Consider the following 60,948-nt stretch of genomic DNA (forward strand, 5'->3'; position numbering starts at 1 on the left):
ACATAAGCTCGAAAGTATTAAACCTATCAATCTCCCAAGGACCATAAACAGGCAAATACCTACTAACAACATGACGACAATCGCAAAAAAAACCTCCCTTTCCCGAATAATTAAACTCTCGTCCCCGCCAACATTCTAACAAATAAACAGATGGCGAAACCCTCTCACGGGTAAAACCCGTTTCAATATTTTACACATGAAATATTAGGGTGACACCATTTCGATATATCATAATATGTCGGAGATATCAAGCCACTATAGTCGGTATTTCCTCACCTTAACTAATAGAAAATTGGAGAACCGATTGGGGAGCTTACCAAATTGATCTTTCACTTTTGAGCTACCCACAATTAAATTGCGAAAGACGGAACTCATCACAAAGCACTTGAAAAGGGGGAAGGGAAAGGTTTACCTCACATGCCCGACCCTAACCGAGTGAAATAAGGGTGTTGAGAAGGAGGAGAAGATTCCACTTGGCACTAGTTGGGCAATAAAAATCTTCCATTGCGCATTGGAGTTTGGGGAGTTAGTGTGTGGGAAGAAGACGGGTATGAGAGAGAGAACTTCGTGCCCTTATTTTATTTGAGGGATCGTGGATTTCTATACTTATTGGGATGATGGGCACTTTAAAGCCCGTGAGCTCTAGAAAACATTTGCGCAGTGTCGATTTTTGTTCAAATTCAAAATACGGTAAAAGTTGACGTGTAGTTTTATCTTTAAGTGACACATTAAATTTCTCTGCTTTCGGCGATATGACCAAAGTGACACATTAAATATCTCTAAATGTGCCGCTTCTAACCAAAGTGACACATAAACCTGATTTCAATTGTGTCACTTTTTTAACAAGTGTCACAACTAGCTAAATGTTCTAAACAAGTGACACATAAGATTTTGGTGTGTCACTTTTTTTCAATAAGTGACACGAGGCTTAAAACAAAAGTGACACAAAAGCCCTTCTTTTAGTAGTGTAAGATCAAACAGTCGGAATATATTAGAAAATAAAAAAAGTGATGATTACCCTCTTCAGCTCGTCTGAGTGGTTGTGGATCCGATTGAGAGGATAGATCATTATAACTAAACCATCTACCTACATGAGAACAAGTAAAATACTAAGAAAGTAAAAAAATCAACAAGCCACTAACAAGAGAGAACACCATAGTTATCAAAAAAAAAAAAAAAAAAAATGAATACCATGCCAAGAAAGCTGCATTTATTGGTATGAAATGAATGGGAAATCTAATGGCCTATGGAAGCTTGGGGTTCAGCTATAATCTAATTATTACCAAATAAGTTGAACAATCAGGCTTGTATCATGAATGAGTTCAAAAACTTAGTACCCACCAATCAAGAACTGAATAAAACTTCTAATAAACAGAAGATCTAAGTCTCACCATTTGGACACGTGAGGATGATAAATCCATCCAACTTTTGATGATATGATTCTTGATTATCTAGGTTGGACCTTAAGCAACCCATTGGTAGAACACTTTCTGGGACTGAGAGCAAAGTCAGAGAAACATAGAAAAAAGAAATCAAGCTTAGAGAAACAAAAAAAATAGACAATCTGTTTTAAGCACCTCTTTCTCATCTTAATGGCTACCTGTTTCCACTATACTTTTTACCACTTCTTTTCTCATTCTCCTCCGTCACTCCCCTTTTATAGCCAAAGTTGTTGAGACTAACTGCCACTATTGGTGATTGGTTAAAAGTAAGATCATATGTACTCTTCATATTCAAAATCCGGTGGAATCCCAGCAGAAAAATCAATCCACTCAGCATTATCACTGACAATCGTGCAACTTATACCTAGGCCCGTGCATACGCACTGGCTCTTTTGAAAATATTTTGTTTTTTTTTAGAAAATTGGGACTACCATTTTAGTCGCTAACCCGTTTTGATTTTCTAACAAATTATTTTAATTAAGTTTTAAAAACCTTTTTTTTTTCAATTCGGAAAGAGATCATGTTTTAATAGGAGAATAATTTCCATTTTAATTAGATATGTTAGATTTTTCCGTTTTCAATAGGGGAGGAATTCCCATTTTAATAGGAGAATGATTCCCGTTTTAATTAGAAGTGCTAGAATTTGTTTTAATAGGAGAAAAATTTCCGTTATAATAGGAGAAGAATTTCTGTTTTAATAGGAGATGACGTGGAATTTTAATAGAGCTCGAAAAATATCCCTTGTAGAAGCTTTAATATTAAGATTAGCTCATAGGCCGCATACGATCGGGTTCTTCCTCAAAACATTTAGATTTTTTTTAAAATTGGGACTACCGCTTTAGTTAAGCTAACTTCGTTTTAATTTTTTCTAATAAATTATTTTAAATGAAGTTGTAATTAAATTTTAAAACCCTTTTTCAATTGGAAGAAAGATCATGTTTTAATAGGAGAATAATTTCCGTTTTAATTAGATATGCTAGATTTTCTCTTTTCAATAAGGGAGGAATTCCCATTTTAATAGAAGAATGATTCTTTTTTAATTAGAAATGTTAAAATTTGTTTTAATAGGAGATGCATTTCGTAATAATAGGAGATGAATTCCGTTATAAAAAAGATTATCGCTTTTCAAATAGAAGAGAAATTCTCGCTTTAATAGGAGATGGCATGAAATTTTAATAGAGCTTGTTTTTCAATTGGAAAATAGATTTTGTTTTAATAGGAGAAGAATGATTCCCGCTTTAATTTTAGTGTTAAATTTATTTTAATAGGATAAAATTTGTTATAATAGAAGAAGAATTCTTATTTTTCAAATAGGAGAGAAATTCTCGCTTTAATAAGAGATGAAACCAATTTTAATTTTAAATTCTAAAAATACCCTTTCATGGGAGCTTTTAATATTAAGATATATATATATATATATAATATTGTTTAATATTAAAATTTATCAAATATACACTATTATTGAATTTTAGAAATTATTTAAAAAAATAATTAAATTTGTTATTTGCTAGTATAAAGTGGCACTTTATAAATCAAATCAAACTCTATATTTGACAATATTTTGGCCACCAAAATAGAATGTGGTGAGTTGTCCACCTAATATAAAGTATTGGTTGGTGTGACCTGCTCACCCCAACACGTAGGATTATAAAGGGCTCCGTTGAAGAAAATTCGCCGAGTTGGTAGACCACACTTTTTTTCGAGAGAGGGAGAGAGAAAGACTGAAGGAGTAGTAGTTGATGGAACTACCTGAGGAGGGTGGTGGAAGTTTCCACTGCTTGATTTCTTCTTCCGACGGGTGCATTGCGAAGAAGAGCGTTCCAGGTGAATTGTTAATTGAGTTACTTTCGTATCTACCCATTAAATCTGTATGTAAATTCAGGTGCGTTAGTAAATCTTGGCTTAAATTATTTACTAATGACCCGTTTTTTGCCAAACTTCACCTCAGTCATCAGTCAAATGAATCCAAACTCCACATTACTAGTTTTCTAGCAAAAAATTATCCTGAAAGGGGAATCAACAAATTTTACTTGGCAGAAACCAGCGATATTTCAAAACTTTTTGAACTGCCATTTTGTCTAGATACTCCTTCCTACTATTTTGTTCATGGAATTTGTAATGGAATGGTATTGCTGAGCAAATTGGACAACGTCTATATCTGGAATCCTCTCACCAGAGACTACATTCATATCCGTTGTTGTCCACCGGAGTCTACCATTCCTCTTGGTCATAGTATGTGTCGCAATTTTGGGTTTGGTTTAAATCAAGCTACTAATGAATATAAGGTGGTAAGATATATTGGTTATGGAGATAAAAGTGACAATAGAAAATTTCGCTCTTGTGTCAGTGTATGCACTTTAACCAGTTTAAGCAGAGAGCCGTCATGGAGGACTATAGAACCATTTGACCAGTACCATACTGCCTTTAAAGATTGTACCCCACCACTTGTCAATGGCTCTTCATTCATTGGCGTGCATTAGGTTTCATACCGCCAATCAAGAGTTATCCTTTCCTTTGACCTGAAAGAGGAGGTTTTAAAGAGATACCACATCCACATCCGACCCGAGTTGATCTTCAAAGATGTTTATCTTGAGCTTGTGGAACTGGGTGGATTACTTTGTATGTTCGGCATTCAATTTGGAGTGGAGCTTCAGATTTGGGTGATGAAACAGTATGGTGTTAATGGTTCTTGGACAAAACAATTTAAGATTGGACTACTTGGAGTATGTGGGTCACTTGAGTATTTGCGACCAGTTGGCATTGCAAACAGCGGAGAGATTATACTAATACAAAGTTCTGTAAGCTCTACCAAAAAAATTGTTTTGTATAATGCAGAAACTGACTCGGTTCGTGATGTTAAGATATTTGACTCTGGTCATTGGAACGTGTTCGCTTATACAGGAAGCCTCATCTCACCCAAATTTATCAGTGGACTCAATCATAACAGAACATAGTGGAAGCTGGACGGCAAAGGTAAGCTAGTAAGGCCCTACTGAAATATTCAATTTTTCAGTATGTTCTTTTGCATTTTCATGATTGAAATATTGTTAAGTTGTTATGTGTTATAATTTACTTTGGCTAAGTTATAGAGAGAGTGACTCATTCCACAAGCCAAATCACACAACATAAACACATTAGGTGCAAAAGCGCATCCAATTGAACAACGGATTATCCAGACGTGTGTTGTGTATCCCTTACATTTGGCAAGTCTGAAACCCATTAAGGCTGATTTGTGCTCTAAAATAACTAAAGAAGCAGCCCCAAATGTGTTTAATAACACAGCACTTAGTTGATACTAGCTACAAGGAGAAGGGTTGTCTTGGGAGACGTACAGTTTCCCATCCAACCTTGAAACACCGTGAGGAGGAAAATTTGTCTTAAGGACACAGTGAATCTTCACTAGGCTTGGATTGACATTTTCGTACTTGGTACATTTGAGAGAAAGGTTTGTACAGTTATGGTAAGTGGTAAAGAGTAAGTATATTCAAGTTGTAGTTCCTAACATTATCCAGACATGTGTCGTATATCCCTCACATTTGGCAGGTGTGAAACCCATTAAGATTGATTTGTGTTCTAAAATAACTAAAGAAGCAGCTCTGAATGTGTTTAGTAACACAACACTCAGTTGATACTAGCCACAAGCAGAAGGGTTGTCTTTCAGATTATTATATTTTTAAAGATTGATATTGCAATTAGGAGGAGTCACCCAGAAGGTTTTTTTTTTTTTGTAAATGGCTAACACATTGGCTTTAAGGTCGGGTGGTGCATTGTTGACCTAGAGACCTGAATTTCAAAACAAACAGTTTGATACTGGTCTGGATTTCTTTTCCACTTAACAAGCTTGTCTTCCGTCTTCATTAGGCAATCAGAAAAAGACAGAAAGGCAGATGATGAGAGATGGGAGAATTTTCCCTTTCTCAAGTTATCTGTACCAGTTTAAATGATCTTACAGATATTAAATTTGTCGTTTTCTGACTTTTTGTGGATCATCTCCCTACCTATCAATTATAGGAGTCGCTCGCTAGCAATCCTCAAAATGAAAACATACATTCAGCTACTAAGATCATAAACAGATACGAAGTAAAACTCACATTGTATTTATCATTCTTAATATATTACTAGTTCGTCGATGGAATGTGTGTTAATGTCGCCTATATTCTTATATTAGTCTCTGCTCTCTAGATGTATCTTAAAAGCTTGTACAATATATTCCATTGCTATACATCAGATTGTTTACATATATATTTTTTTTCAACATGTTACTGGTTTGCTCCAAGATGACAGACGAGCCAGCTGGAGGCGCTTTGCATGCCAGTTCAGGGAGCTTGTCTTTTCATTTGGTTTGTGGAGATGAAAGTAGCATATTTTTCCTTTTTATCAGTCGGTTAGCTTCCATAGCTTTCTTTCTATTTGGTTTGTAATAAACGCATCAGATGTTCGTTTTGTCCAAAGCATTTTTCGACCCCTTTTTATCTAATTGTCAGTTGGAGAATTGTACTTGGTTCTATAGTACACGGATTTTGAAATACTTTTGGATCTATATTAGGGTTTAGTTAAAGACTTATAGTAGAGAAAGTTACCATTATACTCTGATATGTTAAGGATGCACATGTGGATATTATTCTGCGTGTATCCTTAACAGGCTTGATAAGTATATCTGTATGGAATTTACAAGTCATCCACAGCAGGTGATACGAGCAAGGGATGTGACACGTAGACTGAACCATTCCGGCCTTGCTCAGGATTTTGAATATGCAGCTCCCCCCCAAAACAGATGTAATTTGGCATTGGAAAATTGACGTTGAAGACTCTAGAATCTGATTACAAACTGAACCCACTTTGGCCGGTAAACTATGGAACCGCTTTTATTTAAATGGATAACATGTACAACAGCTGAATTGAGAGCCAAGGATGCAGTGTAACATGGACGTATCTTAATTCTTAAGCAATCTCAATCCTGAACTTGAATCTAGGGCTGTCAACGGGCTGGACCTAAACAGGACACACCTAGGTCCAGGCCCGGCCCGAATTATATTTGATATTTTGAGTCCAAGCCTAGCTTAAGTCCTATTGGGCAAGTTTAGATTCGGGTCAGGCCTAGGCCTATTAACAATACATAGGAACTCTTGTGTGGCACAATAATTTACCAATATATGATTCCCAATTTTCTATGTCAACTTTCAAGAATATAATAGATATATTAATAATATTAAATATAAAACACATAAACTATTATAGATTTTGGGGCGCCCATTATCGGATCGGACATGATATGTCTGCACTACCAATAATCTTAAAGCAAATTTAAAGTTTCAAGTCCCTTATCTTATCGGATTCAATCGGTTTTTTGCGCCCATTGACAGCCCTACTTGAATCCCAAACGAAAAGCCGAAACTGGTTTTTAGATGAAGAATTCAAAACTCTCATGAGTTTTGCCTGTACTAATGAAAGTAATTTACATGGATATATATTTCTTGAGGGGAAAAAAAAAGGTATCAAGGTGTTACGAATATTTTTTAAGATAGACGTCAATATATACATAACATCCAAATAAAAGCATTCCAGCCCGAGCCAGTGTTGCACACCGACATGCATAGATAATTGATTGAAAATTATGCATCCCATTTCTAAAGCAATGTTACAAGAAGTGTTGATTGAGAACAGGGGCTTTAAAACAATGAAGAAACACAAGCTTGGAGTAAAATGCCATGGAATAAGAGAAGAATGGTACAAAGCTTTGCAATCTGCTCAGGATCATGGAGATGATTAATATGACGCGGACGCTTTTAAGATTCTCTCAGGCCATAATAAGATTATTTGTCATTTGACGAAGATTCGGTGTGGTAGATCAAGAATCAAAGCCAGAGTAAACACCACTGACCAAGATCTCTCTTTCTCTTCTCCTTCTGCGAGAAAGAAAGACTCCTTCTCCCAGTCTCTCTCGCTCCTAGTTTTACATTCAATAGCTTCTCCCCCTCGGTTAGAGCAGCTCTTGTTCTCTGTCGCTCTTCAAATGATTCATCTGTCTCCTTATCTGTACCACTGTCCTTTCCAGTGGACCATGACCAGTTTGGTTCTTGCTCCACCTTTGGCGGGGGGACCCTCAAGACTGACAGTCCACCTCTGTAGCCATGACGATTCAAAGCTTCGAAATCAATAACCCCCCCCGTTTTACACCCTTAATTGTATTAATATACAGCCAACAAATGTCAATAAATTGGCTATAATGCCTACATGTATAGGCTTTGCAAGCTCATAGAGTCATAGATTTAAAAAGTTCCACTAAATATGTCTTCTTCATCGAGATTAGAATTATAAGATGCTTCAGATTTTATATCTGGATTCAGTTTCTTGGAATGCAATTCTAACAGCATGTCTGCGTCACAACCAGCCCAATGACACTTGCTGATTCCTAAAACTAATGCATACTTCTGAATATAAGATTGATCATATAACACTGGCAATGGATTAAAAGCGGATTTGATGCAGACACTTCGGTTAGCGGATGCTCGCAAATATTTTGAATCAATGACTCATCCTGACGTCGTCTCTTGGAGTACTTTGATTGTGGGGTATGCGCAGTTCGGCTATGGGGAGGAAGCTCTCAAACTTTTTGAAACAATGAGAAGTGCAGGTATCAAGCCAAACAATGTCACCTTTGTTGGGGTTCTCTCTGCTTGCAGCCATGTTGGATTGGTAGAGGAAGGGTGCAATTACTACAAAATCATGGAGTCTGACTATGGGATTAGACGTACAAGGGAACACTGTTGTTGTGTGGTTGACATGCTTGCCCGTGCTGGGCGTCTGAAGGAAGCTGAGAACTTTATCAGTCAAATGTTATTTGATCCTGACATTGTGGTGTTTAAAACTCTGCTTGCAGCATGTCGAAACCGTGGGGATGTAGAGGTTGCAAAGCGTGCAGCAGATAGTGTATGGAAACTAGATCCGTCCGATTCAGCATCTCATGTGTTACTCTGCAAATACTTGCATCGATAGGTAACTGGGGTGAGGTCGCCAGAGTAAGGAGATTAATGCAGAAGCAGAGGTGTTAGGAAGGTTCCTGGCCAAAGCTGGATAGAGGTTAAGAATCGAGTCAATGTATTTTCAAGAGAAGACAGAAAACATACAAATATGGACCGATATATTCAGTACTGGAAGGTTTATATTTGGAGATGGAAGCTAATTGTATTCTTGAGGAAAAAGTTGCCTCAGCTAAAGCACTTCACAAATAGAACCAACAACCTGATACTACCTTATTTAAATATATCAATACCAGGATCTGCGCTGCCTATTTACATGAAGTCCGCCTATGTCTTGCTCCATCGAAAGTAGGTGGACTTTGCCAGAGAAGAGAGTTGAGAAATTAACAAAACAAGCTGTAAAGAATGTATGGGAGACAGACAGAGATGAATGTCTCAAGGGTCCCATGGCTCCTCAGACAGTGTTTCGACTTCAGGGTTAGTAGGAGCCCTGGAGTACTGAAAATTTGAGAACATATCTAATCAGTAAAGTTTGGTCTAAATTAAAGCCATTCCTATCGAACCGGCTTATACGTAAAGAGCACAAAATACACTTCCAAATTAATAATAAAAATGTGAATGCCACTTCACTTTGTTGGTTCAAATTTTCCACGACAAAGTGGAGTTGTTTTTGTACAATGGGAAAGCAGAAATCCCACCAATTAACATGAAAGATCAAGCACTCCCACAAAACACATACCTTGGCAAGGTTGGCTCTCATCTTTTGATGTTCCCACCACTTACACTCTTGAGAAATGTCGAAGCCAACCTCGGGTCAGTATGGCATCATTGAAGAAACAAATAGAGCTATCTGCATACACAAAAAAAAATGTCCACTATTGGACAAATCAAACGGCAAGTGCATAAAAAGATAAAAAGAAAGCATCAAGGCCGATATGGAGAATCTCACGGTTTTGTACTCAATGTTCCCCGAGGCCTAGATCTTCAACATACAAGGCCATAACCTCAATTTCACACAACAAGGCTCATAAGGTTTTAACCTTGATTCTAAATCATAGAGTACCCCCAATGAATTTTTATGCACCAAAAGGACCTTAACAGAAAAGTCTAAATCAATGTCCCTTTCATTTAAGGAAGCTTATATGCTCCAAAAATTGATAAATTTCTAATCTGAAGACGAAATGATAAATTTAAAGGAATGATGTCAACCTGACCACCCAAATTATATATGGGATGTTGATGTAACTGAGAACCCATGAGTTATCGTAAGTTTTGATTTCGACCGTAAAACAATACATAACAGCTCAGCTGATCTCAAACATTCGTTCCTACAATAAATTATTGTGGTATGTGCAACCTAGAAATAGTGCAAGTGTAAGAAATAGATTGTTTTCATATGTATGACTTTCTTCAATGAACAATGGAGAAAATAAGTTGACATTTGAATTTTCTTAATAATTATGTTTTTACATGTCCTTTACGAGTTAATTTGGTTTTCCTTCATTATGTGAATGCAATTACGATTTCAGCGATCTAATAGTTGGAATAATTGAAAAAACAATAAAAGACGATGAATCAAATCCGATAATGGAATGATAAAGAACAACAGAATTCAGACTAGAAGCGTCTCCTTGACCACCACCACCATGATGACAATACTCTAACAGTGGAAAAAGAAAAAAAAAAGGGGGTAAGTTAGAAGTACCTTATCCATCAATACATTGCCTATGTTGCATCCTCTGGCTTTCAAAGCTATTCTAGATTTCCTTTTTAGAATTTCTCCATTTTCTTCTACTTGATCCGATGTATTGTTTTCATCAAGAGCCTAACCAGCCCTCATAGAAATATGGCAAGTAGGTCAACTTTAACTTGCATTCATGGCAAACAACTAACATTCATGGTTTTCAATGAATTACCACACAGCCCCTATACAAACAACAAGAACTTAAGAAGTCGACACGATAATGCCCATTCCTGAAAGTAAGGCAAATTTGAGTGGAAAAATGCTTACGGTGTATTGTAACACTTCATTCCAATATATTAGCCTCATAATTTCACCCGCTTAAGTCGGTTCATAGCAAGGTCATTTGCAAATGATAGAGAAGCAAATATAAAAATTGCAAACAAGTTATTATGGAAACCAAATACAAGTTCATAAGCAAACACTTTGAAATAACGGACCCAAATATAGTTGAGTCAACTAGGGATCCAAAATTCTCCTTTGTCTAAATGTCGACTAATCGTGAGACTGGGTCTTATGGTCATATTGCAGACGCAGTAGTAGAGAGCCACTTGATACATCCATCGAACTACGAGTTTGAGAAAGTTTGAAGTGTTTGAGTGCTTTTACTTAAATCACTCAAATTATGGAAACCAAATACAAGTTCATAAGCAAAACACTTTGAAATAACGGACCCAAATATAGTTGAGTCAACTAGGGATCAAAAATTCTCCTTTGTCTAAATCTTGACTCAATCTACGATTATCGGTCTTATGGTCATATTGCGAGAGCGAGTAGTAGAGCCACTGCATACATCCATCGCAACCATGAGCTTTATAAGTTTGAAGTGTTTGAGTGCTTACTTAAATCACTTTCAACCACGATGTCGGTCTTTATGGTCATGTACGTTGCGAAACAACAAGTAAGACCTACGCCTACATCCATGACCTTTAAAAGTTTAAAGTGTTTCGTGTAGGAGGGACATAATATCATCGTATTCAAGGACATACTTGAATGGGTTTCACGATCCTCAAGATTTTTATTTTCTTTTATTTTTTTTTCAAATGAAAACATGGCAGAGCAAAATGAAAAAATAATTATGGATGTGTGGTCCGATGAGTGCTTTACCAAGTACCACGAAAAATAGAGGGAAATAAGTAGTACGAGATAATCAAATATATTAATATTATTTACAAATTTATTACTCCCAAGTCATAAACATATATGAAACACTTAAAATAATTTTAACAACACATTAGTATTTTGTTATTTCTGAACCTACCAAACCCAAAAAAAATCGGGAAACAAAAAATAAAACCTCTCCAACATCTCCAAAGAAGATACTATAGCCCCAATTGAAAGTAATCTTTACTTATAGTTTCCATCCAAGTGTACCTACCATGCGACTAGCATAGTAAAACTGTATTGAAGTTTTGAGGATATAAATGCAAAAGGCATGACCACGCTCCAACACGTGGCGTTGTTATTGTGACACCAGGCGATCCGGACAACAAAATTTATTTACATTTCAACTACATTTGTGAAGGGAAATGAGGTTTTGTCCCATTGAAGCTATTGTTGTGTTATGCTCAGACTACAGAGTGACCAAGGATAACACCAAATGGCTAATTTCTATATTAGCTTTCTATGCAGCAATCCGCAAAAGAACGACAAGAAAAATATGTAAAACACCAACTAAAATTTAGAAATCAATAAAATGGTGCAACAAAAACTAATGAAATGGTAAAGCACAAACTTTGGGCGCTGATGCAAAGATTGGCATTTTGTCTGCTGATTTTTCCCCGACCACCAACATCATCCATAATTACATCCCATAGAATCGTTTACCTCAACCTCGGGCATCTTAAGCGTCCTTAACACGTTGCTTCCGCTGTCAATGACTTGGATATGTTAGTCTCCTCGCTTTATCACGGGTGGTCAATGCAGATTTCATTTCCTTGAGTTTGATCTCAAATATTTTCTTCTCATTGTATTCGACCAACCCGGTCGGGCCTTCCTTGTGAATAGGAATAGACATAACGCAACATAAAGCACAATTAAAACTTCGAGAAATCCAATACCACTCACGACATCACATGCATAAATTACTCCATTAACTTATTAATTTTCATCTCATTGGCTATTCCCTAATTTCATCATTTTAGGCATATAAATGGTATTCTGAAATGCACTTCGAAACAAAAAGATATGCTTTAATCTTGAAAAAGGAACACTCACGTGAAATGCTCGGAGAAACCTTCGGGAGAGCTTTGCGGAAGGAAAAAATCAAGGAGATTGTCCTCCATCTTACCCCGCTTCAAGAGTGTAATCAAATCATCAACATCAAGTTATCAATCGGTACTCCTTGAAGAAGTCTGTTATGAATGTAAGCACTAGCCCCTTTCCCAAAGGTTATTCTTGAGTAGCGGTTGCATAACTGTCTCGGGGAAGTCCGCACAACTTCCGGAGAATGTAAGGGCTGTGAAAATAGCAAGCTTCTTTCTTTCATTCTCTTCAAAAGCTCCAATGACTGCAGGAATCGCCGTAAGATAACATTTTAGAGATTCTTTATAAAGGAAAGGCCTCCTCGCCAAGATCTTCAGAGGTAAAGAATAGAAGGCAAAATAGCTTCACGTGTTGGCTCACAATCTATGATAGAATAGGTATGTCGCCCCCTCATCAGATTTTGTTGTGCGGTACGTGTTCGGCCTCTTATGAAAACCACCTGCAGTTTCAAAACCATTAGATCCTAATACCACAATAACAATAAGAAACCATCGACCTTTGAATAAAATGGCAAGATAAGAGAACAACATGTCCCCTTGCTAATATGAGATCAAATAAATACTTAAGAGTCTTTTCTACTCAGTAAATGTACCTCTTACTTGACCTAGCAAGTAGGTAGGATTACATAATCAAGACTAAAAAGAGCTTCTATATAAAAGGTCAAGAAAAGAGACTTGACTGTTTTTGTAGATATCTCAAAGAGGTGACATATCTACAGGTGTTCATATAGAGAGCTCTTACACCTGATTTTCTTAATTACTTTTTCTATTTATAAACTTTATGTTTTCCGAAATAATCGGTTGCGACCTTATGATTTTCTACTAAGGAATACAATTTCCAAGAAAATGATAACACAAAACATTCGTGAGAATAATTTATTCAATCAAAGACATGAGAGGTCATTATAAGTGTGCGAAAATGCCTACCTCGAAAAGGTGTCACCGTATCTTGAAAAGTTAAGGTCTGCAGATTCGATGCTCTTGGTCGTAAGTTCCTATATATAGAATACCCTTGGTCAAACATACGATAACTACTGAATTACAAAATGTGTTTTAAAACCACCCAAAGACAATAATGGCAAGCATATGCTCATGTCATGCACTAGAGACTAGACCTTAAAAATAGTTATATCAATTAAAATTAGAATAATAGGAACTCACCAAATCACCAGCATTATCCAGATATATCTGGACCATCGTGATTCTGCAAATGCGGCAGGGTCCGAGAGGAGTCGCTATATTCCGCTTATGGTCTTGATCCGCGTGCCACTAAATATCTACAGAAAAAAACACATCAAATCATTACCTAATTTGAAGAACGAAAACATATAAAGAACAACCAAAAAACATTAATATATTCACTCCTATCTACAGTTTACATATTATTCAAAGTGGACCAATGTGACATTTCAATCTAAGTGGCCCAAACGAATTGCTATAATGTGGGTACCACCGTCCGTAAACAATGATCTATATAACACCGTTTCATTGTTAACAGTAAAGTTAGTCTTTAAGGTCATCCATTAAACTGGAACCTAATCCTTTGGAATGGAAATTGCTTCTTGAAGTCTAACAAGGGAATTAAATTATACGAAGATTTTTCACCAAACAAAACTGTGTCATTATATCAAAACATAAAACATATTAAGGCGGTGTCCAAAGGAGAAGTTTCTAGAGTTGCAGTTAATTAAAAGCATCCAGTTGAACTTGAGAAAATTCCAAGCATTTTGACACCTCAAAATCTTATGCAAGTCTCATTTCCTTTTCCCAAGGAGGGGAAGGGTGTTGAACTGATTTTAGCTAATTGAAAAAACAAATTATAAGGGAGTTAGAAGTGCTCCAGGTGATGAGGCTAAAAGTAAGTATTGAGAATAACATGGAGACTGAAAGCCATATAGAGAGTGAATAGCCTGGTAGCTAGTCATGGAGGAACATGGTGTTTCAACGATAACACCAGTGTACTATATCAGAAAATGATCAAGTGATCATCCTAAAAAACAAAACAAAATAGATCTATCTACACGACTCAAACAATTATACTATCAACACGACTAGACAAAAGGCACTCAAAAACATCTTCCTCGAAAATGATTTTTGTTTTCTTCAGAAACTTTGGAAGTTTACAACAAACCAGTCCAAGATTTAGCAGGCATTTACAAATACGAAAATAAAAGAACGAGATTAAACTTATGATCATTAATAAAAAGTAACCCCAGAAAGAAAATTCAATGACAGAACTACCACTTTATCACAAAGTGATTTCTAATAATGAGCTCTAAAGTGGAAACACAATGGAAACACAAAGTGATTTCTACAGAGATACCAAGTGCTTCGTTAAATATACAATTCAAAATCCATTCCTAAATTCCTACAAAATGAAATTCCTCAGCTACGCCATAAATCTAACCAAGAGAAACAAACTGGAATGATTTTTATTATTTTTATTATTTTTATTATTATTATTTTGAATAATAAAAAAAAGGAATAGAGCACCACTTTATAAGAATCAACACCATTAAAACACGCGAGACATGAACATACCGTAAGATTTGTGATAACAGCCACCATCTGCTTTGCAACTGTCTGGGGCCTGAGAATTGTGTTTCTCAATAGCATAAACATGTTCTTATAGATCAGAAAAAAAAAATGTAAAAATAAGAAAGAGTCCAAATAAGTACTAACCCAAAACCACCAAATCCATTCTCTTAAAGAAATCCAACTGAAGTGGTTATAAATAAAAAAAAATTAAATGGAATAAGAGATAGAGAGAGAAAAGTTGTGAAATATCAGAATTTCAATGAAGAACGAGCCACCTGGGAGAGAGAAGAGTTGGCACTTTCAGTAAGAAGTAAAGATAACCGAGAAGATTCTCACAATATCATGGAAAACTATAAATAATTTGATATACAACATTTAAAACAACAAACATTTTTTTTGGTACACCTTGCCCAGACCTGAAAAAAAAAAATTATGTCTATGTCATTGAGAGAAATCATTTCCGTAATTTTGACTGTACATATTACGTTAAGGATTTCAGGTCATCATGGCCACTAGACAACAATATTATTCCATGATATCTATTCATTTGCTATATCACTGAGAGAAGCAAGAAAAAACCTGCAGGTAGATTTTTGGCTCATGTCTCCATGGACACAATAGCACCAGTTTATTCAAGTCAATGTCCAACAAAGGTACATCAAATTTCACTTCCTCAGCCTACAACGAAATTTAAATACATGAACAAATTTCAAAAATTATAGAAGACAAATACAGATATCATTTTCTCACAAATAATTTCAATAACGAAAGTAATCACCTTATCAGGCCCTGAATTCATATAGACTTCTATTCCCTGTTTATTAAGACAGAACCATTCAGAACTCACAGAACGTGATAATATAAAATATTATCATGGTAAGAATGTCCACAATGAACAAATATTAACTCACAAGGTTTTCTTAGGTGGCTAATTAGAGCTCGTATCTCTTCTCCTTTGGTAAATACTAGATAATCTTATTATATACACCATGTTATATGATAAGTCAATGTTGCTTTCTACCAATATCTGTTATGTATTTTTATGTAAAGTATCTTCTCTTTTGAATATTTAAGGGGAAACAAGTGATGGTTTACAATGCATAATATTAAAGACTCGATTATCCTTTAAATGGTGCAAATTTGGTTATAGAAGGAAACAAATGATTAAACTGTAGCCATAGGCCCATAAACGGAGAATTATAACTGTAGTATGTTACTAATAAAAATATACAATTTTTAATTCTCATTTGATTTTAAAATACTACATCAATTGATAAAGCATAAGAAATTGGGGTTTGAGATAAATCAACACCTGAGTCTAAAAATTAAAACACACAAGCGCAAGATTTGGTCATCATTAACACACTGAGTCTCATATCTAGAAAGCAAGACCCACATCCTTTTAAATGGAACTTTAATTGTTATGTTGAAATGGTTGACTCGCGTTAATGAGTATCAATATCGGTTAGGACCACGAGGTACTATCGTTGGAAGGTATTAAATAAGATGTTAAAGTGGTTGACTCATGTAGTCACTGTCTATATGACCAACTGATACCTTTCTTTTTCAGCCCTTATATTAACAATCCCTTCAATTACAAAATGAATGTTTGAACCCGTTTTACTATGCTTTTAGGACAATAATACTCTGTCAAAGAGACATTTGTTCTCTTTCTATGAAAACTTAAACTTGACTAAGTTTAGAGGTTATAGTTTCTTTGGTTGTTACATGACTCTTTTCCATTAATTGCTTTAATTATTTTGGTCATTGCAATATATAATCTTTCTTATGGTAATTTTCTAATGAAAAATTGAACTATTATTTTGCACCATTCCTCAACTCTTTATTCCAGATGAATCATGTTGTGATTCCCCTTAGACTTTATTCTTACTAAATCTCATTCTAAATTAAATATAGTATTTCCTTTTTAGCTTTCTTGAAAGTATATACTTATTCATTTGTGTGAATCCCGATTACAATAACAAATTGTAGAATGATTCATATATAAGTAGAGGTCAAATGGAAGATGTATTTGAGTTATGCATTATGCGTTGTAAGCATGATTAGTATCTTTTATCCAGATTAAAAAAATGGTTATTTCTCATGGCGGTTGTTAATTATATACTAGAATTAGAAGTGTAGTTTCACTTTCTTTTGTTAGATAAAAAGTTATCTTGACAGTTGCATACTTATATAGTTATCTCCTATTTGTTAGCACACAAGCTTATATTGATGGTCACAAGGTCTTCTACACACAAAGAAATGATATCATTACTGAGATGAATACTTGAGACTACCTTGATATGGCTTAAAACTGGACCAAGCTCCCCAAAAGACGTTTGGAGGTTCCTATGTTTTGTAGCTTATGAGTTTTATGCAATTGGTGAGCAAAAAAGGCTGCAAAGCAAGAAGCCTCTTTCGCAAAAGAAGGTCATTAGAAGAACCAGAGATAGTTATGACTGACCATTAAAAAAGTTTGGGCTATTGAGGTGTTTTTCTGAATACAACTCTATATTTTGCATTTTAAACCATTTTATACCTGAGAATGGTTGTTGAGTTTGGTCTTCTTAACAAAGTTTCTTCTTTATCTCTTAGCTGGAAGTATCCCAGGAAAGTGAAATTAATCAAATCAGCTGGGAAGACCATCTGGAAAACGTTATTTTTACTGATACAACAGTTTGACGCAGTATGAAATTAATGAGTTTCATCATTATCAGGATATCAGGGAGTTTGCTCCTCATTGCCTTGCCAAGATCCGTCGCTTCATTGAGGACTGTATCCACTTTCATGCTTTTTTTTTTCTTTACAGTTCTCTTGGTTGTTCAAATTAAGGGAATTTCATAACTCTTAACTTTGAGAGGTATCGATCCGTAAGTTGATTTCACATAGCTAATATATATTGCAGTGAAGTATTTATTTGTAAGCACATATAATCTTTATTTCCTTAACTCATTGCTTTAACAAAGATGAGAAGAATGAGAACAAAGAAGTTGCAGTCAATGACTTCCTCCCTGCAATAAGATGTTGTTAAAGCAATCAAATACTCAATGTAAGTTTTTGAAGATCCTACATTTGTAAAAAAAAAAAAATACATAGTTATAGATACTCTCCATTTCAAATTTGGTATCATCAACTGTTTAATTCTTTTGAGAAATGCTACTAAACCTACTAAGTAGTTAGTTATGTTGGTTATAGCTTAATGAACCAATAGACCAAAAAATTTGAGATTTTGGTAATCTGTAACAAGTTATACCATATATTCTGTTTCTCTTAAACGATAAACCACAAACTCAAATTTACTTAAAAAATAGTTTTAAAACAATGTTTGTGTACCCACACATGTTTATCACATTATCTGCAGTTTATGAGTTTTCATAAAACAATTACAAAAATAATTCCATTGATCTCACACACTAGCAGCATCAAAGCACTGAAAGTTGCATATAAACACTTCTCCATTAGCAACATTTTAGCTTGAGTTGGTGGGATTCCAAAAGGAAATCCCTTCAAAAATAGGAGTATTATGCTTTATTCGACGAGTACATGGTATTCTTTAGTAAAAGGTGAAAGAATAGTTCGCTCTATGCTCATCGGGTAACTGCCTGTGTTTAGACCTTTCTTAGCTGCAACTTTACATAAGTGGTTCTTGGCTCAAACTTTTCATAGTTTCAGTTGCTTGATATGAGACTAAAACCTTTAACGTGTACCTGATTTTGCAGCAGTGAGGTTGAGTTGAAATCTATAACCTGACCCAACCCTGGTCTTAGACCCTGAAATGAAGTTCTCATAATAAGCTTGGGTCGTCGTGGGAGCCCAACAGGTTTAGGTGTCGATGGACTACTCACAAAACACTGCCCCCCAATTAAATATCTAAGTCTAGAGTGACTGGACTTGAAAGTTGCATCAAATTTTCCTACACATGGTTGGGTTATTGAGGTAGAGTGGTTGATTGTTTGGTCAGAGTTTGATAAAACAAATTCGCACACAAGAGTTTAATTACTTGAGATTTAACTGAAATTAAATCCTCGGAGTTCCTTGCAAAAGATACTGTTGATTTTGTTTTTTAAATGTCATCATCTTCACTAACTATTTGTGTAATTGTGTTTATTTGTGAAGCATCCTAGCTTTTATCTGTGAAGATATAAGAATGATGTCCTTATTATTATAAAATAATGAGTAGCTAAAATATTTTCCTGTTTGGCAGTGATCTTCCTCCTTTGTCGTGGAGGCAAAGATTAGATGCATGTATAACTGTTGCTCGGGGTCTCTATTACCTTCATACAGGGGTAGAGAGGCGGGGTATAATTCACAGGGATATGATGTTAAGACGACAAGTATTCTATTAGATTAGAGTTGTGTTGCAAAGATGGCAGATCTCGGGTTGTCAAAGGATGGTCCTGCACTTGATCATACTCATGTGAGTGCTGCAGTAAAGGGAACCTTCGGATATCTTGATCCAGAATACTTCCGTAGGCAACAATTGACCAAGAAGTCTGATGTATATTCATTTGGTGTGGTGTTGTTTGAAGTTATGTGTGCTCGACCTGCTATCAATCCAAGCCTACCGAAACATCAGATAAACCTTGCATAATGGGTAGTCCGATGGCAACGACAGGGAGAACTATAAACTACTGTGGATCAACATCTTGAAGGGTACTCACTTGATTCGTTGAAAAAATTTGGAGAAATAGCAGAGAAATGTCTTGCTGATGAGGGAAAGAATCGACCGACAATGGGTGAAATCCCTACAGGGCCTTGGACATGTTAGTCTGCAAGATTGCACTTGGAGGGTTGGAAGTTATTTATGTTTCTGAGCATAGAAATTATAACGGCATAAAGGTTCATCATCTTAACACGTTATACATATTATATGTGTTTGGGCTATTTTACTCAAATCATGGTTTCTGACTGAACTAACTGTGCGGGCTTAAGGCATCTAGCTATAATTTGCTCTTTTTTTAATGCCTCTTAAACCCGAGGTAAGTGATCGTGTTAGAGGTTTGTGCATTCTCGATTACATTTTCCCTTATAAAGGTAAGATCTCCAATAAATATTAAACCTCTTTGTGTAAATAATGGTAATGTGAAATCTCAAGGGGAACCTAGAGAGAGGCTCTTCCCGATGTGAGATTGCCCGCTTGCTTCGTGGAAACAATTTGAGGGCTGATGTAGCTAACATCCCCTTGATAGTCGATTCATTAGGGTCGCCAACTTCCACCCGAGAAAAGTATCCACCATTTTCTTTGTCTCTTAAGCCTCACAGCTATGGGACTTCCTAAAGAAAACAACAATCACAGTTTATCAACCACTCACAAGACCACCAAGATCTTCTGCTGCAATAAAAGAATGCTAGACTCAGGTGAACATACAAAGTTATAAACTTCGTAATTTTTAAAATGTCTTGAATTTCACCCTTACGCTAGCAAAGCTTCTGTAGGAATCTGGCTCGAGCTGAAAAGTTTTGACAACAAAGGATTCAACTTCTCCTCCTGCAAATTGAAATGGGACTTACCAGGCTGCTAAAAACTTTAGCTTCAATAGGTAAATATCTCTTTCTATAGCTACTAGAAACTAATAAAACTTCAAATTGACAACAAAATCATTGGAGCTCTGACTCCAAACCTCTAAGAGATTCTGAGGGATTCGCAACCAAGACTGCTTCAGTTCCTAGAGTAAATTTTGTAAGAGGTGCTAGGTATTATAGACTTATTGCAAATGAAGTAAAAGGTGGACTTACAAGTGCAAGGATCGCAATTTTTAAAAGGTCTTGAATTTCACCCTTACGCTAGCAAAGCTTTAGTAGAAATTTGGCTCGAGGTGAATAGTTTGGACGACAAAGGATTCAAGTTCTCCTCCTGCAAATTCAAATGGGACTTGCAAGGCTGCTGATAACTATAGCTTCAATAGGTAAATATCTCTTTCTAAACCTCCAAAAGATTCTGAGGGATACGCAACCTACACTGCTTCAGTTTTTGGAATAAATTTTGTACAGCTATAGTGTGGTAGTAGCGCGGTATCTAAATGAGAATATATTGGCTCAATAAAGTGCAGTTTGATTCACGGTAAAAATACACAATTCATAATCAAAAAGCGGTGTACTTGATTCTCCCTCGCCATGATGACTGGTTGTGATTGGTGTTGATGTTGATGGGTTAGGCGGCAATGACGATGGCGGCGATGATGGTAGGTTATATTCCTATGTTTTCCACATTGCTAAATCCATATGGATCAGAAAGTCTGTTATACATTCCTTAGATAGTGGGAAGGAAATATTAACATTATGTAACTCATTGATATTCTTGATCGGCGATAAAGAAAGTCAAATTTTCGGTGAGATAAGAAATCACCATTGTTAATCAATCTAGCAATATTGTTAGCTCTACTGAATCTAATGATCAAGGATTTTTCACAACTTGAGGATCCTTAGCCACCGGTTACCTTTAAGAGCAAGCCTTGGTTCATTGCTTCACTCCGTCAAACAGCTACTGTTGGCTCTCCCCTTATGACGAGTGCAAGGATAGCCGTGTGCTGCCTTTAAGCCTTTTTGTGCCATCTACCCATCATTTTTGTAGGGAGCTTATAAGCAGGGGCATTTTTCATTTTAGTATTAGCTTCTTCTTTAGACATGATCTTATTGCTAAATATGGAGTTAATCTCTAATGTTAAAAAATAAATATTGTAGCTTATAGCTCACGACAATGGGATAAATAAGTGACTTTTACACTTAAGTTCCATACAGGATGCATTTTACTACTTCAACTTTTCTCATCTGCAATCCTTCGTAGGCCATGAGCATAGAGTCATGAGTGTGGTCTTTGTGAATGCCAACGAACCTTTGTGCATAAGCGGTGATAGTGGAAGTGGCATTCGTGTATGGAGTATTGGCGTAGTTCTTGGACAGAGCCACTAAAAAAGTGGTATGAGCAAAAATATTGGCGCTATAATAGGATTCATGCGTTGGCTGTCTCTGGAACTGAACATCTCTATACAGGGAGTGGTGATAAGTCAATTAAGGCATGGACACTGCAGGTAATGGCAATTGATTACCTCGGAAATAAGACTTATGGCAGAAGACATGTGAGGATCTTCCTGAATCCGTTGATTCACCTTCAGGTTTGACCAATTTAGGGGCGACATGCTATGCTAATAATATACTTCAGTGCCTTTACATGAAAACATCATTCAGCCTAGGATGTCTATTTTTAATGTCCGTTCTGCAAAAGTTCCTTTATATTATTGTAGAACACATAGAACCACTTAAACTGTCTGCATGATTTAACTCGAGGTTTTGTTTGCCTTCCGGTAAACTATGTTCCGCACACTAAAATATAGCGTAAAGAGAATGTTATTTTCATAAAAAGATTTCACGGGCATGTTTTTCCATCCCTTAAACACATTATAATTGGATGTAAACATATTAAATGATCAATGGTAGGATTATGGTGACAAAGAACATATTCTATCGGCGTAATCAGATTATATTCTGTTTTTTTCCCATATGAAATTTTCTTTATCTTCATCATAATTGCCTGAAGATTTTCAACTGTGAGCAGGTGCTTGCATGTGCAAATTGTGACAGAGATGCAGTCGTTAAGATGTCTCAGAGGCTTGGATTCCTTACAGGGATGGAGTCGGAACTAATGTTAGATACTCATGCTCAAGCTGGTTTTGTTGTGGGTTTGCCATTTGCAAACACATGTGGATTTGACTTCCGCTCCACCAATATCACTAGAAGTATTTCTAACCTTGGAGCAACAATGCTGAAGCACAGATTGACCCCTCCACCAGATGAGGTTTACAGTCTTCACCGAAAGCTTTCAGGAGCATTCTTGGCCTATATCAAACTTGGGGCTATTATACCATGTAGGGAACTATTGCTCCAAGTTTATGATCAGTATCAGTTTGGTGATGACGATGATGATGTCCAGTCAAGGATCTCCATATCGTGATACACTCTGCACCATGACTATCATTCTTTATTCATTTTTATTGTATAATATAATGTTGGAGTGGAATTTGGTGACCTGTTGCCTTCTGTATTTGAACGTTGGCTTGGCACATGCATTGGAGGATGAATAAAAGTGTTGTTCACAGCAGTAAGCTGCAAGAACAAATGGGACAAGAAACTTAATCCTTTAAAGTTTTCCCTATAATACGCGCATAAATTATCCGCTTCATTATTTACCCAAAACATCTTTATAGCATACGAACGAACACCAACACTTCACAAAACAGAAAAAATAATAATAATAAAAATAAAAAACATCAAATTAATAACATTATAAGTAAATAAATTACAAATAAAATAAATTAATAAAACTTACTCATCTAATATGTTCCTCATCCTTAGAACCGACTGATGAGTTTCACTATTCGCGTAAACATTAGATTCACCACGGTGTATACAACACCTCTTCTGCTTGATTTTTTTAATGAGATATTCAAAAAAACCAAAAACAGTAATGCACTCATAATTATAGCGAGCATACGATTTTGCGTTCCATTTGTCTTTTGGAGAACAAAAAAAATTATACGATTTTGCGTTCCATTTGTCTTTTGGAGAACAAAAAAAATTACGAAATTTACAAGAACAATCTCTACAAAACATTAAAAAAAAATAGAGAAATTAGTAATCATAACAAAAATAAACATTTAAACATAAAACAAAAATAACTCAACTTACACTTCCATTTTACTAAAATTGCAAGAAAACCTGAAAAAAAAAAAAAAAAAAAAAAAATTGTTTTTTAGTATAAAAACACGTGTTTGGTAGAGAATTTTTAAAACCATCATCTCATTCCCCGACCTTCTTCTTCCCCTGTAACTTGCAGCACCGCTTGTGCTGCCCACACCCTCGCCACCACCTCCCACCGCCGCCCCCATAAACCACCCAACATGGCACCTCATCGCTGCCACCACCGCCTCCTTTAAACCCCAGATCTGAAAATCAGCACCACCGCCTACAGCTACCACCACCGTCCTCCCCCCTAATCCCAACTGGTCTTCAACCTTCTTCTCAACCACCTCCCACAAGCACCAACCGCCACCACCACCATTAATCCTCCACCCTCTCCACCGATCTAAACCCAACCTTGCTACTGCTGCATCACCTCGCCCCGCCACCGCACCACCTTGAATCACCCTCCAAATCACCACCACAACCCCCGACCACCTCCTCCCATCAGCAACAGCCTGTTGCTTCTACCGCCACCTTCCAGCAAGACCAAAAACAGCAGCACTGATTTTTACTTGTACTCCGCTTCTCCGGTCCATAACCAGTCCTCCCTCATCACCGTAACACCATCAGCCACCAGTACAATCACTACCCTCCTTCCTCTTCAGCGCCACACTATTGCCATACCTCTATATCACCACCGCCAAACACCCGAGAAGCTCCAGTATTACGTTCGTTAGGTTTGGGTTGCCTTGGTGCACTCATTCGTTGGGTTTTTGTGGCTGTCAGAGATAAACTTTTTTCTGGGCTGGTTTGTTCTGTCGGAGAGGTTTTGGTTTAGGTTTTGTGTGTTGATGGGATGAGGTGTGGGATTTGTAGTTTTGCTGACAGGATTGGGGATTTTATGTTGGGTTTTGTTTGATTGGATTTGGGTTTTGTTGAGTTGTTGATAGGATTTGGATATGAGAAAGAAGAAAGGTGTTTCTTCTGGTTCTATTGTCCTGCCTCTTAAGAAACGTGTTCATTGCCCTTTCCGTGATCGTCATGGATGCACTAATGGGGTTAATAGTAATGGTTTTACTATTCCCTACTTTCTCACGCATTTTGATAAACAACACGTAGGTTGTCAGTTGAGTATTGATAGGGTACGAGATGAACTTAAGGATGATTGTGATTTGTATTTGTTATTGGAGAATTCCTTAAAGTCTATAGACAAATGGATGTGTGGTCGTTGTCTGGGTATCCACGCATTTGGTATACCGTGTCGTCATCCAGATGCTATCATACCACCACCTATTTTGTTGGAGAATGGGGAATCCCCTTGTTTCATTGTGGGCATACCACAGCCGCCTCCTAAGCCTGACACTACAGATCTTGCATCCACGACCGCGTAGAGGTGGTGATGATACCCTTGATCCGCTTGTTGTCCCTTCTTCTCTTAATGAGAAATTACCGGATAATGCATTTTCAGATACCGTTCAACCGTGAAAAGTATACCACGCGCTTGTCGATTGGCATTTTCGGGTGCACTGAAATCGGCTCTCTGGGATATTACAACTGATCCTACTTCAGTCATGTCTTGGGTTCGTCTCCTCCTCTTGCCGCGTTGCACTCTGCAAGTTTTCCGACCACAGAATCGTCAGGAACGTCGTTCTGGCACTAGGAAAAACTTTCAGCAAAAACAGATTCTCCATGCTTTGACGACATGGAATGAGCCTGGGGGATGTTTCGTCTCTTAGAGTCTGTAACAGAGTCTCCTTCAGTCCAGCCGACCAGGAAATCTGCCTCCACTCAGAATGTGCGTCGCTGTTTACAGAAAGTTGCTGATGGACATTTTGCTGCAGCGGTCAAAGTGTTATCATCAGCAGGAGTTGCCTCCAATACTGCGGAGACTATATGTGCATTAGAGGAGAAACACCCGATGCGACAACCACCTGTGAGACCGACTGTTCCTTTTGCTGAGCCTCCTTTAGTGGTAGAGAGAGATGCCCTATTGTCATGTATTAGGTCATTTCCGAAGGGTACTTCTTGTGGTCGATGGTCTTCGAAAGCTCGGATTTGTTGGATGCCATGAGGGGCTGCAGCAGCATATATCGTCGATTTGCTAGATGCATTGACCCCTCGTGGTGAATCTTTGGTTACGAGGACGATGTCCACAGTTAAGCGAATTCATTATGCGAGTGCTCCGCTTTACTCCACTTCTCGCCGGATAATAGTATTCGGCCCTATAGCCGTGTGGGGATGGTTTGGCACCGCTTTGGTCTCCAAGATTGCAATGAAAGGAGTTTCCCAAGATGTGGTAGGATACTTGCGGGATTTTCGGTATATGGGTTGGTGTTTCGGTGGTGGCAAATTTTTTACTTTTGCACCCGGCCAACCGCATAGTGTATGCTAACAAAGGATGCGACCTCTCTTCGATGTTGCTTGTAGATTTTCAGAATGCTTTTAACATGGTTGATCGGACTACTATGTTGAGAGAGGTTCAGATCCGTTGCCCGACTATTTCCCTTTGGGTTGAGTACTTGTATTGTCAACCCGCGAGGTTATATATGGGGATAGCTACATTTGGTCCGCTATCGGGGTCCAAAGAAGGCAACCCTTTGGGTCCCCTTCTATTTGCACTGGTGTTGCATCCCCTGATTCTGCGGATCCAGTCCAGTTGTCAGTTGTTGCTACATGCTTGGTATCTAGATGATGGGACTCTGATTGGAGATACAGAACAGGTGGCGACAGCTTTGAGTATGATTCAGGAAGAAGGACCTTCTTATGGGCTGGTTCTTAATGTGGCTAAAACTGAGCTATTTTGGCCATCATTGGATCCACGTCGCTCCACCCCTGGTCTCTTTCCTTCAGATTTGTCCCGTCCTCAGCAGGGAGTCAGGTTGCTTGGAGGTGCAGTCAGCACTGATCCATCCTTTGTCAGGGGCCTTGCTTGCAAGCGTGTTGAAAAGGTTGTGACTTTGATGGACCGTTTAGCTACATTAGACAATCCACAGTGTGAGTTAGCTCTTTTACGTGCTTGTGCTGGGCTCTCTAAGTTGGTATTTGCGATTCGTACTTGTCCACCATCCCTTTTTAGAGAGGCAGCTAAGACGTTTGATCGACATCTCCGCAGTGTTCTCCAGGGTATTGTGGTTTCTGATGGTCCTAACTTCGGTGATTTGCAGTGGCGTTTATCGACACTCCCATTACGTCTGGGTGGGTTAGGTATTTATTGTGCCACTGATGTCTCTACTTTTGCTTTTGTGGCCTCCCCGTTTATCGGGCGCCCGAGCTTCCGAACCACATTCTTAGGAGTTGTGGGCTAGTGCCTTTGGATGAGATTCTTGATGTTGTTAGCGCGGTAATGAGTCTTTGTCTACCCGATTTTGACCTCCGGTTCTATGGTCGGAATGCTACCGTCCCCTCAAAACCACAAAAGTTTTGGCGGAAGCGCTTCTATAGTAAGATTGATGTTGGTCTTGAGAGGGAGTTTGTGTTATCTGCTCGTCAGAAAGCAGTCATTGGATGCTTGCAGTCAGAACACGCAAAGGACTTCCTACTTGCTATTCCGATGGAGGGACTTGGACAAAGATATGTCGCCGATGGAGTATCGTTCTATTCTTCGGTGCCGTCTCCTCATGATTCCTTTGTACTCGATGGTGGTGGTCTATGCCCCGCTTTTGCAAAAAGAGTAGACTAGATGCCTTTGGAGACCATGCAGCACACTGTAGATATTTTCCAGGTTTCAAATACCGACATGATCATGTCAGAGATATTTTATGTGATGCATTTTGGAGGGCTGGGGTACAAGTGAAGAAGGAGGCTCCTGTGAATTTTCTCACTGATCCGAATGAGGGAAGATCCACACTTCGACCTGCGGATATATTGATATACAGTTGGTCTGAGGGGAGACATGCATGTGTTGATGTAACTGGAGCCTCTCCGTTGGTAGGGCTTGGGAATGGAGTCTTTGAGGTGGGGGGAGCAGCGACAGGGAAGATGGAGAAGCATGAGGAAGCTTGCACGGCTAACCAGCATTGTTTTATTCCGTTTAGTTTCGACACTTTTGGTTTCTTGGAACAACAATCTGTTGAGCTTCTCAAGAGACTTCAGAAAGTTATGGACAGTAATGTTATGACAGCTGGTTCTAACGAGTTTGTTTTTAGAAGAATAGGATTTGCTATTAAGAAAGGACTTGCGGCGCAGCTTGTTGCACGCTTGTCCTAATTATTTGTAAAATTCTTTATCAGTATCAATAAAATTTCCACTTAAATAAAAAATAATAATAATAAAAATAAATAAAAATAAAAAAACATTCAATATATCATGTATCAACATAAACACATACATTTAGTTTAGGATTCGTGAAAATGTTTTATGATGTTCATACATAAATATTCTGACACACACACACAACATACCTCCAAATATACAAATATTGGCATATAGTAACAACTTACAGATAGTTTTTTGAGAAATAAAACAATATAATAAAAAAACGACTTTTACCAAAAAAAAATTAAAGAAAACACTAGCTCCATTCAAGAACAGTACCTGAAAGAGATCGAGATAGTGACTAACAAAACCTTCTTTGGTTAAGAGAAGAATATAAGATAGACAAAACCGGAAGAGAGACTCCTAACAAAATTTGCAACAGGTGACTAATGGGTTATCTAATGGGCTTTACTTGGGTTTTTTTGAAAAATAAACAATGAGGCCCAAACAATTTAAAAAGAACAACAAATTAATGGACTATAGGCCCCATAATTTGCAGACTCTGGTATTTTCAAATTGTTCATACATTTTTTAGGCTGGATACGCTATTCGTTTTTACTATAAACTACTGTGCAAATTTGTACATGAACACAAAATTCTTAATACATAATACTTTGACCAAGGACATGACTATGGGCCAAAGTTTGGGCTTTAATAAAATACATACATAATTAAAAGACTTTAGGCTTTTGACGTTCTTTGCACATTTTTTTGACTGGATACGCTGTTCGTTATCACTAAAAACTCCGGTGCAAATTTATACATGAACAAAAAGTTATTAATAAATAATACTCTGACCAAACACGACTATGGGCCAAAGTCTAGGCTTTTGTAAAATACATACCTAATTAGAAGACTTTGGGATTTTTATTGGCTGGATACACTATTCATACATACAAAATACACTAACACTTTATTCAAACAATGTTAAACCATATTCAAATAACATTAGGCAAAGTTGCAGACCTGTTTGTAATATTTTAACTATAAATAAAAATTCATTGATCATACTTTTTACCCTTACACACCAAATTTCACTCACTATACTATTCAACTTTGCGGAATTGTGACTTTCGATTTTTCAAGTTTCTTTTGACTGAAACATAAAGTTTATGTGGTTGTTATTGTGATAGTTATGTTTGCCTAATTATAAAATATGTATTATTCGGTACAGCCCTTGGCATGGACTTCCACACGTCAAAACCACCATAATACTAGCGTGTGTGGGGAGAACCAAAGAGTTTCCAATTAGAAGACAGTGGCATTCGTGTTGGAAGTAAGTTATTTCGTTATTCATACCACTAATAATTTTAAAGTTTTTTTGCTTTAACTTTTCGTTTTGGTGGCATACTTTTCTGCATATATATTGTATGTATGAGATGAGTCTGTTGATTTACTTTTTTTCCCAAGTATTGGTGTAATGACCAATTAATTTATGGTACGGTGTCTTGAGCACTGACGATTGAGAATACATACTTTGGTATTCCCTACTTTACGTAACTAAGTTGCTATTTTTGCATTTTATCTCAGTAGAACATCACTCTCAATTGGTAGCCTAGAGTTACATTGTCGTATTGAATGCAACATCTTACATAGCGTTTTCAACAGTGATAAGTTGGCAAGGGTTAAAATTAAGAGGCTTATGTTATTTTACACAAAGAGATATGAAGATTTTGATAATTAGGATTTGATTAGCTTCACCAGTATGGTCCAATTTAAGGGTAAAAAACGAAGCATACAAAGCTCACCATTATAAGTTGAAACACTAATAGATTTGGCTGTCCTTTTCGAGTAAGGATTGTCTAGGTGTATACGTTGTAAACTCTTACCAACATGAATAGTAGAAAATGATCAAACGAGTCTGAATTACATGTAGATCATAAGGTTTTGATACTTCTGTTAGACCAATGAGTTTTGATGCTGCTTTTATCGAATTTGACGTGACATCGAAGAGTAAAACTACTGGATTGTTCACCAGGTCTTTAGCATTCATGAAAGGCATTTGGTAATATGTTGGATAAAGGCTAAAAGATAGAAGAATGTCTAAAAGATCAGAAAGGACACCTAGAAACCATAGTGTTACAAATCTTGGTTCATAAACACTCCTTTTACAAGTACTATTTCAAGTAAACCGATTGTCTTTCTAATTCGTTTGTATTTGATTGTTTGTTTTTCTCAAAAGAGCATACAAGTGTTCGGATGAAATATTTAGAGAAGTTTCATGCACTAACTTAGCCACACTAACTTATATGATGGTGTATTTACTGTCAAGTTCTTGGAATTGAATAACTATGACGACTTACAATAGAGTTCATAGAGAAGTTATTAATGTCATAGGTTTATTAGATGTAATTGTTAGTGAGCCTGCAGAGCTTCATGTAGTTCCTAATGTTGTGATTTAACCTATCAATGCAACATGCATATGATATAAAATTTTCTTTTTCGATGTTTATCTTGGTGGATTCACTTTATATTTTACTGTCATGTTTTGTGCGCACCACCAATAAAATTGCTACATGTGGGAGTCCCATAGGCACTCTAAAGTTGATGTCAGTTTGTTTTTACAAAATGTAAAAGGGAAAAATTTGTTTATCCTTTACATAACCAAAATTCTTCGTTAGTTATCCGAGTTTTGGGTTTATTTTTGTCTGCATTAGCTTCAATGCTAGTGTCTTATTAATTTGGGGACAATCAATAACATTTTAATGAGTGTATTTTGTACTAAAGATCTACATTGGCATCTTAAAATGTATGAACAAAGGTGATCGATTGCTTAGAACTAGCATAATTTCCATCTCATTTCTCTTTTGGTAAATACTTGATAGTCTTATTATATAATGTATGTTAAAATGTATGTTTAAGTTGCTTTCTACAAATATTTGTTATGCACTTTCATGTAAGTATCTTCTCTTTTGTAATCAGGTGAATGATTTACTAATATTTAAAGGGAAACAAGTGATGGTTTCCTGCTGCATAAACTCAGTTTTGTTATCAAAGTTTATTAAAAAATCCAGTAAAATTAAGGGGAAACAAGTGATGGCTTCAGATCTTTGAGACTCGATTCTTCTCTAAATGGCAGAAATTTGGTAGTAGAAGGCAAAAAAAAATGATTAAACTATAGCCATAGACCCATAAACTTAAGTGAGAATTGAGAAAAATGAATTAGGAGGGGATGGTGGTGGCAGGGGTGCATCAATGCATCATTCAAATTAGTGATGCAGATCATGGCTTAACATTTAGTCAATACGGATGGCAGTGGCCTAGAATTTAAGGAGAACATCAGAGTGGTGTTTGTTCACGGAATGGGGTTCTTTGTTTGCTACAGGATCCCACAGGTTGCTTTTTCAAGTAGTGGTGATCTTAGGATATATTACTAATCATTTGACAATAAATGTGGAAATTTTGTGGTAGGGCTTGCAAGGTCACAATTAATTTAAGTTTTGATGTTTGTAGACAATACCAAGCTCATATTCGAGGAATCAACGCTTATGATCGTCATACGAAGTTCTTGAATGATATGGTAAGATCACACTCCCGTTCAATGTGTTCCCTTAATCACCAATTTAATATCGTTGAATTGCTACATTGCTTCAATGTTTTTGTGTAAGTTGGATTTTCTTTTTTGGATATAGAAATTAATACTTATTGCTTTTAAGATGATTTGAAGAAGGAAGTTAATGCAAAGAATGCAATTGAGCAGGAAGTGACACCTTCGATCATATGCCATTGAAAATCACTATCGTATTTTGGAAGATGTGGTTCATTTCTTTTAAGTTAGTTAAAAGGAGTTTTGGATATTATATTGTTGTAACTGATATAGCATTGGTACTTGAGTACTTCACGAAGTCAGGTTGAGAAACATATCCCTTGCCAATTACCCCTCAACTCCAAGAAAGTTGTCCACCATCACCTCTATTTATGTCAACGTCTCTACCGCCATTTCTCACCATCACCTCATGTTTTCTTTTCCACTAATATGCGGATGTAAAGCCCTATTTAGACAAAGATGTAAAATTTATTTGAAATTTTGTTATTTTACTTTCTGAAAATTCAATTTTTTTGGGTTCTCAGTTGGCATGTAGAGTAAACAATTATACCATGGAGAACTCATTAGACTGTTTTGAATTTATCAGCTTCAAAAAGATAACTACAGAGTCTGAGAAACGTTCTCGATGAATTTATCCAACACAATGTTGTGAATTTTTCAACATGTGGAAATCAATCACTTTACGAAAAGATTATATGCCACTTTCTATTTTTCCCAAATTTGCATTTTAATTCAAAAAACAGAACCTGTTCAACTTCGCTTTCTTTTTCTTTTTTTATCTTTTCAAAATTTATTTACTTAAATTAAATTAAAATTGACTGTCAGTAGTCTATTAGTCAAGTGGAGTTTAGACTATCAAATGGTTAACTATCAAGGTAGTAGATTGAATATTTCTAGAAATTTGTGTTTTTATCAAAATTTGAATTATTATAATATTCTATAGTTAAAACTTTTTAGTACTTAATAATTCAAAAATTAAATTTATAAAATATTAAAATTAAATTAAATTAATTATATGAAAACGGTCATTATAATATTCTATAGTTAAAACTTTTTAGTACATAATAATTCAAAAATTAAATTTATAAAATATTAAAAATAAATTAAATTAATTCTATGAAAACGGTCCCCGTTCGTTGAACGGACTCAAAAACTAGTTTCAAGTTAATACACGAGGAGTACGAGTATAGATGCACATGCATGTAGATATGTAGTGTATACAATTTTAAAACGGGTCTATAAAAGTACATACGTGCTAACGTGCATGTGTGCATGTGTGCATTAAATTTGGAAGTGTGTTAGTTTGGAATGTAGAAGGAACCACGATTCAATATATCGGGGTGCAAGAGTATATGCAACTATGTAATTGAACTAGGAGGCACTGTAATAGAACTGAAGTGAAAATCTTAGTGGGTGTGAATCCTTATAATCTGGTCATTTTTCTAACAAATTATTGTTAAGAACAAATGTTCAAGTAGTAGTTAACAGTTCTGGTAATGACTTACTTGTTATTAAAGAATCTTAGGCTTATAAATAACCTGTTACAATCTTAACAGAATGAGACAAATCAGGAAACACTACTCGACTATCCTAAAGACTAGGACTTATTCAAACAGACTTCAAAGACACGTTCTCTTCATTCCCTCCCTTAAACTAGTTACCAACTTCAACTAGTTTAATTCAGGAACTTGACAGACTCCCAACTGTCGTCGAAACCTCTGAAATGCATGCACTGTGAGGGGCTTTGTCATCACATCTGCCAGCTGATCATGTGTTTTGCAATAAACCAACTTGACTGCTCCTTCACGTGTGAGATTACGAAGAAAATGAAAACGCACATCAATGTGCTTGCTGCGACCATGTAGCACAGGATTTTTTGACAACTTAATTGTGGAACTGTTATCACAAATAATTATAGTACACTTACTTTCTTCCAGACTCAACTTCTCAATTATTCTCTTCATCCAAACAAATTTTGACTAGCACAAGCAAATTCGCCGCCAACTTAACTCGCTTACGTGGTTGAAAGTGTGACTATAGGTTGCTTTCAAGAGGACCATGCAACAGCCCCAGATCCCAACATGAAAACATAACCTGATGTACTTTTCCTGTCTTCTATATCTCCTGCATAGTCACTATCTGCAAATCCAACCAGACCTTCACACCCTCCCTTTTTGTAGAAAACTCCAAGGTCAATAGTTCCCTTTAAGTATCGCAGTATCCTCTTGGCTGCCATAAGATGCAACTCAGTTGGTTTGGCCATGTACCTGCAAATCAAGCTTACTACAAACATCAAATCTGGCCTTGTAGCTGTTAAGTACATGAGACATCCCACCATTTGCTTAAACAAAGTCTCATCCACACAAACCCCATTCTCATCTTTAAAAAGCTTACAACCTGGAACAATAGGATTATGAACTGAGTTGCTGTCCTCCATCCTAAACCTCTTCAACACCTCCAAAGCATACTTCCTCTGACAAATATAGATCCCATCTGACCTCTGCAAAACTTCTATGCCCAGAAAAAACCGCATTCTCCCCAAATCAGTCATGTCAAACTCCCTCAACATGGAATTCTTAAACTCAGCAAACATCAATTCATCATTGCCAGTAAATATTAAATCATCAACATATAAACTGACAATGAGAATCTTACCTCCCTTATTTGTTTTAATGAACAAAGTATGCTCACTATAACACTTCTCGAACCCCTCACTTATGAAATATTAGCCCGATCTGGTGAACCAAGCTCGTGGAGCTTGTTTCAATCCATATAGAGCTTTTCTTCAACCCGTAGACTTTCGAGGACTATTCTCCAAATAAGATAACCCTTCTACTGTTCCACATACACTTCTTCATTAAGTTCCCCATGCAAGAAGGCAGATTTGACATCAAGTTGATAGAGAGACCACCCTTTTTGAGCTGCTAAAGCCACAATCATTCTCACTGTGTCCATTCGGCAAGAATCAAGCAAATACTTCGCGGTAATCTATCCCTTGTTGTTGCACATACCCCTTTGCTACCAGACGAGCCTTCAACTTGTCCACTTCTCCATTCTCCTTGAGTTTGGTTTTATAAACCCACTTCACTCCAATTTTCTTTTGCACCTTTTAGGAAGATCGGTGATTTCCCATGTGTTGTTCCTCTCTATAGCTGATCTCCATGTCCATAGCTGTCCTCCATTTGTCATGCTTCACCGCTTCCTCAAAATACACTGGATCTGCTGTTGCAAATAGAGCCGAATGGACATTTGCATCTTCTTCTTCCGACTCCTCTGAAAAGTCCTTCCCCGCCACATAATCTCTCATCCACCCCGAGGCCCTTTGTGTCTTCCTTCTTCAGAACTAGATGAATGAATCGCCTCTATTTGCAACATTTCTTCCTTCTTCAGAACTAGATGAATCGCTTCCATTTTCACCATTTTGAGGACTACCAACCAGTTCAGCGACTTCTTCTTCTCCTTCATTCACTGCTCCCTCATTCCCTGCGTTCACTGCCTCATTACCTTCACCATCCCATTCCAAATCAACCATTATGTGTTCTTCATAACTGCTATTCCAGCTCCAAGACTTATTTTCCTCAAACACGACATCTCTGCTAACTACAATCTTCCTTGCAACTGGATCATAGAGTCTATATGCCTTAGACTCTTCACTTACTCCCAACAACACACAAGCAATGCTTTTTGCATCTAGCTTTTTCCTTCTCACATCATGAACATGCACATGCGCCACACATCCAAAAACTCTAAAGTACTCAACTGAGGGTCTACTTCCACTCCATGCTTCCTCAGGTGTTTGATTCTTCACAACCGATGTAGGACTTCTATTTAGAACATGTATTGTCCAGTTCACTGCCTCCGGCCAGAAAGTCTTCGGAATCCTTCTTTCAGAAAACATGCATCGAACCATGTTCATCACAGTTTGATTTTTTCTTTCAGCCTACGCCGCTCACACGTGGAGTATACTGTTGCGATCAATTGCCTCTTGATGCCATGCTCGTGCGAATTCATTGAACTCAAGTGATGTGAACTCTCCTCCTCGACCGTTCTCAAACATTTAATATATCCTCCTACTTTCTTTTCGACACAACTCTTAAAAACGTTTGAACATGCTTAATGCATCAGATTTTTCTACTAAAAAATAAGTCCATGCTTTTCTAGTAAAGTCATCAATGAAGCATATGATGTACCTCTTCTTTCATCATTAGAGATGGGAGAGATGGGTCCGCAAAGATCTGCATGAACAAGCTGGAGCTTTTCTGTGGCCCTCCAAATGCTCTTCTTTGGGATTGGATCTCTGTGTTGTTTTCCAATCATGCAGTTTGTACACACTGTTGTTGGAGTCCTGAACTGAGGTAACCCATGCACCATCTTCTTAAACTGAAGAGTCCTCAACCCCTTGTAGCTTAAATGTCCGTAACGACAATGCCATAAGTGTGTCATATCCTGTGTGGAGATGTAGAAGCAAGCTGGCTTTTGTGATAGTGATTTGTCTAGCAATACAAACATCCGATTTGCTGACATCTCAGCCTGTATTATGAGTCCTTTCTCTGGATGATAAATCTTGAGCATTCCATGTTGGATGAGAATCGCCAACCCTTTTTCTTGTAGTTGACCAATGCTCAATAGATTGTTCTTTAGTTCAGGCACAAAAAATACTTCACTAACAACATGTGTAAACCCACTTACTTTCAATCTCACACTGCCTTTTCCTAACACATCCATCCTTGTGTTATTTCCTAGTTTTACCGTTTGCCTGAAGTCCTCATTCAGATCAGTGAATGAACTCTTGTCACCACACATGTGGTTGCTACAGCCAGAGTCTAAGAACCAGACATCTCCCCTTCGACCACCGTTCATCTCCACATATGACATGAGCAACATCTCTTCTTCTTCTCCTAGTTCAGCATAGTTAGCTTCCTTAGCCCAAATTTGGACATTCAGATTGAAAGTGTCCAAGCTTGTGGCATTTAAAGCATTCCTGCTGCTTTGTTGTAGACCGTTGCTTTGTTGTAGGGCTGGCGTCTACTACTTCCTTCCTCTGTACACACCCTCGACCCGTCCCTCTTGCACCAAATTTATCGCCATAACTGATTTTTTAGTGCTTGTTCTTCTCCTGTATGTCGCTGGAATTTTTGTTCATGAACAATTAGAGAACTCTGCAGCTCATCAATGGAAAGGTGATCGATGTCTTTGGACTCCTCAATCGAGCAAACAATATAATTGAACTTCTCATTCAGTGATCTGAGAATTTTCGCCACTACTGTGACATCTTGCATTTGCTCCCCATATGTTCTCATCTTATTGGCCACTGACAAAACTCTTGAAAAATACTCAGAGACTCCTTCTCCAGTCTTCATCTCAAGGATTTCAAACTCTCTGCGGAGAGCTTGAAGATGTGACCTCTTGACCCTAGCACTCCCTTCATACTTCTTTTTCATAGACTCCCAAATATGTTTGGAAGTTGTCTTCACAAGAATGGTCTCCAATATCGTCCGATCTATAGCCTGAAAGAGAAAGTTTTTCACTTTCAGATCTTTCAGTTTCAATTCTTCTAGTCCTTTTCTTTTGTCGCCTGCATGCGCCAGATCCATTTGTTGGCTCCTCATAGCCAGCCCCACCAAATTCCATAATTCCTTAGATCGTAGGAAATTCTCCATCAACATGCTCCAATGGTCATAGTGACCATCAAAGCGAGGAATGGATGGTGCATAAAACTCCGCCTTCGTAGTCATCTCCTCTCGGCTCTTTGCAAGAACGCCAAAGACTCTGCTTTGCTTTGATTTATGTCAAAGACTCTCACGCTTTGATTTTGTGATGCCCAATAGTGGCTCGATACCACAATGTTAAGAACAAATGTTCAAGTAGTAGTTAACAGTTCTGTAATGACTTACTTGTTATTAAAGAATCTTAGGCTTATAAATAACCTGTTACAATCTTAACAGAATGAGACAAATCAGAAAACACTACTCGACTATCCTAAAGACTAGGACTTATTCAAACAGACTTCAAAGACACGTTCTCTTCATTTATTAATGAAATACTGATTTGTTTTTTCAAATTTTTGGGGTTCCCTTTATGAATGTAACAAATTAAATGCAATTTGCATTCGTAGGCTGTAGATCTTGCTCAACGAGCATGTATGAAAACTAGTAGTTCAAATCTTCAAAGAAAATAAGTTGTCGTTAAATCATGCCATATGTGGCCATTCCAACCTACCTATAATTATAGTTAGTAGCTCGTAAAGCAACTCAAAGACACAGCTAGAGCATGATGTGAATCTAATAATCTTATATATAAAGCGAATACCAGATTTTCCAATTAGTTCCCGTATTCCCGGTTTTACACCAAAGTTTTAAATAGAAAGGGTACCGGAAAGTTAGACAGCCACATTTTTTTTTGCTATTCACGAAAAGGGTAAAATCGTATATACACTTCTCTCTTCCATCACTAAACTTATAACGGAAAAAAAACCCAAACAGACGCACCTTTCCATCTCTCCATAAATTACAACGAAAAAAAAACGGCACACAAATTCTCTAAACTCTTTTTTCATCGTCATCCCAACTCTCCTCATCACTCTCTCACACACAAATTATCTTCAACGCTTTTTCATCGTCGACCCAACACTCCTCCTCATCCAAAACTCACTCACCCAGAAAAAAAATAATGTTTGGGCAACGAATCTCCATCACTTCTCTTTCTCAACTCTCTTATTCTGACAAACAAATTTATCCACATTCCTTTTGATTTAGACACTCTACATCAGTCGCAATGTCAGAGGTACGTTTTTTATTCTTGGGTTGAATTAAATCAGTTTCTTTAAATCTTTTCACACTTCAATTCGCTTTTCTGTTTTACTGTAACCCAAAATCTTTTCGCGACGGAAACGGGCGTAGAAGAAATGTTCCAGAAAATGAACAGCAAAGACAGAATCGTTGTATTAATCATAGAGAAATCTTTATCAAAGGCAGATCAATCAACAACAGTTATCTCCTTACGTTAATGAAGGTTTGTTTGAAACTTTATTCTTTGCCTCCGTTTGGTTGGCCATTTTAACTTACATTTTTTTTTAATCAGAGTCCCATCAACAGTCTATTCCCACGAATACGCTAGAAACGGAAGCAAGAATGCCAGAATTCTTGATGTTCCTCACCATCGTGTAAACTTAGGTGACATTTACTGCCATTTTCATGGACACTTTTTTTATTATAATTTTGGTTATTTATTATCACGTACATTTAGCATGGAAAAGTTTTTAACTATATATGTATGCATATGATAATATATTTTACAACTGTTTAATGAACTATTCGATCGATTTCTTTTTTAAGTACACTTAACTTATTGTAATCAGACATCTCAATAAAGGACTGCTTAAAATCTTTTTTTCACAAAAACAGCAGCGCAGTTTATTCTCATGAACTATAAGGTTTTATGCATTGAGATGGGATGAAGCTATCTATTTTTCCATGTCAGTTTACCGCCTTTAAGGTTAACTGTTGTGTTATTCTCCAACTTCTTTTTACGTAAACATACATTGTTCATACACTTAGAACGTTTCTATTGGTATGCACATCTTTCTTATTCATAGTTGCTCTAGGCTCTGAAATCCAAATGTATGGTCCTCATCGATTTCATTAGTAAGTCAGAGTAAAGTATTGCAGTTGACAATGACAATCTGAAGTCAGAAAACCCTCAAAATCTCGAGCTTAGGTCCAACGTCAAAGCCATTTTTTTTTTCAATATCAAGTCATTGTTCCCGTGGATGCTGACAATTGAATACGCCTCCATGTGCATTTGATTTCATACTTGATATACGTCATATTAATATAAAAAAAATGTCCAATATCTCCTGGTTCTCCCGGTGTTCTCACAAGTGTACAACTTTATGTTCAAATTTAAATCTGCGGATGACAAATGGGATATATACATCACTTTGTGCAAATGACATTTGTATATATATGCCACTTTGTAACAACGATGGTGATGCTCTTTTGTTTCAGTTATACCGTTCCAAGTCGATTTTGTTGTCATTTTTCTATACATATCATAATCTACATTCTCGTCCCTTTGAGGTTGAGTTGTGAAATGTTAATAAAATGAGTTGTTCTTCTATGGCGCATTTTCTGGAATTAGTTTGCTCTAATTGTGAAATTTGAAGACAATAATAAGTAATTTTTTCACCACTATCATTTGTTTCAGTTAATATAATAGGAGTAGCTGCAATTTCTGTAGGATAACATCTTTTATTTCCTTAAAGTTTTTAATAATTGAGGAAAACAATTACATAGCATGTGTGTCAAACACTTTTAGTATCTTCTACATTCATCTCTTTGATTGGCTTCCTTTTGTTTCACCAAATTTCTTTTGATGCTCATAACAAATTGATACTTAAGACTAAAAGCTTAAATAGATTATGCATCTTTACTCAATCTAACAATATGCTGGTTTCAGGGAGTAACAGATCCATCACGCATATAATGTTAACACCTTTTCCATCCACAAGATCGTCAAGGATAAGCACTGGATTTTACAGCTGCGCAAGGGGTTTTGTTATGGATCAAAACTTCGAGCCTTACATGTTGCCCGAACCCATAATTTGTGACAACAGTGGAGCTAAACAATTTAGTCACGAGACCTCTAAGATATGTTTTTATTTGAAGTTTTGTGTATATTTGACAGTTTTAGGGTGTGCTTCAATTCTGGGAAACATTTTTCTGAAATACATCAATTCAAAACTCAAAATATTGCTTTCAATATTCCAAAAAATAGATTTTCTAGCAGTATTTTCCATCAACCATAAGTGTATAAAGTCAAAATCAGTTGAGGTTCCTTGAGAATATCCTTGAAAGTGGAATTAAAAACTGCTTTGTGAAATACAAGGGGAGATTGCAAGACTGTTATGTTTGTTCAAATCAGCCCAAGTTTTGCAGACTCAGTAGAGACCCTCTGTTCACTGATCTTTGCGAGTTGAGTTCGAGGAGTTGAGCATGAACCTGCACATAAACAAGCAAGATACTCAAGAGTTGTTCAGGTACAAGCAGATGGTATGCTTCTCATATCTTTACACTAACAATATCAAAAGGGTTGTTCGTATCGAAGGTACTTATTCTTGATGGGAAGTAATGAAACTACAAAATAGCTTGCAATCATTGTAGGTGAGGTTTGCTGCTCGTGAACAACTCTGCAGAAGTCTTCAAGAGAAGGTAAAGATAATGACTTCAGAACATCAATGAAATTATTTTTATTTGTGATCTAACTAAAAATTTAACTACTGTTCTTGCATTTTTGACAGACACGGGATCTCGAGAGTCAATTGGCTAAGGAGATGAAAGCTAGACTCCAACATGAAAATAGAGTTGCTGCTGCCTCATCTAAACCATCTTCTTCATTCGCATTTTCATACCAAAATCCGATAGTCTGGACACAGAAAAAAGCCGTCACTTGGACCCTCCAAGTTGAGGCCTCCATTGAAGGGCATAACTAACCTTCCTTCAATGCCTAAGATCGATCCCCTCAGAAAAGCGCACGCTAATCGCATTCCTCATCATCAACAGATGAAAAGGAGAATATTTCTGGGACAGTGAGAACAAGCAACACCAAAACTCTGATGCAACCAAGGCGAGCCTCAATTTCAGTGCGGCCTCCTCAAGCTTCAACTCAGACTCACACATGTTATCTACAATGAAACTGGTTGATTATTCGACTATTCGGACCTTGATTCCCCAACCCAAAATGCGGGTCTCAATTATTGCTACCCTCTGCCCAGAGTCACACATGCCATCCACGGTGAAACCAATTGATTATGCAACCGTCCGGACTTTGATTCCATCACAAAAAGGCGGGTTTCTCTTGCTACCGAAAGGCCCAGTGGTCACAGCTTATTCCCTACAATGTCACCACAGAACACCTTAAAATCTCATATTGATACTGGTGGTGTAAGTGTAAGGGGTCAACTATCATTTGCGAGGGAGTCAAGAAAGATATCAAAGCTATTCCCACCAATACCGGAGTTGAAGGCGACACCAGAGGGAGAGGTTACTCCCCACCACCAGAGAAGCAAGTACTTAGAAAGTCCATCAATGCAAGTTGGCTAATGGAAACCAAAGCACCCAACAATGGTTGCATTGCACAGGAGACATTTCGTGTGGAGCCCTCTCAAGCAAATAAATCAAAAGAACAATAGGAAGTCAGGAAGTCATTGTTGTCTTCTAGAACCTCATATTACTAAATGTTGTTTGAAGTTTCGAACTGGTTTTCACATTCACCCACGCATGTAATTTATTGTCTTAAACATGTAAAGCTCCTTTGCTACATTCTAACTTGAGTATGTACCTGAAAGTAATGTTCAAATGTGTTTATCAACAAGATAATTAATGCATAGTTCCTTGATGGTTGTTGAAATTTGATGCTTCTCAGGTCCAATGTTTTGGAAGCTAATTAATCTACACATTTGTCTTTTGATAATCTAGGTGAAACTGAATGGATTGAATCTTCTCAGTTCAGGTTCTGAAAATAGAGGAACAAGAACCGCAACTATAGTATGCATACTCAAGTTGTACTGGGCCTACGAAACAATGACAGTTGACGTCTCCATACTATTCAAATATATTATTTATTTGAAACGTCAAACAGCAGCTAAACTCAAATTGATCGAAGAGGAAGCTCAACACTGGAAAATACACTTAGCGTATTGAAGTTGGTTTATGATGAATAAATTACATTTTTTTTTCAGTAACAAATTTGATAATAGTTATATCAATTTACACTTTCATTTCTTTTTTGAATCCCAATTGTTTCATAGAAGTAATGTTGTTTTAGATTTCTACTACAGAATTTATTGAACACAAATAGATGTAATATATATACAGACAAACAATGTCACTATTCCAATGTACTTGCGTTCCTTTTATTTTATCCACAACATTTCTTTAGAAAAAAAAATTGTTTATCCCTTACTTATATTTATTTCGTAGTTGCACGTGCCCATTAAAACCAGTAAAACATGCTAACATATTCCTATGAGAATAACATAAACTACCCAGTAAAACATCATAACCTATGCAGAATAGAGTCGATAAATCTTTGCAAGATACCATGTATCCTTAAACCCATTCTTTTCATATAAAATCTCTACTTCTTGCCCTTCTTTAAACTCCATTCTCCTCCTTCACACTCACTCTCACAAACTTCTGCATAATCACAATGTACTTTACAAACTGAATTTTACTCTTAGAATAAACAAAACCCTTTCTGGGATCATTTTAATTTATTGGTTTTAACTATTATTGTAGACTTTACATCCAAGACCATCCTAGAACCTCATATGAGTATGGCAGTGGCTACGCTATAGACATCTTTGTTAAACTAGCATCTAAGTGAATCTATCCGTCAATCTCTTAAAAAACGGCCACACATGCCAAGTACAATTTTTCATCTTTGTATTATAGGAAGAACTCTTCTGATTTCCACTGACTTTTGCGTTACCCATGTCATTTAATGGATGCTGGCATTCATGATTGTGCTGCAGTTACAAATGGGCTTTTATTTAAAGTAAGATAATGAATGAACTCAAGCTTTTGCCATCTGTTGGATTTTGGTTCTCTAAACATATGTTCATCCTAACTAAAAAGTTGGTATATGATCTCATGACCGTGATCCCGCTAGGCTGAAAGCTAATGGAATAATTGTAGGATGGGGACAACAAAGATTATTTGGACTATGTAAAACTGAATTACAAAAATCCCGCAGCCTATAATCCATGAAAATGGTAATACCATTAAACTTCCCCACAACGTCTGAACCTTGAATTTTTTTTGCTTCAGCTTAATAACACTAATATGCTATGTGGATCCAGATTGAGTTTTCAGATGTTGCACCTTTTAATATTGCAGGACTTCTAATGACTAGCGATGACTCATCTAATCCAACAGCCTGCAATGACACTGTAAGAATTAAATTGTTACAGATATATAGAAAAAAATTGCATCCATCCATAAGGTATAAATTTTGTTTTGCTACACACTAACACACCTACTCACTTCCTTTAAAAAAAAAATTGCCTTAGTTTATGTTTTATGGATGTTAGAGAGCTGGAAGCATGGACAAAACTGAAGCATTATCCAGTACTACCCTTTTCCTAAGCATAAAATTTGGTACCTTGGTAGACTGCTGAAAGTCTGAAACATGAAGTTACAAACACGTCTTAATTGTTCACTAATCAAACCAAACCAAAATTTTCTTATAGCTTAGCATATTTATTCGATAAACTGTTGAGTTATTACCATTTTATACAAAGAGTTACATCTATTTAGTCAATAAAAAAACATGTACCAAAGACATAATCCAAGACCTTCACGCTCTAATTTCTAAATTTTTATTGCAGGAATGGATCAAACCTCAGGGGATACTTTCTGTGGTCCTTTCTTGATGTTTTTCAAGTAGCAGGTGGTTACACTTCTCATTTCGGTCTTTATGGAGTAGACTTCCATGACAAGGAAAGAAGGAGGTACCCGAGGCAGTCAGTTGAATGGTATTCTACTTTGACATAAATTGCATTTCTTAAGAATGAAGTAGATTCATGATTCCATGAATCGAATATGTCCTGCCATTGGTGAGCAATCTTTCAATAATGAGTTAGTACATAATGGCCCAAACCAACTAATTGTTTTACAATACTCAATCCCAGAACAATATATAAAATGGCCCAAACCAGTCCATTATGAAATGCTTAATATATGGTTGACCAACTGATTATTATTTTGAAAAAGTGCGTAAAATAGTTATTCAATCTAGGGACTAGGGAGGCATACAAATATACAAATGAAAACCGTTGACTATAGTTATTCATGAAATGCTCGAAATTGAGAAATCCACACAGATATTCACTTCTTGCTCTTTACTGATGGCTTTTCTATTTGCTTACTATGCATCAGTTGTTCATCTACGAATAGTATAGCCACTTGACAAACTGCACTCCTTCAACATGCACTCTACACCTTCTTCATTATCTTAATCAAGTGGAAACCCGAAACCTGCCAAAGTTATGCATGTACATCAAAGGAATGTGCAACTAATAATAGAGTGAGACAAATAAAATAACACTCCATCATTTTAATCATTCAATCTCCATACACATAAAATAAGTTATACATTATATGGATAGCTTTGAAATGGTTCTCTTGCCACGTAGGCATCTCCAGGAGATCTATTATTTACACATTCAATTCACTCCACCTATTACATCAGACTTAATAGATCTATAGAACAAATATTAACAGTGTCCAATATATTTTTTCTAATAATTATATATTGACTAAATTACAAGCAGTTAAATACATCTTCGAATATATTTATTCGCAACATACAAGAGCATCAAATATCGAATCGTACAAATAATACAACTAGCGTATTGAAGTGTTTTTTCCTTATTGCAATTTTTTGTTAGACCTTGACCTATATTAATCTAAACCCTATACATGCGTTCATTCTTTTAGTTTTCTCCACCCCAATTTTCCTTCCTAGCACGTGCAACGCACGTGCCCATTTACTAGTAATTGTAATAACAATAATAACAAAAGATCGAGAGGAAATTAGCATGATCGAGAGGAATAGCATGATCGAGAGGAAATTAGCATGATTAGCATTCCAAGTCACCATAGCTTGTCCAAACCTTTTCATCTCAAAAGTTGTAACAAAATCGGTTACAATTCCAAGTTTATTTTATCATGAGATTTATATTAATGAAAAACGAAAAAGAAAAAGAAATCTGCTGATAATGGGCTTGGAGAATGTATATGAACTGTATTAGAACTTTACAAAAAAAAAAAAAAGGTTCTAATTTACAAATCTAAAAATAAGTTCTATGGCGTCTTCCAAGATGAGTCACACCAAGGGAGGTTTTCATTCATACATAAATAGCAAAGTTGAGTCCATGTGGGTTGCTATTTTGGACTTGGTTGGCTGTGTTGTGTTGGTAGTTTTTCAGTTTTCTCTATGTTGTAAGAGCATTCCCAATGCAAGCAGCTTTGATCATCAGTCCTTGTTTTTTTTTATCGGGTTAAAAGAGGTGATATCCATAGTACAAAATATCATGATATGGATATTTATCGATATTCAATTTTTGGATATGTATCGTGGATATATCCTCCTCTTTGGAGATATTTGACATTGTTTCACATGCAAATATCGTGGATATATATAAAATATAAACAAATATCGTGGATATTATAGATATTTCTTGATATATCATGATACATTATTTATATTTATTTGAAATATAATGGTAAATATTAAATAAAATTGTTACATACACAAAATATCGCAAAATGTCGTAAATATCGTCGAAATATCACCGATATTTGTAGTCGTATATATCTCTGAACATATCGTGATATTTATATATCTTTCTCTGAAATTTGGATAGATATCCCCAAATATCACGATATATCGGGATATTTTGTACTATGGTGATATCTATCTAACAAAATAGGGAAGTGTGGAGCCCAAAAGGCCCCATCCAATGGTAGGTAATCATTCTCACAAAAATATGACTTGGCATATCCAAGTGTTTGGAGGGTTTGTACAATTTTGTTAAGTGCAATCAATACCATGAGATTTCCTATCTAACAAAATAGGGAAGTGTGGAGCCCAAAAGGCCCCATCCAATAGTAGGTAATCATTCTCACAAAAATATGACTTGGCATATCCAAGTGTTTGGAGGGTTTGCACAATTTTATTAAGTGCAATCAATACCATGAGATTTATCCAAAAGTCAACAATTGCGGCTGAGCTTATAAACTGTTGGGCCTCCAAATTTGACATGGTATTGGACAATTGGCTGACCCAATTAATGTTATGGATCAATTGAGCTTATGGATAATGGGCAATTGGGCTGGGCTGGCTCGACGAGTTGTCGGGATAGCGCCGCAGGCGTGTCGAGGTCTTGCGGGGCGTAGTCACGGGCATACCCTAGTATAATATATAGTAGGACTAAAGATTACATAAAACCTGACATCTTCTCTTTAAAGGGAAACATTTGATCAACAACTTCTTACTTCCATATAGGCACCACAGAGGACTATTTCCACTCATACCTAGCTATCAGGGGTTAGCCAATGCAATGCAGAGGTGACTTTAAACTTCGGACTGATTCAGTCTAAATGTAAAAACATAAAAAATATCGAAAAAATGGTCGAACGGAATAAAACATTCCGTCCAGAAAATTTTAAAAAAAACACACGGGACAGAATAAAATATTCCGTCCGAAACTCACAACTCAGTAACAATCCCAGTAGCAAGTGCTACCCTAATTGTTACTTAATGAAAAACTATCCTCATTGTCACATTTGCATTTGGCCATTGTTTTTTGCTCAGCAAGAGTGACAAGTTGTTATTACCCCTCGAAGCTATTTGCATTGGGAATGCTCTAAGCTGTGACTTATTGTATAGGCTTTCCCTAATGGGAGGCAACCTACATGAGTTTGTACCTGGGGTGCAATAGAGTATAGATAGCCTCCAAAGTCCAAACCCTTCTATTTTTGTTATTTTTTTTCATTATAATTTTCGCTTAGAGCATTTGCAATGCAGGGGGTTTCAAGGGATTTGTGACTTTTTCCACCGGGTTGGGAGGAAAAAGGTTGTGCAATGCAAGGGTGAAAAAACCGTGACTTTATTTCCCAGTTCAAAACAAGGTGAAACGTTCCACCGAGATAGTGGCTGACTTGTTAACTTCGGACGGGATGTTGGATTCCGTCTCATGTGTTTTTAAAAAAAAAATGGGGTTTTTTTTTCGGACGGAATGTTTCATTTCGTCTCGCATGATTTTTCGGTTTTTTTTTTAATTTCAGACGAGATGTTTCATTCCGTCCGGAGCATTTTTTCGATTTTGAAGTCCAGACGGAATCTAACATCCCGTCCGAGATATTTTATTCACCTTTGCATTGCATAGCTTCACCTTGTTTTTCACCATTTTGGTGAAATGGGGTGAATAAGTGCTGAGGTGGCGGTAAATAAGGAGGAGATTATTTTCACTTGCATTGCAAATGCTGTTACCTAGCAAAACAAAAAGTAGGTTGCTATGTTGGCTCTTGGCTGATGAGTATAATGGAGTATACAGTGTACCAGTGTACTTCCAAGGTTTGTAGCATAATAGATGTCGAAAAAACAACCTACAAATAAAGTACCTTGTTTTTTCTATTTAATTTAGTTATTTTCTTGAGAATAGATCAGTAGCCTTAAAATCATTTCCTTTGCCAAACTTTTTATGAACTGGAACATTCGATGATCCTTTATCTTGAAGTCGTTAATCCATTGGCAAATATATACTCAATACAAGATGTTTGGTCAAAATGCTTTGTTTTGGATTATTACTTACGCAACGAGAAATGTTGAAGTTAAAGAAGTATGAGCATTATTGAAGTTATTAAAAATTAAAATGTTTATTTACACTCTAGAAATAACAACTTTTGCCCTGCCCATCTGGGAAGAAGCTGAGTACAATCCGTATTTCCATGTATTCAAATCCGGCCTCCTCTATTTTCTTTTAGTTTTACTTAATATAAATGCACAATGTGACATATAAGGAGATGTGTTACTGCTAATAGAGTATCTTGCTTCTATATATTATTTAGTCAGGATATAGCCTAACCGAAACCTAAACCACTTGATATTGATATTGATAACATCTTTAGGTGAGACACTATCCTAGCATCAAACACCAAATTTTCAATAATTTAGTGTTTTTTCATTTTCAAGAGTAACATGTTAATGAAAACACCAAAGCAAATACCAAATCGGCTAAAATTTGGTGTTTGTTTTAGTGTTGTATCAAATCTCTCTCGTGGAAAAACTGTGTGGTTTTTTGAACATCGTATGGACTTGGGTTAGAGTGTGAGCTTCAATCACGCGGTTTTGTGAAAACCGCGGCGAGAGATTTGAAAAGAGAAAAAAAAAGAAAGTTGATGTGCGACACATCATGCGGTTTCTTGAAAACCGCGTGGACTTGGGCTTCTATAGTGCGGTTTTGCGAAAGCTGCGTGGACTATACGGTGCGGTTTATCTAAAACCGCATCATTTAATGTTAACTATTTGATATCGAAATTGGTTGGTGTTTTTTAGATTTGGTTTTTGGTATGGTTTAAATATTTGGTGTTTTTTTGGTTTCTCTCCTAAAGATGCTCTGGTGATCACATTGACAACTAAGTTGCGATAAATTACTCGACGTTGGTTAGGTTTTCGATAAAACAATATTGATTAATGAAAATACATTTCAAGCAAGTTATTATAGGCCTTCAACTAGAATCCAAAATTTTATCCAATTACAACTCTTTTTCTAATCATTTTGATGTGAAATTTGGAAATCAATTTAATATGATTTTGTTTTGGTAATCACCTTAATGAAATTTATTATGAAATTAATTATGAATGCATTTCCTTAATTAAATTTTATTTTGGTATGTTTCTAATTTGATTTTCCTTTAGCAATTTAGGTAGCGAACAAGTCAGAAAGGGAAAGTGAATTTAATGCATTATTATGTACCTCGGCCTATTTAACTCCGCCATTTCCTTTCATTTTGTCATAGTACGTCTTTGGCTGAGTTTTTCTTTCAGTATAGTTTTAGTATAGCTGGAGATTTTCTTCTTATAAGGGTTTTTATTTCTATTGGTTAAGCCTTAGTTTTGTTTTTCAGTTGAGTTCGGTATTGACTGTTGACCAATTTAGTTTTCATCCTTTGGTAAATGTGTTTATACAAGGTTTTGAGGGCACTGTTTTTCTTCTACTATAGATGCAGAATGAGGTTTCTAACATTGATTTGTGAATGGGATATGAACCTAATACTGGTAGTTTGTTTCCCTGCAAATTCAATTTGGAAAACACTGTAAGGTTTTATTTTCTGTATTTTGTTCTTTATATGTACCAATTTATATCTGATTAATCTGGTTTCTTGATAAGTTGATAATGGTTGTTTTATCATTTATCTTGCAGGATTGTTATGGTTATAATGATTTATCCTCTCAAGAATATAAGGTAATCTATTTTGTAAACGGAACATTGTTTATCTGGCAGGGTCTTAGGGTCTTTTGGAATTCTTGTTTGATGAGCAAAGTTTCTCATTTTCTTTCCACTCAAGTCTCCAACATAGAATTCATGAGTTTGTTTCCGAGACCCTGCATTTTTTTTGCCTGCGACCCGCCCCTAGCTTATTTACTTTTTCTTTGTTTGTGTTTTATACTGAACCAACTCTACAGTAATGTCGTTTGTGCTTTTTAAGGCTGAATCCAATGGTTTGTCACTCTCTATCTCTATCCCTCAAAAGAACAGTGTTATACGGATAGAGAGTAGGTTTGGGTGAACCAATGGTTTGAACAATCCTAAGCCACTTGAACTAGTGCGGTTTGAAACCCACTTTTTTTCACGCCACTTCGACCAACGCAGAATGAAAACAAAAAAAAAAAAACCATCCTACGCCACTTTCTGTATGAAATTGTATTTTATATTCCACGCCACTTCAAGTGGCACCATTTGGGTTTTTACAAACCACACCATTTCAACTCGCGTAGAATGCACTCTCTATTCCTCAATAATACTCTCTATATATGGAGAGTTATATAAAGTAGGGAAAAAAACCACCGCCACTCCCTCTGCTTTTGAGGGAATGGGGAGCCATTGCACCCAGCCTAAGCAATCAGTGGACTAAAGAAAGTCTTTTGGGGTCCAATGCAGGGATTGCGGAGATGCATACTTATGGGGGCCGGCACCACTGCACCATCAACTACCCGGTATGTACATTTCAAGAATCTTTCCTTCCATTTTAGTATCTTTCACTCGCTCATCAAGGGATCTGAGGCGATGTCAAGTGAACTCCAGGGTGTAGGAAAAATTTCTTACACCAGTTGTTTGCAGTGAGTCTGATCAAGTTTGTCACTCTTATCTCAAGGTTTGGAGGTGACATCACACATTGCTGTATCTTGCGCTCAACAACCATTTTTGCTGTCCGTCGCAAACCTTCAGCAAAGCGTATCAAGCTCTCCTTATAGTTATCACATCCCTCCTTAGGTGAAGTGTGAAAACTGCAGAAAAGGTTGTGAAATTTTTGAGCTTCTTTTGTGTTGCTATTATCTCGGGATTTGGGGGTGGAATCATACATTGCTGAATCTTCCGGTCAACAACCATTTTTGCTGTTGGAACAGTTCTACATCTTCTACCCATATATTGCATCTAGCTGCAATTAACTGCATATATTTTTGTCTATAGACATTGTAACACGAGAACAATAATTAATGAAATATTATATTCAATTTCTCTTCTCTTATGTTTTTGCAATGTATCCTTCTTCTATATGCTGTATGCTGGTATGCTTCCGATGAGGTCTGACCTCAATTTCCGCTTGCAGTTATAATTAAGGTGAATATAACACAATGCATTCCGTGCGGCAAGCGAAAACATATCCCCTAATTATGACATAATCATCGAGATATTTAATTAATAGACTCCCAGCTGAGCGTGCAATTTCTCTGATTAGTCCTAGTCCATATTTTATTGAGATGCACGCAAGCACCTCAAATTATTGCTTTCCAATATTACAGTTCCTTTAATTTTATGAATCCACATGCAAAGTCCATGTGAATTTTTATTATGAAAAGGCTAAGCAAGTTGCCACCAAAAGCGACAAAGTTGATTTACGCTATGGCCGCATTCCGGGAGTATGCTTCGCTTTAATTCATAGTTCCTGCAACGGGATTCTTTTGATAATAAATTTGCAACCTATTACAGCTATACTTGTATGGAATCCTGTTACTCAATAAAATTTTATTGTGGCAACTACTACCTGTGGTCTGTGGAAACTGCTACACCGCATGTGGGTAACAACAATGAAATCTCATCTTCAATTATCTTCTCTGGTGTGTTTGAATATCCTTCCAAGTTCAGACTTATAGGTGCACTTCTATTTAGATGTTGGCAGGCTTCAAGACTAGGCCTGCCTTGTTTCTCTGTGTATCAGGTATTCCCTGCTGTGAAAAGAATTTAAATGGCATCTCAAACGAATAATCAATGCTGTTTTTACATATCTATTAGGAAAGTCCACGCTACAACCCTTACCAAATGGAATTGGATGTATGACATGATCTACTAGTGATTTTTAGTGTATACTACGGTTTTTCTGGACTTCCTATTACTGGGAGTGCTCAAGTTCTAAAAGAGCTGAGCATGTATCTCTCTAGCGCAAACTGAGGCAGAAAAGTTCTTCAAAGATGATAACATCTGTGACAAATTCAATACACGTATCTTTACCCCAAAAAAAATCCAATACACAGAAAATGTAATACTGTATAATGGTAAATCCTGATACATAAATTTATACAGAAAAGAAGTTATGGCTCTCGCCAAAAATGGTAATACTGTATAACGTACATATATAGACAGAAAATGTCACAAAGTTAACCTTTACAAGCTAGCTACCTTCTACATATGTTCACGGATGTAAGAAGACCCAAGAGAGTTCAATCACCAATAACGGCAATTAAGTATGCTAAGAAAGCCCTCTGCTCCTTTCCGAGATGGTGTAGACATAGGCGTGAAACAACTGCTCCCGAAATCGTTCTAAATCCAACTTGACATTCTGCCCATCCAGATAGATTTTCTTGGTAAATTGCCACCCGTTTGCATTTATACTGTCTGGATCATTAAGTATAGGGTCATCACTATTATACTTGTTGTATAAAGAACTCTCCTTCGGAAGGATTTTGTATCCAATGTACTTGAGCCCAAACTTCCTCGAGGGCTCACCGTAGTAAGTTTCTGCAGCCCAATCTGTGCCAAGGGGTATAATTTGGATTAAAACAGAACTGGGTCTCATGAAGAGGAAATGCGTCATGGCTGCACCATGGACTCCAACCATGGCATCAGTAGAATTGAGAACCCGATATATCTTGGCCAGCTCAGTTGTTCTATCTGTCTTCAACACCATCACTGTGAATCCAATTTTCTCTGCTAAATGCACTAACAAATGTTGATCAATTATTGCTCTTGATCCACCTCGGGATAAGATGACCAGTTTCGGCTTCTTATTCTCTTTGTATTTTGCTAGTTCTGTTTCTTCATCTTCTTCCAGTGCAGATAATGTTGGTGATGAAGACAATAGCGCCTTTTCTTTCTCCTTTCGAATCCATCCTTGTATTCTATGCCAATATGCTTTGTCTAGAACGTTGTGGAAATCACTAATACTCTTGTTTCCTTGCACTAACGAAGAATCAATGGCAAGCTCGTCATGGATTTTGAGACCAACAATTACCTCAGGGAAGCAATGTGTTCTTTTGTCATTACTGAAGTCGATCACATGGTAATTGGATAGGCGGGATAACACATCACCGTACCTACTCATCCACCATTGATGGTACTCGAGTACTACAAACACCACATTCTTCTTCATATGTTCGGAAGTGATGTACAGTGGTATAAGCCCATCATTAAAGTCATGGTAAACATTGCCAGTATAGCCTCCGGTTGAAAACACAATAGCTGGAACAGAGTGTTTAACTTCACACAGATGGCAAACCTTAGAACCTTTTTTTTTCACAACAAGGTCTAACTCCATAATGGTATCCATGATGCCAGTCTCCCATTTCCTCGTATTCTAATAGAACAATTCTATACTAGAATAACTGCATAGCACTGCGTGGCGTGACGTAGAAAGGAGATGAGAGGGTGAAAATTTGAGAGAGAGAATGAAGAAGAGAAAATATTAGAAGAGGAAGAGAAAGAGGAAGAGAGAGAGGGTGGGGTGGGTGGACCAAGTGACATTTTGCCCCCTTTCAAAAGTCGATACAAGAGTTTGCATGACTCATGGATTAATTAACAAACAAGTTGAATAAAAAAAATAAATAAAAACAAATAAATAATAATAATAATAATAACACCATTAACTAGTATACCGCTAAGCGGGGGGAGCCGAGTGGGAGAGGAAGATGGAGGAGGGAGATGGAGAAGGAGGAGGGAGATTTAGAGTGTCCGGAGAGGGAGAGGAAAAGGGAGAGTGAGAGACGAAGAGAAAAACATAAGGGAAGAGATGAGGACAAATAGACATAAAACCAACCAAGTTGGTTTTGTCCGCATAACCCCCCTTTCCCAAAATGTTAAAGCTCACCACCACCGATTAATGAGTGACAACCTATAAATTTTGTCTTAGTTTGTATAACTTCGATCTAAAACATAGATAAACCATAATTCAATGTCCGGTCTCAAGTAGAGCTAGAGGTGCGGGGAACTTCAATAAAAAAAAAAAAAAGCGAATTGTTACATTTTGGACATTTTTCTAGTTAATTACTAAAGTATTAATAGAGTTTATCCCAAATTTGTTGGGCCTCTGATGGCACCCCATGCAACCCTTTCCACTTAGGGCTGTCAATGGGTTTCGATAACCCAATAACCGATCCGAACCAAACCGATAAAAAATAGTTTGGGTTTTGATAATTTTGTTTGTCCTCTATCGACCTGAAACCGAACCAAACCGATAAGATATCGGTTTGGTTTCGAGTTTGCCTTCTACCGAACCGATATGAACCTAAACCGATAAGATGACATTTTAGTAATATTTATGATTAATTTTGTATATGTTTATCAATTGTGTGGCTGAAATTAATTGATTTAATTTAGGATTGAATTGATTTTATAGTTTTCGGTTTTGGGTTGCAATATATTTTATCGGTTCGCTCAATTTCGGATGAGAAATAATATTATCGGTTCGGTTTCGGTTCTCAATTTTCTTATCGGTTCGGTTCGATTCGATTTTCCGTAACCCGACCCAAACTGATCCATTGACAGCACTAGTTCCACCTATGTTCTAAAGAGATCATTTTCGAATTTGAAAAGCTCGAAGGAACATATAAATTTTATATACATACGTATCTAGGTTAAATTTAAGAACAGATCTACAAAATATGTGTAGTGTGCGTTAATACAAGTTTGGGAAGCAAGAATACGCACTCACTCGTTATCCATAATTAATTAACATGCATGCCCATCGAGCGTGCATGATAATTAAATCACCGAAAATGGGGTAAGTCAAATTGCAACTATTAATTTGGATGGGGAGCTTGTTTAGTTAATAACCCTAAAATAAGTTGTAGTTAAATCCTACCACATCTCACGTAACTTTCAACTACATATATAGCAATCAAACCTACTCCATGCAATCCACTCCTCAACCTAAAATTAGTCTCGCTAAAGCATATGATGTGACCCTCATTCACAGGGGCGGAGCCAAGGGTGTGCAAGGGTGGGCAACTGTACACCCTGAACTTTCCCCAAAAAAACCATTTATGTGCGTTGGTTTCCCTTTTCCAAAGATGTAAAACTTTGTTATGATGTTATCCAAATGTATTTCACCAAGAGTGTGCTATTTTTCTATCACTTGATTTACTTAAGATTTACTAATTGAGCTGGGCTTTCACTAACTTGAGAGCACCTGATCAAAACTCCCAATTAGAAAGAAAAGAAAATTTCTCTTCTTCTTCGTTATTTTTTTTTTTTTTTTTTCCGGCAAAAACCGCTACTCGGTCAAAAACTTGTGCCCCTGTCAAGTGCGGTTAGTGCCATTGATTCATTGAAAAACTCTAATCTCTCATAAGTTCTATATACAACTTTTGAGAGAGTATTTTAACCCTTGCACATTGTCAAGAATTGACTTTGGAATCGTATAGAAGATGAGTATGTGAATAATTGTCTAGTAACATATATTGAGATCGAATGAAATATTTAAAAGCATTGATTTTGTGGCGATTATGCAATGGTTTTAGAAAATGGATACTTGTTGTGGACACTTCTAATTTTTTTTGTTTGATTTCGAGTTTTTCAACAATTTTCTTTTTTGGATAATTAATATGCACATGTTTGAAATTTTTGCTTTTTGGTGTTAAGAATTTTGAGTTGATTTTTTAATAAATTGCATGTTAATTTGTCTACCCTGAACTAAAATCCTAACCGCTCACCTTAGTTAATCCACTCACCAAATAACAAATAGCCTAGTATGACTCCGATCCTACTTTATGGTTTGTAAATCTGATATAATCTTGTCCATAACTTTTCGTTTTCAAAGTTTCAGGGAAACAAACTAAGGTGCAATATAATAGTATTTAAATTGTAGGTGCAATATAAAAGTATTTAAATTGTAGCATAATAGGATGTTCATCAAGAATAACCTATAACGCTTTTTTATGTAATTTGAATATATGTAGCAATTTTTTATTTTATTTTGCTGTTTTTATTTTTTAGATTGGTAAGCCTATTTTAAATGAGATTAGTAATTCGGATGCTAGCGAGGTTCGAACCCCAAATCTCTGATATCATCACTCAAAAATTTGACCAATCTAACTAAACTAGCTAGCACCTGCACATCTAGCGATTTTTTTTAGAGGAGGTCAGTAGCTTTTAGATCAAATCTTTTGCCAAGGTTTTCTTGACGCGGAAGTATATGGTCTTAATTGTAGTCATTGCTCCTCACTCTCTTGGCAAAAAATAAATTGAATGAAAATTACGTAAGCAATGAGAAATGATAAAGAATTATGATTCTACGATCAATATTAGAATTAAAAGTCAAATACATCAACCCTGCATTTGGTCGTCTCTTTGTATGAAAGATGAAAGTCACAAACTTCTTTTAGACTCTAGAAACAACAACTTTGCCCTTGCCTCATGAGGGGGCTTCACTTTTAATTTTTTAGTTGTCCATAATCGGATTATTTTGGGAGGAATTGTCAGAATATTTTAGACAATTTCATTTCTCATGAACTTGATTAGGAGAATTGATAATCATGCATCTTCCCATTTTAGTTTATTAGTTGTCCGTAAACGAATTGTTATGGGGAATTGTCGGAATATTTTAGACAATTTCATTTCTCCTAACCGAGAAATAATAATCATCCTCTCCTTTTAGTTTCTTAGTTGTCCATAAACGGATTATCATGGGAAAATTTTCTGAATAATTTAGACAATTTCATTTTTACTGACCTTGGTTAGGTTTTAGATAAAATAAGAATTTATTTGAATATTTTGAGGGGATCATTTTTCCATGTTAGCAAGTTATACAGCTTTAACTAGAATCCGGAATTTCATCAAATCATGTTAATTAATTTTGATGATCACCTCAAAATATTCGAGGATCACTTTACTAATCATTTTGAAGTAAAAATATGGAACTTAATTTAATGTGATTAATTGCGATTTGGTTTCGTATTTCTTTTGGTAAGATTTCTTTTTGTTACACAATTTCTAGACTGTCAATTTTAATTCTGTAGCAATTTAGGTAACGAACAATTCGGGAAGGGAATTCGAATTTAATGCCTTAAAGTCTATTTAAGTCTGTCTTTTCCTTCATTTTATCATAGTATCTTTTCTTGTTAGCTAGTTAATTACATCTTGGTTTTGTTTTCGAGTAAAGTTCAATAGTGTCCAACAATTCCAACCCCCATGTGGCCAAAGTTTTGGTACAGAATGAGATTACTAAAATTGATTTGTAAAACTGATATCAATGAACTTAATTTGGTGGCTTGTTTCCCGAATCTAAATGGGAAGAAACAATAAGGTCTCTTTTGTTTATTTGTTTTTATATTTATACTATTTTTTAGGGCAACCAAGAGTTTTGGGCAGATCCGTAACCAAATCCGAATCACCTTTCGGTCGAATTCACCAAAAACCTACCACAAAAAAAAGTAAAATTTGGGCCAAATTAAATTCATCTCCTACTCTCATTTAGCCACCATTTCTTCCGTTCACACCAATACAATCTATTTCTTTAGTTACCACCTTCATTTACCAAGACACTAAAACTAAAAATTGTGCCAACCGGCCATGTGTTCTCCCTCTTGATCTCTCATCCTCCGCTTCAAATTGTCACCGTCAATCTAATGTAAGTAATTTCTAATTTCTAATTTGTTTTGTTTTGTATTGCTTTGATTACAATCCTCTTCCATGTCATTGTTATCAAACTTCATCGACCTAGAACGGCAAAACAATGCATATAGAATTGAAAGCATTGAGTTTCAATTTTCTGTATTTCTTGAATGTTGGTTAAACATATTGTCGGATATTTTCTCATCTTTCTCAATACAAACAGTTTCTCCAATAGTGTTTTAGTGTAGCTCTTCAGTATCGATGGGTTTTAGTGTAGAAAACATGCACTATGTTTGTTGAATTAGTTATATTATGTGATCAAATTCCGTAAGTGTAGTGTGTAGGAGGTTGTTAAGAAGTATGTTCTAAAAAGCTCAGGTCTTCCATTTTATTGTTTCGAAGTTCTTCCACTTAGAGTATTAATTTAGGGATTAGGAATTAGGAATGAGAGAGAAGAACAAGAAAAAGACTAAACAAGTTGCCTTCAGCTTACTTGTATTTAGTTGGGAAGTGCCCAACAAAAATTAAGATTTTTTTTGTCAATAGCAAATTTGTAAAATAATTTTTTTTTGGGTCTGCCCAACACAAAATGGGCCCATAGCGACTACTTTTTTTAATGTGATGGCCTCTTGATAATTGATTTTTTTTTTTTTTTTTTTTTTTTTTTTTGTAGGTCTACATTGTTATAATGATTTATCCTCTCAACCGGGTTCTATTTTTCAATATCGTTCATGGTAACTCCAACAAAAGTGTTACGTATATCACAGTATAGTAGCTCTTGTTGAAGACGTCAAAAACATCGAGGTTGGGCTTATTCCCATCCCAGATTATGAGCTGATTGTTAGCCGCAACAACCCTAAAGGCAGAGGCAAGGCAAAGGTCAATCATCTAGTACAATGTTTAAGAAGTTTTAATTAGCAATTTTTTTTATCGTGCTTAAATTGATTTTGTGTGTGTTGTTGTTTTGTAGTCGTGATAATGCGGTGGAATCAAAACAAGAAAGGAGACTGCCATGCATCCTGTTGAGATCAACGAATTGCATTGTTTCTGATAGTATAGACTCTGTTTTATGATGAAAGTCCAGCAAAAAAGCTTACCGGAAAGCATTTAAATCGTCAATAATAATTCCGAGCGACATGTACAACAACTAATCCTACAGAAACATTCATAGCGACATGTACCACAACCCACTTCCCTGCATAAATTTTGCTGTCTTTTACACAGACATTGTAACTTAACACGTACGTACGAGAACAAAAATATTAGTGGAAACTTATTTATCTGCAATTTCTATTTTCTAATGGATTCGAATCTTGCAGATGCTCTTTGATCTATTCATATGGACTACGTACATACTGGGCCTGACATCTAATATGGAGTCGAATATGAAAATCTATTTCAAGTTAATACACGAGGACTACCGAGTACGAGTATAGAACTATAGATGCACATGCATGTAGATATGTAGTGTATAAAATTTTAAAACGGGTCTATAAACGTACACACGTGCATGTGTGCATTAAATTTGGAAGTGTGTTAATTTGGAACGTAGAGGGAACCACGATTCAACTATGTAATTGAACTAAGAGACGCTGTAATAAAACTGAGTGAAAATCTTGGTGGGTGTGAATCATCTGGTCATTTTGCTAACAAATTATTAATGAAATACTGAGTTGTTTTTTCAAATTTTGGGGGGTTCCCTCTATGAACGTAACAAATTAAATGCAATTTGCATTCGTAGGCTGTAGATCTTGCTCAACGAGCATGTATGAAAAATTGAAAACTAGTAGTTCAAATCTTCAAAGAAAATAAGTTGTCGTTAAATCATGCCAAATGTGGCCATTCCAACCTACCTATAATTATAGTTAGTAGCTCGTAAAGCAACTCAGAGACACAGCTAGAGCATGATGTGAATCTAATAATAATTGTAATAATAATAATAACAAAAGATCGAGAGGAAATTAGCATGATGGGACCAAGGCCCAAAATTTCGATATCGGTTAATATATCGGTGTACCTAAAAACCGATATATATCGGATATATCGGTTTTTTTGGTGACTAGTCCAAACTATTTAAAATATCAAAAATATCAAAAATATCGGACATATAATATCGGAAATATCGGAAATATATCAAAAATATATTGGAAATATCGGATTTATATTTAAAAATGGTCAAAAAGTCAACCGATATATATCGATTATATCGGCGATATAAAGTTTCAGATCGGAAATTCTGATATATCTCGGAAAAAAAGGGATTCAATATTCGGTGGATATATGTCAAAAATATCGATATCGGTGTACCAATTTACCGAGATATATCGGTGAGATATCGGATATCTCGGCGATATTTTGGGCCATGGATGGGACACCTTTAATCTGTGGACTCACCAAGTCACCATAGCTTGTCCAAACCTTTTCATCTCAAAAGTTGTAACAAAATCGGTGCAATTCCAAGTTTATTTTATCATGAGATTTATATTAATGAAAAACGAAAAAGAAAAAGAAAGGTGCGGTAACAGGCTTGGAGAATGTATATGAACTGTATTAGAACTTTACAAAAAAAAATTAGGTTCTAATTTACAAATCTAAAAATAAGTTCTATGGCGTCTTCCAAGATGAGTTGTCAGCCAAGGGAGGTTTTCATTCATACATAAATAGCAAAGTTGAGTCCATGTGGGTTGCTATTTTGGACTTGGTTGGCGGTGTTGGTAGTTTTTCAGTTATCTTTATGTTGTAAGAGCATTCCTAACGCAAGCAGCTTTGATGAGGCAGCTTGTTTTTTTTTTTAATCGGGTTAAAAGAGGTGATATATAATATATAATAGGACCAAATATTACATAAAACCTGACATCTTCTCTTTAAAGGGAGACATTTGATAGCAGCTTGTTACTTCCACATATGCGCCACAGAGGACTATTTCTCCTCATACCTAGCTATCAGGGATTTCAATGCAGAGGTGACTTTAACCTTCGATGGATTCCGTCTAAATATAAAAACCGAAAAAATATCAAAAAAACGGCCGAACGGAATGAAACATTCTGTCCGAATTAAAAAAAAAAAACAAGAAAAACATGTTTGGGAAAAAAAACAAAAAAAATTTCAAAAAAACACACGAGACGGAATAAATAAAACTACCCTTATTGTTACTGAGTCTGTAACTCACAACTCAGTAACAATCTCAGTAACAAGTGCTATCCTCATTGTTACTTAGCGAAAAACTACCCTCATTGTCACTTATGCATTGGGCCATTGTGTTTTGCTCAACAAAAGTGACAAATTGTTATTTCCCCTCATAATTGTGACTTATTGTATGGGCTTCTTTCCCTAATGGGAGGCAACCTATATAGATAGCCTCCAAAGTCCAAACCCTTCTATTTTTGTTTTTTTTTTTTTATTATAATTTTCGCTTACCTAGCAAAACAAAAAATAGGATGCTATGTTGGCTCTTGGTTGATGAGTATAATGGAGTATACAGTGTACCAGTATACTTCAAGGTTTGTAGCATAATAGATGTCGAAAAAACAACCTACAAATAAAGTACCTTGTTTTTTCTATTTAGTTTTAGTTATTTTCTTGAGAATAGATCAGTAGCCTTATAATCATTTCCTT

General features: G+C 36.3%; 1 protein-coding gene, 3 long non-coding RNA genes, 1 other non-coding gene and 2 pseudogenes across 5 annotated transcripts; 2 read left to right on the forward strand and 5 right to left on the reverse strand.

Moving 5' to 3' along the window:
• The first annotated feature begins 3,022 nt into the window (after positions 1–3,022).
• Positions 3,023–5,934, forward strand: LOC147485318 (uncharacterized). Its single transcript, XR_015202288.1, has 2 exons — positions 3,023–4,415; positions 5,720–5,934. It is a non-coding gene; the product is annotated as an uncharacterized LOC147485318 (long non-coding RNA).
• A 5,917-nt stretch (positions 5,935–11,851) lies between these two features.
• On the reverse strand, positions 11,852–13,624 carry LOC147485319 (uncharacterized; annotated as a pseudogene).
• A 1,599-nt stretch (positions 13,625–15,223) lies between these two features.
• On the reverse strand, positions 15,224–15,876 carry LOC147485320 (uncharacterized). Its single transcript, XR_015203122.1, has 3 exons — positions 15,744–15,876; positions 15,545–15,643; positions 15,224–15,381 (listed from the first exon to the last, which is right to left on the reverse strand). It is a non-coding gene; the product is annotated as an uncharacterized LOC147485320 (long non-coding RNA).
• A 2,573-nt stretch (positions 15,877–18,449) lies between these two features.
• On the reverse strand, positions 18,450–18,565 carry LOC147485321 (U5 spliceosomal RNA). Its single transcript, XR_015203443.1, has one exon. It is a non-coding gene; the product is annotated as a U5 spliceosomal RNA (small nuclear RNA).
• Positions 18,566–36,520: 17,955 nt separating this feature from the next.
• Positions 36,521–37,177, reverse strand: LOC147485322 (uncharacterized). Its single transcript, XM_086573513.1, has one exon. The coding sequence runs from the start codon at positions 37,175–37,177 to the stop codon at positions 36,521–36,523; it is 657 nt and encodes a 218-aa protein (XP_086429639.1).
• A 1,154-nt stretch (positions 37,178–38,331) lies between these two features.
• On the forward strand, positions 38,332–40,949 carry LOC147485323 (uncharacterized). Its single transcript, XR_015202612.1, has 4 exons — positions 38,332–38,453; positions 38,525–38,614; positions 39,900–40,651; positions 40,741–40,949. It is a non-coding gene; the product is annotated as an uncharacterized LOC147485323 (long non-coding RNA).
• A 10,778-nt stretch (positions 40,950–51,727) lies between these two features.
• Positions 51,728–53,151, reverse strand: LOC147485324 (xylan glycosyltransferase MUCI21 pseudogene; annotated as a pseudogene).
• Positions 53,152–60,948: the final 7,797 nt, after the last annotated feature.

This window comes from Coptis chinensis, chromosome 7, assembly GCF_015680905.1.
Source record: "Coptis chinensis isolate HL-2020 chromosome 7, ASM1568090v1, whole genome shotgun sequence".
Lineage (NCBI taxonomy): Eukaryota > Viridiplantae > Streptophyta > Magnoliopsida > Ranunculales > Ranunculaceae > Coptis > Coptis chinensis.

Bases quoted from the DNA above. Each gene is read 5' to 3' on its own strand.
- LOC147485322 (XM_086573513.1), bottom strand. From the start codon at position 37,177: ATGACTACGAAGGCGGAGTTTTATGCACCATCCATTCCTCGCTTTGAT.